General features: G+C 37.5%; 5 protein-coding genes across 6 annotated transcripts; 1 reads left to right on the top strand and 4 right to left on the bottom strand.

Moving 5' to 3' along the window:
* Nucleotides 1–15,847: 15,847 nt before the first annotated feature.
* LOC104887011 (geranylgeranyl transferase type-1 subunit beta) lies at nucleotides 15,848–33,112 on the bottom strand. 2 transcript variants are annotated; one of them, XM_010671589.4, is made up of 11 exons: nucleotides 32,771–33,108; nucleotides 22,478–22,553; nucleotides 22,298–22,356; nucleotides 22,040–22,179; nucleotides 18,661–18,716; nucleotides 18,495–18,571; nucleotides 18,344–18,389; nucleotides 18,092–18,216; nucleotides 17,104–17,171; nucleotides 16,794–16,881; nucleotides 15,848–16,510 (listed from the first exon to the last, which is right to left on the bottom strand). In XM_010671589.4, the coding sequence occupies exons 1-11, from the start codon at nucleotides 32,942–32,944 to the stop codon at nucleotides 16,361–16,363; spliced, it is 1,059 nt and encodes a 352-aa protein (XP_010669891.1). In that variant the 5' UTR covers nucleotides 32,945–33,108; the 3' UTR covers nucleotides 15,848–16,360. The 2 variants fall into 2 exon arrangements, with proteins under 2 accessions (XP_010669891.1, XP_048494874.1); XM_048638917.2 differs by lacking the exon at nucleotides 16,794–16,881 and having other exon boundaries at nucleotides 32,771–33,112.
* An 11,020-nt stretch (nucleotides 33,113–44,132) lies between these two features.
* On the bottom strand, nucleotides 44,133–46,373 carry LOC125494787 (uncharacterized). The gene is made up of 2 exons (XM_048638599.1): nucleotides 45,938–46,373; nucleotides 44,133–45,826 (listed from the first exon to the last, which is right to left on the bottom strand). The coding sequence occupies exons 1-2, from the start codon at nucleotides 46,371–46,373 to the stop codon at nucleotides 44,133–44,135; spliced, it is 2,130 nt and encodes a 709-aa protein (XP_048494556.1).
* A 1,001-nt stretch (nucleotides 46,374–47,374) lies between these two features.
* Nucleotides 47,375–47,995, bottom strand: LOC130590487 (uncharacterized). The gene has a single exon (XM_057392940.1). The coding sequence runs from the start codon at nucleotides 47,993–47,995 to the stop codon at nucleotides 47,375–47,377; it is 621 nt and encodes a 206-aa protein (XP_057248923.1).
* Nucleotides 47,996–62,901: 14,906 nt separating this feature from the next.
* LOC109134414 (uncharacterized mitochondrial protein AtMg00310-like) lies at nucleotides 62,902–63,693 on the bottom strand. Its single transcript, XM_019248154.1, has one exon. The coding sequence runs from the start codon at nucleotides 63,691–63,693 to the stop codon at nucleotides 62,902–62,904; it is 792 nt and encodes a 263-aa protein (XP_019103699.1).
* Nucleotides 63,694–68,985: 5,292 nt separating this feature from the next.
* On the top strand, nucleotides 68,986–71,639 carry LOC125494786 (uncharacterized). Its single transcript, XM_048638598.2, has 2 exons — nucleotides 68,986–69,219; nucleotides 70,537–71,639. The coding sequence occupies exon 2, from the start codon at nucleotides 70,539–70,541 to the stop codon at nucleotides 71,523–71,525; it is 987 nt and encodes a 328-aa protein (XP_048494555.1). The 5' UTR covers nucleotides 68,986–69,219; nucleotides 70,537–70,538; the 3' UTR covers nucleotides 71,526–71,639.
* The last annotated feature ends 450 nt before the right edge of the window (nucleotides 71,640–72,089 follow it).

Genomic DNA, 72,089 nt, shown 5'->3' with positions numbered 1-72,089 from the left:
AGAAAAGTGAGTTAACTCAGGCTAGTCAGCAACTTCTACTTGGAAGTATTTATAATGCTTCTCAAGAAAGTTTGATGTATGCATGCAATTTGGCAATAACTGATTGCATCTCTTTGCTTATGTGGAAGCATTGTGTAACACGAAATGCTTCATTCACGTGGTGAATTACTTCTCACGTTGGATGCAGATGGAGCGACCGAGGTCAATGATTTGGAGAAACTTGAAACCCAGGTTGGTGTCATTTATATAAATTTAAGATCAAGTAATGCGAAGAACGATGGAGATTAAATAATTAGATGCATACTTGCTCATAGAGTAGCTGATGTATTTCCCATCAGATCCGTGCAGTTGCTGGAAAGGACTTAGATTTGGCTGCTATTGCTGGTAATTCAAGTTTGGAAATACCTGAAGTTCCTTTGTTGCATTTGGTTCTCGCGCTCATCTTGAGGAGAAGGCTCTTGCCGCGGTTTGGCTTCTCGACCTTTATCATACCCTGTAAGTTGTTCTTTGACTTACAAAATGAAAACTAATATATCCCATTTTGCTACTTATAATCAGAGAAAATGGTATCGTAACTTTTTGATGAAAAGATTTCATCTTGTTGTTCTCTTGGTTGCTACACAGGTATTCCTCTGTGGCTAGGGCTGATGAATCTTTGACCCTCATAGAAATTATAATATTTCTTATTTTTGTTCTAGAAGTTTTGTTAAGTAAACCTGAAGATGCATCCTTACCATTGGTTTTGCTTGCCTCTAGTGTGGTTTTAAGATGTTTACCAGGGCTGCTGCACGGAAGCTTTTTAGTAATGTCCGCTTAAAAGGTTACTTTTAGCTTTGTTTGCTCTTGTTTTCAGATGCTTTGACTTAAATTAGAATGTATTATTTGTATTGTAGTGAGATTGCTCTATGTGATATATTGTGACTTAATTTTATAGGTATCTGTCATATGTGTAAAGTGGAATATTCATGCTTTCTTGCATTGTGATTGTGGTATCATGGTATGTGATCTTGGACGGGGACACTTTTTTGTGCCTGTGGTATGAGGATGGGCGCTAGTTTCCTTTACGCCAATGGTTCTTGCGTTTGGGCCATTCTTGAATTTAAGTGTCTAGCTCAAATATGTTCTCCAATTTCAGCCATCTCTTGTGATTTTCATACTAAAAACTATAGGTAACTCTTGTTGGTGCCTTGATGTGGTCAGTGGTGTTTCTTTTTTGTTTGCAAATGATCAAGAAAAGAATATAATGATGAAGAAGAAGATGTTGCAGTGTAACTTGTTTGTGGGAGTTAGAGATAAAGGGTTTATAATTTATTTTAATTTTTTTTGGGGGGGGGGGGGGATATGGTTGTTGTTGTAGCTTAAAATATCAACGGCTATAAGTGGGGCATGTGGCTCCATCACAACCCTGCACGTGACACTTTGCTGCTGCAGTAAAGTACATAGTCCAGAAAGGTGCATGGTCTAAAGTACACCTTTCTGAATAAAAAGAGTTGTACTAGCCCTCCTTCTGGCCCAACCTGTACTTAGGCCCAGTAAAAACAAAGGACATTTCTATGGAATGGATGATGTGTACTCTCAAATCAGTGATCGCCATGTGTCATAACATTATTGCTTAGTCAATCAGATACTCTCAAATTAGGGTGACATCAAGGTATAGCAGTCTCTTTAGACACTATAAATAGTCATTGAAATCAGGGAAAGGTACATTTTTTTAAAGCATAGTATTGTTATTCTGCCATAAATTTTCTTTCTCTACTTTCTCTCTCTAAAAGTTCCCTTTGCACTACTTATACCTGACTTAAGTTTCGGCGGGGCAAATACCACCCAAACCTCCAGGGTGGGTCCCTTTTTGCATGTCTGAAGGCGGAGCTCAAGTTCAGGCGTTGTTGCACAAGTCTCCTTACTGTTGGGGATAGTAGTACTTATTTACGAGTTTAGCACTATGTAACATTTGGCGCCGTCTGTGGGGAGACGCAACAATGACTAATTGTCACTCATCTAATGTGGTTAGAAACCGGAGTTTTGAGATCCAAGTGGAGGATACGGTAGGCGATGAAAGGTCACCGAGGGGAAGAGATAGGCCCCTTACTGTTGTCAACCTTTCTGGACGAAGTAGGGAGCCTATCATCCAGGAAAATCCAGAGCGTCCAGTAACGGCAGTCCATCTGGAAACTGTCTTGAATGACTTTAAGGCTAGGATGGCTTTTGTCATGGAGGAGCAAATCAAGAACAACATGTTATTCTTTCAAGTCAATCCCGATCCAGATGTTGTAGTTCTGCCTAGGAGGCAGTCATAGGAGGGTCGTCCAGAGACGAGCAGGCCTCCTCGGCACGAAGTGTCCAAGCGAATGTCGAAAGGAAAGCAGTCGGTGGTCAGTGAGCCACGGAGGAAGATGGATTGGAAGTTGGTGGTCTGACCTGGAGATAATATACCTCCCAGCGGTCACAAAATGGAGACGAATACTAGGGAATATTTGGAAGCAAAGAAGGTAGCCGCCTTACAACACTCAGCCTCAGGATCTACCCCTTATATGAAAGATCCTCAGTTAACGCTGCCATCCAGAACTGGAGGAAGGAGTCAAGGACCATCTGCTGTCCAACCAAGGCAAGAAAAAACGGTATTGCAACCTATGGTGTATAGGCGTCAAGGCCTAGCTAACACCTCCTCTAATCCTGTGTTAAAGGAATATCGTCGGGAGCACATACCCACTGAGGGATATACGGGGGCACTCAGGATTAACTGGTCGACCCCATTCTCGGCCAGATGCATGAAGTCTCCTATGTTCCCAAAGGTTAAGCTACCCAGGATAGAACCCTTTGACGGAACTACTGATCCAGACGACCATCTATCAGCATACAAGCATCATCGGTATGTTCAAGCAGTCGATGATGCTACTTGGTGTAAGAATTTTCCAGCTACTTTGAAAGGAGTAGCGCAAAAATGGTTCAATAACATTCCTCCTAACTCCTTGAATAATTTCACAGAGCTTAGTATTCTGTTCACTTGTCATTTCGTAGCAAATCGGCAAGAACAGAAATCTAGCATGCCTTTCGGGAAGGTCATCCAAGGACCAAAGGAAGCTTTAATAAGTTTTGTGAAGAGGTTTAACCTAGAAGCATTGCAAATTCAGGATTCGAATGTGGGAGTGGCTTTTGACGCCTTCATCAGGGGTCTAAGGCCAGGAAGTTTCAAATTTGCGCTAGTGAAGAAGAAGAAGATCACCAATCTGACCGAAGCCCTTCGTGAGGTAGAAACATTTATCCATGCTATGGAAGTATCCGCATAAGCAAAGCATCCGGAAACAAAAAAAGACCGAAGAAGCAGTTCAGCCAAAAAAGAACAATCCCAAGAAAGATGAAACTTGGGCATCGACTTCAATGACAACCTCATCCAAGAGAAGCAAAAAGTGAACCAGCAGCATCGACGGAACCTATAGAATTCAGCAAAGATCAATATTCCATTCTTATTGAGATAAAAGATCCGCATGCACGAAAGGCACCAGCTGAAATGAAAACTCCCTACAAAAATAGGGATAAAAGCAAATATTTCCACTTTCATTAAGATTGTGGTCATGAAATAAATGAATGCAAGCATCTGAAGAAGTTTTGGAGGATTTAGCTCGTAAGGGGAAGATGAATTCATATCTACCTCAAGCCGGAAGAAAGTTTCATAAGCAAGATGATCGTCAGAACCGGAGAAAAGAAAGTGAAAGCACCGACGAAGATGTAAGTGCCAGAATTACTTAAGGGAGATCGCCAGATCATGCTTACCAATCAAGCAGAGTCTGACCCCTTCCCTAAGGTAGTCGTCACTGAGCTGGATCGCGGGAAGATAAGAACCCCCCATGACGACCCTTTGGTTTTGGAAATGAAGATTGCCAACCTCAGAGTAAGAAGGATCTTGATTGATACCGGGAGTTCGATCGATATCATCAGTGCTGATTGTTTGTCAAGACTAAAATTCAATGAAAATGACTTGGTCCCAGTCCACCATCCCATCATTGGGTTTAGATGAGGAATAATCTACCCTATGGGAACTGTCACCTTATCCGTCAGGGTAGGAGACAAGGAGGCCTCCAGGACATTGTTTGTTAAGTTCTATGTAGTACGAGATTTGACGGCTTACAACGTCATTCTCGAGCGACCCACCTTGAACCACATCAAAGTTGTTATTGTTACTCACTTGATGTTGATGAAGTTTGAGTGTGATGGAGGGAAGATTGGATCTCTATATAGAGATCAACAAGCAGCAAGAGGATGCTACCTCACCACTCTAAAACCTTCATCATGGAAGGGAGAAAAATCAGAACAGCTAGAGGCAATAGACGTAGAAGCGGCCGAGATGGTGAAGGGATAGATAAGTGAGTTGAAGATTGAAATAAATAGGAAGTGCATGGCCATAAAACAAGAAAAGGCTTCGTCAGAAGAAGTAATGGCCATCATGGGAATTGGACTAGAGCGGCCGGAGCCAGTAGAAGTACCAATAGAGATTTGCTTGGATGAAAGACGTCCGGAGAGGACGTTGAAAGTTGGTTCTGTTCTAGATCCCAAGATCAAAGACGAACTGATCAAGCTGTTAAAAGAATTTGAAGATGTTTTTGCATATGCGGTAGAAGAGATGCCGGGAATTGATCCTGAAGTTGTCGTTCACAAGCTAAACATAGATTCTAATTAAAAGCCAATCCGCCAGAAGAAATTCGTGATAGTAGCAGTAGACTACTTCACTAAATGGGTCGAGGCTGAGGCAATGAGAGGGATCACCACTAATGATGTAAGAGGTTTTATCTGGAAGAGCATCATTACAAGATTTGGTATGCCTAAGTCTATTGTCTTCGACAATGGACCACAGTTTGAGACGCCTAAGCTCAAGGAATGGTTGGCCGAGCAGGACATTAAAGCCCACTTCACTACCGTTGATCATCCTCAGGCAAACGGGCAAGTAGAGGCATTTAACAAGATTCTTTCGAACGACATAAAGAAAAAGCTGGACTGGGGAGACTCCATTATGCTTGTCTATGGCTCAGAAGTCGTCCTTCCCATTAAGATAGAATAACCCACTCTGCGAGTCATGCTATATTTAGAGGAAGCCACTGGGCTGCCCTTCGCACGACTTTGGACCAGGTTCTAGAAGTCAGGGGTAATGCTCTAGTAATAATGCAGCTGTATAAACTACGAATGGCTCGCGAGTTTAATAAGAGGGTGGACAGACGACCATTAAGGTGAGGGATCTTGTCTTAAGGAAAATGGAAGCAGTCGGCCGTGCGAAAGAAATGGGCAAGCTCACACCGAATTGGGAAGGGCCTTACAAGATCATCCAAGAAGTCCAAAGTGGCACTTTCTGTCTAGAGGCTATGGATGGTCGTCCTATTCCTCGGACGTGGAACTCAGACACTTTGAAAAAATACTACATCTGAGGTAATTTGAAAGTTGTAGCTTCCTGCTAACAAAGTTTCATGGCATATTAATGAAAAAGTAAAAATGTATACATGTATCTTGGCTCTCAGCCAAGCAAAATTCATATAATACAAATATACTTTCGCTCTATGACTGTCTCTTTACTTGTTATGTTTAACTATTTGATTAGGGGCATCCTAGCACCGGCCGAAAAGGTGGTCTAGAACGAAAAATCATCAATAAAGAGCAGCAAAACAAAAAAACTTCTATTAGGAGATCGGCCAAACATGTTATATATCTTTAAGGTTTAAACTTGACGAAAGCCATTAATTGATAAACTTATAAAGTTAACATCAGTATCCTAAATGAAGGCGACCGGAATTAAGAAACCTTAGTGAAGAGGTCTTACTTTCCGTTAAAGGGCCACTCACAGTAATAACCACCTTAGTAAAAGAATAAGTTATTACCAATAGAAACCAGGACGGATTGCTCGGCCGAACGGGCTTGCCACTATACTAAAGTATTATACCTTGCAAAGTATGTCAGTATCAAGCATGGTCGTTCTCCTTCTTAGAGCGAAGAATTTGCCCAATCCTCTTCATCCAAGAAGGGGGGAGGGGAGAAAACCAGCACATAGTAAATACACTAAAGCAAGTAGCCAATCGTCCAGAGTCAAGTGTCAACAAATGACCTTAGTGTGCAGATGAACAAGCCCTTGTGCAAGTTTTGACGGGTAACTCTGGCACTTGGTGTTCAAATAATGCTTGGATTAATTCGTCCATGATTGGAACGTCCACATTTTAGGTCGAACAACTTTGGCACCTGGTACTCAAATAATGTTTGGATTGAATTCATCCATTGTTAAATAGTTTAAGCTATAATTATCTTCGTCCAGGACAATTCTCCCATGATTATTCATAGTTAGCCAAGATGGTGTAAGACTTAATGAGAAATTTAAAAAATTTGAAAACAAGAGGCAATGATTGAAGGAAGAGATTCTATTGTAAAAAGTCTAAAGAAGATTACAACCAAAGCTACAAAAGAAAGAAAAACTACCCTAAGTACGAAAAGGTCTGCGGCCAAGATCTAACAAAAACAGAGCTAAGTGTTCTGCTCAGGAGGTACGTTGGTGCCGTCGGCTTGAGTCTCTGAGTCGGCTGCTTCCTCCTTTTCTTGGTCGTCCGAAGACTCTTGAAAAACAGGAAGCTCCTCTCCGGCTAGAGTGGCTTTGTGAAGGCTTTTTTAAAAGTTTAAACGACATTCGTATCTAGGAATGTCGTCAGCCTCGGTCACCATTTCGAATGCCTTCACAGTCCAGGACTTTGAAGTTTCTATAACCTCGTGAAGAGCCCCCTTGGCAAATTCGAAGGTTTCCACGGCCTCCTGCTTCAGCTCGTGGTTCTTTGCCCAGAGATAACAATTTTCTCTCCGGAGCTCAACGGCCGTCGGAGGGCAGTGTTCTTTTCGTCCTTGAGAGCCATCTCAAGGGCAACCTTCTCGTCTAGAAGCTCAGTTAGCCGGATGAGATATTTTTTAATTGGCCGACTCAAGCTCGGCTGAACGTTGCTCCCAAGCTTCTCTCGACTGACGATGCAGTACTTCCTGCTCGGCCATGGCAAATTAAGCCTTGTCCCCAGCAGTTGTAGCATCCCGGACAAGTTGCTTGTTTTCTTTCCTGAGCAACCTTGCCCAGGCCTCTGTTATTATGCTGCGAGCGAATAACTGAAAAGGGAAGGTCAAAATATGTCAGAACGATCATAGAAGAAATCAATTTGACAAGTATGAAAGAAAGACGGCAAAGAAATGAATGGTTATACCTCAGCAACTAATTGAGACATGTAGCCTACATGTCATATGAAACGCCCCTTAAGCCTTTAATGTAAGGATCAGGGAAGCATTTGAAGAGCCCCTGTTTGAGCTTCTCACGGTCGGCCAAAGTCATCTTCGCAAAAGCCGCCGAGGAGTCGTCCTCCGACAAAATTGGAGAACCGTCAGGAGCTACTTCAGCTGCCCCCTTGCCTTTATCTGAAAGAGGAGAGTCGACAGTATTTCAGACGGGTATAACCACGGCCAGTTTGTTGGACGAACTCATTGGATGTCCGCCCACACGCAGAGTTCTAACTATGTTAGAATAATAAGATTCACTAGAAGATCGAGAAGCCAATCTATAAGCTGGGGGCATTTGCGATACCAGCCCCGTTACCGGCCCGAAGAAAGCCAAGCCGTCCACAGCCGCGTTCGGCTGAGAAGTTTGCTTTTCGGCCCCTTCGGCCTCGTGCGGAAGCACAACCACGTCCGATTGCTTAGCAGTAGTAGGGGGTGCCAAACCCATTTCCCCAATATACGGGACCATGGAAGTCTCCTCTAAAGGAGGGATTTCGATCTTCGACAGAGAGGGCCGAGCAACCTTCTTCTTTTTGGCCGTAAAGCCCTTGGATTTTTTGGAAGGAGGGCATCTGCCGTTGCGGCCGGCCTCTTTTTCGTGGCCGCCTTATCTGCCAATGCTTTAAATGTTGGGGCGTTTTTCGAAAAAAAGACAAGTCAAACATGTAAGCATCGAAAGAAGAAAGACTCGTCCTAAGAAAATTAAAACTCCAATTTGGACGAAGCTTGCCCAAAGAAGAAGAGCGGCAATATTTTTTAAAACATGGATCGTCTAGAAACCAAATAAAACAATGGTTCCTGGACGAGGTATTGCCAAGGAAGAAAACCGGCCATAGGGAGAATTGGCCGCCTTTCGAGATGGGTAAGGGTTCGTCCAGGCAAATTAAAAAACCCTTTTGGACAACGCCTAGTCAAGGAAAGAAGCCGGCCACAAGAATTGGGTCGCCTTTCTTTTCAAAGCAGGGAACGTCCAGGAGTTATGGCCCATCAAGGAAATCAACCAAAATGTTGATCCCCTGGACGAGTCTCATGGGCTGAGGGAGACTGACCTAATGTTTCTTGGACGCCCTTCGTTTTAGAAAGAGGTTCGTCCAGGAAGAAGTTAGCCAGACACCAAAAAAAAAAAATTACTTACCAGGGTGTCCGTCCTTTTTTTAGAGTCGGACTTGTTGTATTCCTACAATAAAGAGCTCGTGAACTTCGACATGATGATGTCTCTCGTCCAAGAATTCTTTAAGACGGCTCTAGTGGAGGCTGCACAAGAAAAAAGAGAATGATTAGATGATTATAGTCATTGGTTGAGGACATTTACTTAGAAAAATAGAGAAGTGTACCTCTATCCTCGGCCCGCTGCAAGCCTGCGGCGACCAGAAAGTTATGATTGTAAAACATCTCCTTAAAAGGAATCCAGTTGGACGGACCCTTAAAAGAAGAGTTGTTGGGAGTGGAATACTCCGATATCCTGAAGTATTCTATCATCTCCTCAACCGAATCGTCCTCTAGTTCTAAGAAGGATGTTGTTCGTCCATTATTAGTGGAAGCCCGGCTAAAATGTCGGTATCGTCTAGCCACGGCTTCGTTAGGGGCTTGGACGAATAAAAATTTTGCCTTCCAGGCGTGCATCTTGGACGTCTTGTCCCAAGACGTCAAGAAGCTGTGACGGTTACATATGCTGAACCAGGCCCCTTCCACGGTCTTGGGAACCTTAGATACACAGTGTATCTGGGTAAAGGCGGCCAAGGAAGGAGCAACACCTTTCAGCTCGCAGACGGCCAAGAAGGTTAGAATGTTTTGCCAAGAGTTTGGGGTAAGCTGATTATGGCCGATGCTATAGTGTTGAAGAAGTCGGCTTATAAATGGATGCAAGGGAAATCCTAGCCCTGCGTCCAAAGCCAAACAATAGACAACAGAGTGGCTGGACAGGGCACTAACTATAGTATCCTCTCGTCTCGGCAAAACAAAGGAATACCCTGGCATAGGCATGGCCGAGGACAAATGTTAAAGGTCTGAACCTACTCGTCCAAGCCAACTATTGTCAGCTAAGATGATCCTAGGGTGAGATAGAGGGCCTAGGCGGCGTCTAATTTCAGAAGAGGTAGTAGAGGGATAGTCCGAATTATCGGACGAGTTCGGTGAAATGTCTACCTCGTTGGCCTCGTCCACAGTCATACCTTGCTCGAACGGGCTGGCCTCATAAGGTCTCTCATTGATTCTCTCCTCCTGGACATTTTTAGGAGAAGGGGTTATGTTTGCTGGTCGGGCACTTTGAACTTCGTGCTCCCCCTCAGCAGGAATTCGGCTTGTTGATGCCTCCATTTCTGAGCTGGAAGCCGGGAGATTCACCCCTCGTCTAATACGAGTTATTTGCTTGATGTACGCCAGATTACCCTGCACAGGTAAAGACTGGGTCGTCTAACTTTGTCGTTCATGTCCATAAAAATAGAATGCATGTCCGGCCAAAATAGGCCCAACTCTAGAGTGTGCTGAAGAAGAAAGGCTCTCCGTTCTAGGGTTAAGACCAACCCTTAAGCGGCCTGGATTGTTCGATGAAGAGAACGAATCCAGTTTTTCTTAAAAAGAATGAAAAAGAAAAAGCACAAAATAAGAATTAACAAAAGGAAGGGAAACCTATTGAATTACTTGGACGGATTGAGGAAACTTAACGAGATCTTGGACGGATTGAAGAAACTTAGCGAGATCTTGGACGAAGGCTCTTTCTCTCTCTAAAGTTCAGTGAAAAATTGAGCAGAGTCTCTCTCTTTAGAAAATTCTCTCAAAGATGTGAAAGTGATTTCAGAAAGGACAAGGGGTGATACTTATAGGGAGGTAAAAATGACCTCCCCCTCCGATAAAGTAACTGTTACACTACAAAAAACCCTTGAGGGTTGACCTATTGAGACCGACAGAATAGCGCCCACTTCATCTTGAAAAGGATAGGACAGTTCCCGTCGGTTAAAAGATAAGTAGGGCACGTGGCTCCATCACAACCCTGCACGTGGCACTTTGCTGCTGCAGTAAAGTACATGGTCCATAAAGGTGCATGGTCTAAAGTACACCTTTCTAAATAAAAAGAGTTGTACTAGCCCTCCTTCTGGCCCAACCTGTACTTAGGCCCAATAAAGGCAAATGACATTTCTATGGAATGGATGATTTGCACTCTCCAATCAATGATCACCACATGTCATAACATTATTGCTTAGCCAATCAGATGCTCTCAAATTACGGTGACATTAAGGTACAACAGTCATTTCAGACACTATAAATAGTCCTTGAAATCAGGGGAAAGGTACGTTTTTCACAACATAGTACTGTTATTCTGTCATAAACTCTCTCTCTACTTTCTCTCTCTAAAAGTTTCCTTTGCACTCCTGATACCTGACTTAAGCTTCGGAGGGGGAAATACCACCCAAACCTGGGGTGGGTCCCTTTTTGCAAGTCTGAAGGCGGAGCTCAGGTTCGGATTTTTGAGTTCAGGCGTTGTTGCACAAGTCTCCTATTATAGAACCTACTGTTGGGGATAGTAGTACTTATTTACGAGTTTAGCACTACGTTGGCAATTACCATTCTCTTTTTGTTTTTTCCCCCTTTTTTTATTTTTTGGTGTCTCCCATGTGTTGCCTTATATAATAGAGATACATATTTATACTAATTCTAATTATAATCATCTAAAATTATTTTGTAGTACTTTCTAGGGATTCCTAGCACTAATTCCCAAGAGATGATTGACGAGCTAAAAGATATGTAGATGAATTATTTAAACAATCAAACACAAGACAATGGAGATTGAAGACGACGATCAAGTTTGAATTGTACATATTATTTGATTATTTTAGAATTTTAGTTTTAGTAGCTAGCATTAGATTACATAAACTTTATTTTAAGACATTATTAGAAGAAATAGATGCTTTGAATAAAATTGGTTTTGTATATAAATTAAATGTGGCAAATATTTTTTGACATGATGAATAAAGCAAGCAAGAATTTATATTTAATAATATTATTGTGGCTATTTATAAATTGTTATACAAACCTGTCAAAAAAATTAAAAAAAATAAATTATTTTATTAAAAAAAAGTGTATATACAAGGAGCCGGAAATACAGGATAATGTATGTAAATTTTAATATTTTACTTAAAAAACGTATAATAAACCTAAAAAACCAGTTGTGGTCGATAAATGGTTTCAAAGGGTAAGATAAGGAGACTGGTTTTTAATGTTAAATGGTCTCCTAACCTCTTTACATATTATATATACACTTATCTAAGAGACTGGTTTTACCTGTCAATTGGTCTCCTAAATAAACAAAGAAACCATGCATTATAATTGGTCTCTTAACGTAAGACACCTGTGAGATAGAGATGTGTTATAATCCAGTTTCCTAGGCCATTTTCAATCAATTTCCTAAGCCTTTTTTGTATTAGTGGGGACATCAACAAGAGCCTGCTCAAAGGGGGGTAGCACCACCAGGGACTTCACTTCCCTCCCCCAATCTCACCAGCAGCAACCATACCCAATGACTGAACTAAAGGAGGTGCAACATCTCGAGACATAAGATCATTAAACGCCTCATCATCAAAGCTTGAGACAGATACTACATTAGGAGATGAAGCAAGCAACACACATTTACCTTTTCCTAAGACAATAGGAGTAACACTTCCTTTTTTCAGAGGAAGAGAAGAATCAACCAACTTAATACCTTTAGCAATAGTTTTAACAGCTTTAAAACCTAACTTATTTTCACCACTTTTTAAACCAACTCCACTAGCTTTCTCACTAAAACTTTTGGCTTGACATGCACCACATTGGCTTTCACGACCATGGTGATATCATGTTCTTGCCTTTTAGCTATTATAAGGCTTCCCGACATCAATTCTTGCTTAGGGTTCTTCAACAGCTTAACTTCTTTTTTAGAATAGCGCAACAAAGGAAAAAAAAAACAATAACATTAGCTTCCTGCCAAAAAAAATAACAATATGAGGAAAAATCCTCATACCATCACATAACCACACACTTTACCACCAGTTCTAACAAATTGCAGCATAATTAGAGAGGGGATCAATAATATCAGCATGAACGCAAGCACGAGCAAACCGTATCTTATTTCTAAGCAAGGAGTTTTGATGAAGTTTCACCAAAGAACCAATATTACTTGCTGCAAACAGATTAGCAACAGACTCATAATTCAATAATTTAATGGGAGAACGAGGAACTCTAACCCACAAATCTACCCATTTGGTCTCTTCACAAAAAGGATCAAACTCAGGCCTCGGGCTGGATGACAAACAACTCACTGTGGACATTCCAAGGTCGTTCAATTATTAGGGTTAGCAAAATGAACCACAATCTAGTTATTATCCATCTCGAAATACTTTGACCTTTGATAAATTTCCAATCAGCTTTAGTTGTAGAAGTGATAGTACACAACTCAACCAGAACAACCAACATCTTACCAATAAAGAGACTTAGATAACTCCTCAATAACTTTTTGGACTTGAAGAATATCATCCAAGACTTGAAACTGAGGGAACCCGATTGGAAAAGGAGGGTCATGAGAAGAACCCTCCTTTACCCATTCAGCACCAGCAAAAGAAACATTAATAGAAGGAACTTTAACATCATGTGAGGAAAAAATTACACAATGCTCGCCATTTTTCTCATCTAAAAGAACACTCTTAAAAGTAGGATCAAAAGCCATGAATGCACAGCAAACAAACAGCAACACATAACTATATGAAGGAAAACGGAGAAAGTTGTATACCAAAGAAAATGCCAAAAGGTGCAAAAGAAACGAAACTTGAGTCTCCTTTATACAGTAATTAGGGTTAGGAATCCAACAAACCCGTTTGCCATCCATAACTGTAAGAGAACTAATACATTCAATCAGATTATACATAAAATTTCTCATAATGTCCAAAAGGACAACAAACCCTTCATAATATCGGTTCTACAATATCAACCACCCGCACACTCAAAGTGAAATGAATAATCAGACAACATAAGGAAAGAAATTAAGTCAGCCCAAGGGCTAATCCCAGTAACCTTGTAGGAACTACCAGCACATTGGCTGGTAATGCATGCAAAGCATGCTAAGTAAATATCCCAGCATAATGCTGAGGTAAGAATCGAATCCCTGACCTTAGAGATCAAAGGGGAGTGCTCTACCCCATGAGCTAGCTCCTCATCCTTTGTAATATGGAGTAAATAAATTCGAGTCTTGTAAGATATTAATGGGAAAATAAGACAAAAAAATTACGCAAATTCTTATATACGGCCGGCCACACCATCGGCCCATATAAAGCATTTGAATCCAGCACAATGCGTTAGCCCAACGCTTTTCATTCAAAAGAACCTGGCCCAGCGTGGGATTTCACAAAACAACACCAAATTTCTTCGAAATTCATGATCAAATTCGAGGATCAAAAGTACAAAAAATCAAAATCAAATTCAAAAAAAACAAAAATCTAACCAAGTTTAAAGCAAATTCAAAGATCAAAAATCACAAATTCAATGCAAATTTACGAACAAAAACAAAGTAGAGAAAAATGTAGATCAATACATGTAGATGAACATAAACTGAAGAGTTAAGTGAGAGGGAGGAGAGAAAGTGAAGAGTGAGTGAAATGGGTGAGAAAAATTATCAACTCACATCTGACGGTTTATAAATAAGGGGGATAAGAGGAGTAATAATGGAGTTTATATAGGAGCGGCAAAAGCTGAAACGGCATGCTAACACGATCTGAACCTAACACGAAATTAACGGGTTTGGGTTGAGATTTTCAACCCAAAAAATTAAATGAGTCGACACGAACACGGCCTGAAATTAATTAGGTTAGGTTCGGATTGATTTTCAACCTGAAGATAACTTGAAATGACCCGAATTTTTGGGTTTCTAATTTGATTTCCTTTTTTAAGCTTTCAAGGATGCTTAGGGGCCACAAAAGTCGACACAACCTGCTAACACGACCTGAATCTAACGCGAAATTAGCGGGTGATGGTTGAGATTTTCAACCCGAAATATTAAATGGGTCGACAAGAACACAAACTCAAATCAAAACGGGTTAGGTTCGGGTCGGGGTTTGCTTACCCAAAAACCTGCCGACTCGAACCTGAAACTGACCCAACCTGATCTGTTTGCCGCCCCTAAGTTTATAGTTCTAATTTAATTTTGTTTCAAACTCTATTATTATATTTTGTTATACCAGTAACCTCATTTGTTTATGTGAGTAACCTCGTATATTCCTACCCGTAACCTTAAAATATTATATGTGTAACCTTATTTATTCTTGCAGTAACCTTGTTTATTTTTGCAATAACCTTGTTTAATCTTATGAGTAACCTATTTTAATCATATGAGTAACCTATTTTGATCATACCAGTAACCTCATCTATTCATATCAGTTACCTCATTTATTCATACAAGTAATTTCAATAAATCATACGAGTAACCTCATTTAATCATATGAGTAAACCCCAAAGGCTCACAAAAGTAACCGCATTTATTCAAACGAGTAACCTCATTGATCTATAACAGTGAGTAAACTTTTTAGTAACCTCATTTTATTCAGATGAGTAACCTCATTCGTTCATAAGAGGAAGTACCCCCATTTATTGATACGAGTAACCTCATTAGTTCGTAAGGAGTAACCCATTATTCATACTAGTAAACCCATTAAATCATAAGAGTAACCTTATTTTGTTCACATAAGTAACTCCATTTTATTCGTATCAGTAACCCCCACTTATTGATTCAAGAAACCTCATTCGTTCATGAGGAGTCACGCCATTTATTCAATAAACTTATTTAATCATATGAGTAATCCTATTTGTTCACATAGGTAATCCCATTTTAATTTGCTTATAAGAGTAACCACATTTCTTTATAAGAGTGATACCCTTTTATTGTTAAAAGTAACCACATACTCATACAAGTAACTCCATTTGGTCATAAGGGTAAGTCCATCTGTTTATAAGAGAAAATCCATCTGTTCATAAGGATTTGTGCATAAGGGTCAACTTCAAAAGGTCATATCTCACAGCATATTTAATATTTTGGAAAGGTTCAAGTTGGAGATGAAAATTTGACTCGATAGTTTTTCAATGCCTGGTCAAAAACTCAATTCCGATGAAAAACGAATTAGATATGACTATTTAAAAATGACATGACGAACTGACAGGGTATAGCGCGCGGCCAAACCTGTAATTTTGCGTGTCGCCTGAAAAAATTAAAGTTATACTCGTCAAACCTTGTCCTTGATTTAATTCTCTTCTATTTTTCTTTATTTAGTTTGTACATTATGGAGATAAATATGATTTGTCATGAAAAAGTGCCCGCATATTCCTCCCTGTTTCTTACCCTATTCTTTGATTCTCCCCCCACTCATAATCTCCCCTCCATTTTCATATTTCATTTTTTTAATTTTTCTTGCAATGAACCAAATTAACGAATACCAATCTATTATCATCTTTTAACCCTAGAAAACAATGATGGCATATCAGCCAATGATGCCGTAGTGTATACGATAGGGGAATGGAGAGGGAAAAGTATAGTTGGAGAGTGAAGAGTGAAGAGTGAAGAGTGAAGAGTGAAGATCATAATAGAATTATCAAATTTTTAGGAAATACACAAATATGAAATTTGATATATAATTTTCATTGACGACATTTTCCAGCTGACCAAGAAGAGCCTTGAAATCGTTAAATTCCCACCCAAATTGCAAATAAAATATCAAACTAGACATGTGCATGCAAAAGCACTTTCTCACATTTTCTCGCGTACTTCGGCAACCTTACATGCCTAATAGTTTAGTTGCTTGGAACACTCCAAACCAGCATTGCACAAACGTAACCGTAAAAATAGATTTCAAGGGAAAGAAAGAAATATTGGCAGCACCCTTCAGAAAAGGTCTGATACTTACATCGCTCGCATCCCCTTGATTATATAACCAGCTTCAAAGTTGCATGCTTCCTTTTCTCTGTTGTAATATACAAAAAATGATATGCTACGATAACCCCCTCGGTAAATCAGGTGGAGATCAAATTTCAACGAGAGGAACCTTCTTCTAGGACACAATGTGCTCATAACTTAAGATCCATATGCAGCTCTGTTAGTAATACCAAGCTCAACGCAGAGAGAATTCAGTTTAGCTTCTTCTAGAAGACTATACGCAGACAACCCATAATATGAGTGATAAAGCTCGGGTAAATCTCCAGGGAATTTACTGAACCCGCCATACTGTAGAGAGCAAATAATACTATTGTCAGCAGAAGATTTAGATGAGCTCAATTTACCACGTTAGTGATAAAAAGAGGAGAGACATTAGATTCTTTAGGAATGTATACATCTTAATTGTCCGAACATATACATAATTACACGGAAATTCAGGAAGTATGTACATAATCATCAGCTTAAGAAAGTCACGGATCGGCAAATCCTTATGTCCAATGAATAGCCAAAAAGAATGTCATACAGCAATAGTAGCAGGAAGCTAAAGCTTGAAGAGGAAAGGCAGCATTACCACAGACTGACAAGTCAGCAGCGAATCCCGCATAGCTTCCCTGTCAGCAAATCTGCTACCTCCCAAGATCTTCAGTACTCCACCCACCCTACATATGCAAAACTTTCAGATTTTCTAAAATAGTAATAGTTCATGATTAGATTGTACAATATGCCCTTAAATAGATAAGGTGATGACAAAAGCACGAAAAACCAACAAAGCCATATTGAGGGTGTATTTGCAAAATCTTGTCAAGTTCTTAATTATGAGGTTGGACAATGTGACAGCAAATTCTAAACATGCGTAAAGCTACAAGTTGATTCCGAATTACCAGAAACCATAACATGTATCACTGGGTTTGTTTGGTCTACCGTGAAATCCACCATCGGCAGTTTGTCTCTGTAACAAGAAAAAGATGTAATATTAAAACCCTTAATGTCACTCAATACCACAAAAATATTGACCCATCAATGCATAAAAACTAATATCCAGGGGGGGGGGGGGATTTTCAAGTCTAAACCTAAAGGCAAGATTCACCATATCTCATCGTGATATCGGCCAAGACAATGAAATAGAAGAGAAAATGAGACAGCGTGAATAAGAAGGCCAAAATCATTCTTGATCTGAATAAAAAATGAGACCGCAAGATTAACCACATTTAGGATATGTTTCATTCACCTTATTTCCAGACATACCATTCAAAATGAAATCACTCATTTCACAGTAACCTTCATATCTCAAAAAGGTTTTGCAACACCTCAGTAAAGACAGATTATATATATCAGGTGAGCTAAACATAGCCGTGCAAGGCACACTGGGGTGTAGTATTGGCTTGCACCATCTTTTTAAGTGTTAAACATCCACTACTTGATCTTAATCATGATTGTAGTTTCATGGACTCTCATCATGTGTTTCCTCTTCTCCTGTTCCTCCCTCCTCTTCCTTTTATTGCAAAGCAAAGCATGTGCATCCTTGGCTTGATTCCCGAAGTAAATAATTAAGCTTACATATTAACAAAATCAAGGTATCACATATGTGTTGTTCAGGTATTCAAGAATTTCTTGATGTGAATTACGACTATACTGTTTCATTTTCTCAGCAAAGCCACACAACTTCTAGTATAAAAGCTTGAAACATACGCTTACAACATTAAATTAGTCATTGGATATAGTATATTATAGGAAAATAACAGAAGAATGTCACAAAGGACAAAGAGCAAGAAAGAGAAAAAAAGGATTTCCAAAACCCAAGTCACCATTCACCATAGGTGGTATCCCATACTTGCAAAAAAGTTGGAGTAGAAAAGATAGAAAGCAGACCTGCATCATCCAATCGAGAAGCATTGCAATGTTTATGATTGAGGACGATACACCCTCAGAGAGAAGATCATCTTCTATATAGCCCATCAGTCGAAGAGACGCAACGGCACAGTAAGTTGCACCACCTGTATCTCTAGTGTCAGATGTCTACATTATATATTGAACCTTGAACCAACATACGTATGCCTCAAAAATTAACAATTTGGTAAGCACATCTAAAGCTGGTAAAAAAACCAAGCTGAATCTACCCACCATGAGATTCCAGACCCGGACATAAACCAAAGCCACCATCATATGACTGCGAAACAGGATCATACAATCTAATTAACATGACATCAGGATTAATAATCAAAAAACAAGGCATATTAAGAACCAACAAAAAGCAAGAAGCTTTAATATAGACCTGACAACTCAAAATATATTCCTTAGCCTTCTCTTTGTCCACTCCATTCCAGTCATCCAACAAATAGGAGATAGCGGCTAATTGTCACAAAGAATAAAAGAGGAAAGTAAGGTAAAGTACTTTACAGAAATGGGCCAAAATATAATGATTAAAGCTTTCGTTTTACCAGCACAATATACAAACCGCAGATCTGCCTCAGCCCCAATATGTATGGGCATAAAACTGTCGTAATGAAAATGTACAGAATCATGTATCTTGTAAGATTAATAGCTTTTGAATATGGAATCATGAAGGGGCAACATGTGGAAGTAACCATAAGAATTGATGAACAATTGCATTAGATGATACTCCTAATAAGTCAACTAAACTGTGATCTTCAAGATACCTATGAAAAAGATCACATTTCTGAGTCATCTTCACTTTCAAAAGCAAAATTGACTAAATACAATACAAACTTTCACTCATGTGCCAAATAATATGAACTAAGCTATTAGCTATGAATAATATGAACTTTACTAAAAGTTGTGCAAAATAATACAAGGTTGACAAATGACATATTCTTATGATAATATGCTGTTGTAAAACTTATAATAAAAGGCTATTTTTATATTTTATAAATTTTTAAAATATATTGATGTACATGATTAAATTTTCATTTTTACTTTATCAAGTTCTTCAACATAATAAACCTGGAATATTATCACATGTCATATGTGAGCCTGTTATTATATTGTGCAACACAAAGTTAAGTGTATATTATTCACAGAGAAAAGCTCAGTTCGTATTATTTCGCACATATCATATGAGTTCATATTATTCTTAGCCAATTTTCCTTTTCAAATTAATCATAATACATATTGGTTGATACATATAATTTCCAGGAAAAAATCTCTCACTGGCAACATTTTCAGAAGCTTCCAACATTCAATGAGATAGTGTTCAAGATACTTGAGAAGTACCTAGCGGACAGTTGTAATTCAGGACTTCTTTTAAAGCCAAAACTGAAACTATCAACAGAAGCTGCCAATCAACTTTATTATATGAGTTAGAGATAAAGAGAGTTTTAATATTCTCAAACAACTTAAATCGATATTTTCTTTATTTTTCTTTATCCTAGAAATTAAAGAATTTTATTCTGTCATTTTAATTTCAAGATAACACAACTGAGACACAGTCTAATTGATTTTAACCGTCACCGTTTATTACATGGAAGAATACGAAATCATGTACCAAAGACCTTCATAGAAGAATATGCTGTTGTAAACCTTATAATAAAAGGATATTTTTATACTTCCTCCGTATCAAATTAAACGCAACAATTCCCTTGACACGGACTCCTAGGCAAAATTTCTTAAGGTAAGATTAGGAAAAGGTAAGGGTATGTAATTAGATTTAATTGGAAAGAGGAGGTGGGATCAAGCACCACCTAATGCCGCCACTACCAGTACCTACTGCCACAAGTACCGCCGGGCCACCATTAGTACCACTACTTACTGCCACCACCACTGCCGGAGCACCACTAGTATCAACAGCTCCACCGAAACACCACCACCAGCTCCAGCACCACTGAAACACCACTAACATCACCAGCACAATTCACCTAGCAGGTACAGATCCTTCGACAATCCCAAGAACTAACCCCCGACAGCACCTCATCTCCCGACAAAGCGGTTGCACAAACCTCAACCAACCAAATGAGGAGAGAGAATGTCGTGAAAATAGATGTTCCCGACGAAGGAGACCAAGAACAGTGCCAACGATCTCCTTAGATCTAGAAACATCCACGCGGAAAAGTCGTAAACCTAGATCTGCCATGGTCAGAGCCGACGCTGAGCGGCTCGTGAAAGGAAGGCGACTGACGGAAGGAGTTCGACGGTTGGTGAGGTGGTGAGAGGATGGGACGATTTCCGGAGGGTGGGAGTGAGGAGAGAGAAAGTGGTGGTGGGTGATGATGAAGAAGAAAAGTGGTGGTGGTGAGAGTTGAGGAGATAGAAAGACGAAGATGATTGGGTTTGTATTGATTTAATTAGTATGATAAGTTTTTGATTAAGTGTTTAATTAGTTTTATTAGGTATAATTAAGTGTGATTTAATTTTTTAGTAAGGGTATTCTCGTAAATTCATACCTAAAAAACTTACCAAAAATAGAAATTTTGAAATTGTTGCATTTAATTTGAAACTGCCTAAAATGGAAACTGTTGCATTTAATTTGATACGGAGGAAGTATGTTATATATTTTTAAAATATATTGATGTACATGATTTAATTTTCATATTTTACTTTATCAAGTTCTTCAACATAATAAACCTGGAATATTATGTCATATGTGAGCCTGTTATTATATTGTGCAACACAGAGTTAAGTTTATATTATTCACAGAAAAATGCTCAGTTCGTATTATTTCGCACATATCATATGAGTTCATATTATTCTTAGCCAATTTTCCTTTTCAAATTAATCATAATACGTATTGGTTGATACATATAATTTCCAGGAAAAAATCTCTCACTGGCAACATTTCAGAAAGCTTCCAACATTCAATGAGATAGTGTTCAAGAAACTTGAGAAGTACCTAGCAGGACAGTTGTAATTCAGGACTTCTTTTAAGGCCAAAACTGAAACTATCAAGAGAAACTGCCAATCAACTTTATTATAAGAATTAGAGATATAGAGAGTTTTAATATTCTCAAACAACTTAAACACGATATTCTCTTTATTTTTCTTTATCCTAGAAATTAAAGAATTTTATTCTGTCGTTTTAAAGTTAGAGATAACACAACTGAGACACAGTCTAATTGATTTTAACCGTCACCGTTTAATACATGGAAGAATACGGAATCATGTACCAAAGACCAAGCATAGAAGACATTCTACATCCACCACTACCTCGTGGTACTAGGTAGACCATTCAGTTCTGCAAATAAAAGTTCCTTCAATCTAATGGCAGACTCATATCACCAACTCCCATCTCCAACGGGCGACGACTTAGGTCAATCAGCTTCAAACTTAACACTTTTTGCTTTCTTATCAATGAATTATGATTGGTGTTAAATTAATGCAACATTTTCTCAGAAACATTTACAGGAAACAACTGCAATATTGAAGTGAATGTGAGACAACCGTTGGGAAACAAACTACACCACTATCCTCCAATGAGTATAATATCTAATTTTATATGTTTAGAACAATGTAGGCTAACACTCCTTAACTTATACTCATACACATCTCCAATACTTATGACATCGACAGCATATCAAATTACCATCACACCGTTAAAGTACTTGATCTGATGCATTTAGCAGGGACAAGCAAGTCAGCTAGCGCATTGCATATTGCATGATATCCCACAGAGGGAGGAAAAGCTGAATCAAAATGTGCCAGAATAGAATGTGTGCTTCTCCTTAATATCCTTTACAGGAAAGATGAGATGGGCGGATTTGAGAGCCCAGTAACTGAAAGCTGACCTTTAGCTTACTATCCATGATGAGATGACATAGTAAGAGACTAAATGTATGAAGGGGAAATCAGAGACATGAGAAAACATACCTCCCATCAGGCTGTTGAAGGTTTTTCATAGATCTCACTATGGACTCAGAATCAAACAATGAAAAATCATAGCCAATAATCTTCAATATGGCTAGTGCACTATATGTACTTGCCAAGTGACTGCCATTATGTTTCAAATTCTGCAGCAGCAGATGTAGAATGAGAAATGAACTGGCATAACAAGCTTTCCTTTTTCAGTCATAATATATAATCATACTCAAACAAAGTAATTCTAAATTATCTGAATGCAAAACCAACCCTATGAACATCTGCGGGAAACTGCAATGACCTCGAACCATAGAATCCATAAAGTTTTCCTATGGCAGCACAATAGCTTATCAGACATTTCGCCATTACATTATATTCATCCATAACCATTTAACAACTTTATCCCCTTCTCCCCACTCCCCAATAAAAAGAACAAGGATACTCACATACCGCTAATTGGTTCATCTTGATTTCTTCGATGAGCCTGAAATGACAATACCCATGCAACAATTGCCTCTTTGTCAACCTATAAATCAAATTTATAATCTAAATCAAACCAAGATAGTACAGTAAAGAATAGGGTTGGTGAATAAAGGCATACACCAAATACATGATTTGATGCTAAAAATAGTCAAGCATTTGCATGTTCAAAACTTTAATTGTCATTACATTTTTCCTGGACAACTTTTAGCATTTAATTAATTTTCCCATACCATACCATATCAACTTCAAGGCCTATATAAGATCTGCACTAAGTAGAACTGATTGAAGTTCATTTTCTCATGTTTTGTTTTCTCTTCCTCGTATCTCTCCCCAATTCATAACATTAATAAGTGACACATCAACAGATACAATTTAAAAGAAAAGAAAAACTGAGGCATCAAAGCAATGGTTGCTTCTGTTATTTCTAACAAAAAAAAAAAGAAAAAAAGGAAAAGAAACAACATTTTGGCAACTGTAACAGATTCAACTTTGAAATCTCGACCATATATATAAGTAGTCATATATATTCCCTTGTGAAAAATCCAAATACTATACACAACTCATATTTCTAAACTATACAGGCAGAAACATGGATATAAGTTCAATTAATTAGCCATATCTAACACCGCAAAATAAAATGGGGCAAATTTTTGGGAACTGATGTGAAGTTATATATCTATATACTGTTTCCAGGCATGCAATGTGTGGGAGCACCCAAAAAGATAAAATCCGGATGAAGATACGTAAAGAAGATTGAAGTTGCTGATATAATAGAATAATAGATAAGAGATAACCAATTGCTGTGATCTGGGCATGTGAGACGTTGACCAGATGATGCACCGACAATGGTAGCAGAAAGTTAGGATCACGGAGATTTTAGACGAAGTAATGGGATGCCAAAGATGACTAGAATAGAGAGAGCTAAAAATCATATGAAAAATTTAGGTGTTGAGCAAGGTTAAGAGAAAATTCCTATAGGACATTTAGAAAGGATCATGTTAAGAAGATGGAGGTAAGAGAGATGCAGACGTTGAGATAAATATTTGGGAACATCTTAAGAGATATGATTTGGAACAAGGATATGCAAAAGTAGATTGACGTTGTTGCAACTATGGACAAAACAAGAAAGAACCAGTTACTGATTTGGGCATGTTAGACATCGACTAGATGATGCACTGGTAATGCAGCAGAGAGTTAGCGTTATCGAGATTTTGGAAGAAGTAATGGAATGCCAATATAACCTAGATTAGGTGCGTTAAAAATGATATGAAAAAATATGACTGGCGACTTGCGAGGTGCGAGAGCACATAGGACTTTAACATAATAAAAGAGAGGCAGAGAATCTATGTCAATGACCACTAGAGATAGAATTGTGACCATGCATCCGGCCCCATCGAATTGGGGTTAAGGCTTTGGCATGGTTGTTTTGCTATTAGTTGCGTTGTATACCATATGTCAAAACCACATGTGTCTCATATTGCTTTGACAACAGATAAGAGACTTATACTCACTACATGAAAGCCATAACCAAGTCAAAGCTCAAGCATAGCCAAGTTGATAACCTAAGAATATCAACCAGACAACAAGCAACACATAGCCCTAAGTAGCAACTAACCACCTAGGGGAACAAGGGGAGAAAAAAAAAAAAAAAACACACACACACACATGTTAAATGTCGACATTGAGTTGTAAACCACTAAAACGAAGTTTGACGAATCCATCTTGGCCCCTAACTAATTTGAGCATGCATGATGGGGATACCGATTGCTGAGTTGCCTTTTAGCTTTGTAACTCAAATGAGCTTACAATTCTACTCATCAAATGTCATTTCCTCGCCCCTACTACCCCGAGCCCATACCTTGAGCCCACAAATAGACCAAATTCAAAATCTCATCAGTTGTTCGTATATGGTAATGAAAAAATGTACATCCTGAATTCCCCCAAAACATCAATCTCTCGCCACACCATCATCAAAGTCCATAGAAACAGGTTTTCCAAAACAAAAGGGAAAGTAGGAAACAACAATACCTATTATAGGCAATCAATTCCCTTATAGCTTATCAAATATCAATTCAAACTTCGTGGAGTACTCTTTATCTTTTGTCAAAGAAATTTGAAAATCGGTGGTGGTGGTAGTGAAACATCTACCCGATCTTGGCGCTTCAGGATCCGACAAAGGCAGGATCAATAATTTGAGGATCTAGGAAACACCAAATACTGAGCAATCTCGTTCCCGTCAGACCTAATCTCGTTCCCTTTGCCGCCAACCTACCGCTTCTTCCCTGCCAACTGAGCAACTAATTTACACTATTCGTTTTTGGCATTATTGAAATTTGCATTATTAGTGGTTTAGTTTTTAAGGTATGATGGTTGGAGATCTCTAGAAGATCTCAAAGTACCTTAAATTTTAGGGTTTGTGGGCATGTTTTTTTTATTCCATTGGTAATTCATTTCTCCATTTTCAAGATAATTCAGGGTACTTTTGTTGATTTTGACAGCATTAAAGTATCAAGGTGAATCATGTCGTACAGCAAGTTGATGAATTTGATTACATGGCTGATGTATAGGATGTGGCCGATTTCATCAATAAAGTGGACAGGAAGATTGTGGTGACTAGCAAGGGAGAGGGTGGTGGGCTTAGCTGGGGAGAGCAGGAGGGTTTTCAAAATTGATGGGAGGTTTGGTACTAGGTGGGCAGAGGTGGTGACAGTGGGTCTGTTTCGGTGGTTGCAGGTGTGGTAGTAGTTAGAGGTCGTTGGGAGGATTTTGAGGTGGTGGCTTGGAGTACTTATATTTTTCTAGAGAAAAAAACAAAAAAAAGATGACCAGTTTATCAAGATGTAGGTGACTTAGGGAATTATTTCGAGAAGAGAAATAGTATAGTAGATATTATTTTAAGATAACTCGTAGTTGGAATTATTAATGGCGGAACGACAATAGTCGGGATTATTGCAGCCAATTTTTCCTTAATTTATCAAAAACCAAATAATTAACCTTTTGGAACATATTGGATAATACTAATAGCACTTGATCATGGGAATAATGCTAATGTGGATTAGCTTCCTATTTACTTTTGAACTGCGACTATGCCACCAACGCGAGTCCATCTAAGAACGTATGGTAACCATTGTTCATGATCCCAGAACGTAGGTGTCCATGTAACCGCTAGGCTATAGACCCTTCTACGCTACATTGCTAGACAAGCCCAATGTTGGAGCTCGTAGCGGAAATGTGGCTTATACTAGATAATATGAAATGGATACCTCACAAGAATATATAATATTTTGGGATTAAACAAACAACCACTATGAAGGAAATAAAAATAACATAAGAAAAACAAAACTTTCTTAAATTATATTCTAAATTTTGATGTTAACTTAATTAACTACAACATTAAGCTTCTACATATTTATAATCCCTTAAAAGATAACGAAATAATGGTTTACATTGTTTTTATAACAACTATAATTTTGTTTCTTATAATTAATGTTAACTAAACATTTACAATAGAAATCCTTTTTATTCTCTCCTCATATTTCTCTCATCCTTTTACATTTCTCACAATTCCCCACCTCATTCATATTGTTGACGAACAAATTGCGTTATCCATCCATCACTTGCACCATTCTGATAATTAGTACTTACGTACCCTTCGACCGCGGTCAAACCAATCATACTTCCAGTTATTTTCCACGTAATACCTAGCATGGGACAATGTTTAGCAATTCAAATAATTTTGGGAATTGCTTCCTGACACAAGTTTGGTGAACATATCTAGAGGTTTCTCATTTGTATGCACCTTCATAAGAGAAATACTACCTTCTTCTATGACATCACGAACAAAATGATATCTCACATCTATATGCTTAGTTCAAGCATGATGAACCTGGTTTTTAGGCTTTTAGCCACGTGAACTGCACTTTGGCTGTTACAACTAAGATTCACACATTCCTCCTGCAACCCAAAATCATCTAGAAGTCCCCACAACCACGATGCTTCCTTAACTCTTTCTGTCATAGCCATGTACTTGGCCTCTATCATAAATAGAGCCACCATAGCCTGTAATATTGATTGCCAACTAACTCAAGGACCATGTATTTTGAACACATAACCATTAGTAGATTGTCGTTTATCTAGATCACCACCATAATCCGAATCAACAAAGCCACTTATCTGACATGTATCTCCACCAAAGCACAATCTCGTGTCAATGGTACATTTTAAGCATCTTAAAAACGCATTTCATAGCTTCCCGGCGTGCCTTTTCCCAGATTCGACATAAACCTACTTACAACGCTAACCACTTATGAAATGTCTCCACGTGTACAAATCATGGTGTACACTAAAATACAAACTACACGAGCATAAGGTACATTTTCCATGTATGTCTTACCTTATGATGTAGTGGGAGATTGTTTACCGGATAGTCTAAACTGTGGAGCCAATGGAGTCACCATCGAAACCTTTCAATAACCCATTGAATGTAGCCTTTCTTGACTCAAGAACAATTTTTGGTTTGAACTCTCTCTTCTAATCTCCATACCGAGTATTTTCTTTGCAACGCCCAAGTCCTTTGTCTCAAACTCTTTACCAAGTTGAATTTTTTAATATATCTATCTCCACCTTGCTTTTCGAAGCAATAAGCATGTCATTCTCATTCAATAGAAGATAAATATAATCACCTCCACGAAGTTTACGAATGTACACACAACAATCATAAGCGATACTGGAATATCCTTGCTTCAACATAAATGAGTTAAATTGCTTGTACCATTGTCGAGGAGATTGCTTCAGCGCGTAAAATGATTTCCTAGGAGAGACATACCTAGCTCTCTTTACCCTCAACCTTGTACCCCTCATATTGATACATGTAAATTTCCTCATCCAAGTCACCGTGCAAGAAGGTCGTCTTTACATCAAGTTGTTCCACCTCAAGTTCACCATGAGCAACAAGACTTAATGATACCCGAATAGAAGTGTATTTACAGCTCGAGAAAAAAAATCTCATTGTAATCAACACCTTCTCTCTCTGCAAACCCCTTGGACACTAGTCTAGTCCAAGCCTTATATCTTGTACCACCTAACTTGCTAGGACCGTCTTTCCTTTTGTACACCAACTTACAACCAATATCAGACTTTCCTACAAGAAACAAGACCACCACCAATGTCTTCTTCTTATGGACAATTGCATCTCTTCCTGCATCGCGACCAACCATCTCTCACTATCCTTGGCTTTGATAGCTTATTTGAAGGTGACCGGCTCATCATCCTCCACGAGAGTGCATATTCCTCCAAATTTACCTCCCTGTAACACCTCAGAGGTTTGTCTTCTGAACATATTTATAGTTCCTCTTTGGCCTAGTGGATTCCAAATATTCATGCTGTTGTTGTAACCAGTGAAACAAGGGACGCGGGACGGAGCCACGTTTCCCGATCTGGGTCGTTCGTTCCCGATCGCGGAACAAACGCGACCCAGATCGCCTCCGTTCGCGAATCAGATCGCCTAAGGCGACGTCCCTGATTTCAAGCTTTGGAGTTTGGGAGTTGAAGGTTTGATAATGGAGGTTATGTTGATGAAGGAAAAGAAGTTCTGAAGAAGGAAGAGGAGAGAGAAAGAGACGTAGAAGAAAGTGGTATAAGTGGGAGACCACTGCCTATTGTACTTGTATTTTTCATCTCGTGGAGTGTAATTTTAATGCTACAGTTCTATACCACATTACCCCTCTTTCTTTTTTTACACGGGGAGTACTTTTTTACTGCCTCTTCTATTTTTTGACTTTTCAACTTCTTTTTACTGCCTCCTTCTATTACTTTTTTGACTTTGCTTTTTTTACCAATGATACAGTTGTACACATTACCAATAATGAGCAATTTTTTTACTTTTCAACTTCCAATATTTTTTTTTCTTTTTCAAATCAAAGACCAAGTAACACATTTAATCATTTATATTATTATTTTTTAATTATATTTTGATAGGATTACTAAGAGTTCTAATTTTTAAATTTATTAAATAAATCAGTAAAAAAATGACCCAACGTTCCCGATTCACTCAAGGTAGCGTTTCCTGTTTCCGTTTCCGTCCCGCGTTTCGTATCGAATTTCGTTCCTTGTATCATTGGTTGTAACACATGTACAATTTCCGACTGAATCTCCTCACGATCAAGCTCGTCCTCTTCCTCATCTCAAGAAACACCAAGATGCTCCACCTGAACATGATAGCATCTGGTTGGTCTATAGATTCTATCTCCACTACTTTAGTATTTGAATCGTCCCAACATCTCATGGATCTCTCATCAAAGGTCATATCCCTTCTGAATACAAATTTATAATCCTCTACACTCCAAAGACAATAACCTTGAACCCCTTTTGGATACCCGAAAAAGATTGTTTTCTTAGCTCTTTCATCAAGCTTATTATCCTTGACATGATAATATGTCGTGCATCTGAAGACTCTAAGTCTCTTGTAATCTACATGTTCCTTAACCACACCCTTTAAGGTGTGGCTCCATCTAAATAAGAATGTGGAGTGCGATGCACTATGTAGCAAGTTGTAGTAACCGAATCTGCCAACCAATTTGTGCCTAACCCAAAATTAGAGGGCATACACCTTGATTTCTTAAATAGTGTACGATTCAGTCTTTCAGCGACTCCATTCTGTTGTGGTGTCTTTAACGGTCCAGTGTCTCACAATGCCTTCCTGATTACAGATGTCCTTGAAAGCTTTCTCAATGTATTTTGTGCCATTATCAGACAGCACAATTTTTAGCATTCTACCTATTCTGTTTTCAATCATTGCTCTCCACAGCTTGAAAATGTCGAATACCTCATTCTTATGCTTGAAAAAATAAATCCAAGCATATATAGAATTATCATCAACGAAAGTAACAATGTACCTGGAACCGCCCTTGGAAGCAACTTTATTCAAACCCTAAACATCTGTAAGACATAGTCTAACAACACTCTGCTTTTGTGCTTGCTTGTAGAGAACTTCACCCTATGTAATTTTTCATACACACAATGTTCACAAAATTTCATGCATGGTTTCTTCATGTTCTTTAAGATCCTTGTCCACTAAGCAATGATGACCTTTTCCCAACATATGCACAAGGAGCATGTGCCATAACTCATGCATTCTATTTTGTCTTTACTTCCACTACACCTCCATCAGTTGTCCCCAAAAGAGGAGGATAAAGATTAATCTGACGAATCCCCTTCATCACTACCAAAGAACCACGAGCAACTTTTAATACTCCATTCTCCATAATTATTTTGCAATCATTTTTCTCTAATAAACCAAGAGAAATAAGGTTTTTCCGCCAATTATCCTTCAAGGTTATCATTGTACCATCATGCATCTTGACTAGGATAGTACCTAACCCAACAGTCTTGCAAGCATGATCATTTTCCATCAAAACGGTGCCAGCATTCAAACTTCAATAAGTTGTAAACCACTTCCTATTTGGACACATATGATGTGACGCTCCTGAATCAAGCATCCACTTACCATACTTTTCATTGCATTGTTTTGAAACTAAGTAGCAATAATCATTCTCGTCATCTTGATTTACTTATATATTACCCTCTTATTTAGGCAATTCGGTTTGAAATGTTCAAGCTCACAACATTTGAAACATGGTTTTTCTGCAAGAAGTCTAGACTTAGATCTAAACTTTCCTCCCTTGCCTTTTCCTCTTTCATAATTTCATTTGTCCTTTCTCTTGTTGCAAACAATCCCTCGGTATGTTCATTATATTCTCTTCGATTTGTGGACGACATTACACTTGTAGCAACCTTAAGAAGATCATATGCTAAAAGTGATGATCTAGTCTCGTCCATGGTTAGAGTGTCACCAACAAGCATCAGTATTTCGACAAGATTTTCATAGGACTTTGGTAGTGAAAGTAGTAAAATGAGTGTTTGGTCCTCCTCATCTACCTTAACATCTATGTCCTTTAAGTTTGATATAATCCTATCAAACTTGTTGACATAACCTCGAATTGAGGTTTCTTCCTCCATCTTCCATGTATACAATTTGGATTCCACATAGATCCGATTTGTTAGTATCTTCGTCATGAAGTTGGCCTCTAATTTTAACTACAAGATAGCAGTCGTTGCTTCTTCATTAACAAAGAATGCAATATCCCTCTCAAGGCATAAGATTATGGTTTCCCGTGCTTCAAGATCTAGCTATTCCCAATCCTCGTCCTTCATATCTCCTGGTTTCTGTTGTTTTCCCACCAATGCTTTTTGCAAGTTTTGTGAAATTAGCACATTTTTCATTTGCATCCTCGAATAAAACATTTTTTCCATTAAAATTTTACACTTTCATATTTCCCAACCTTAACATTTCTACTACTAGAAACCATTATCTTCAAAAAATAAAATTTTACCACTTTAAATTTTAACGTCGACTCTTATACCAATTGTTGGATCTCGCAGCGGAAATGTGGCTTATACTAGATAATATAAACTGGATGCCTCACAAGAATATATAATGTTTTGTGATTAAACAAACAACCACTTTGAAGGAAATAAATAGAGCATAAGAAAAACAAAACTTTCTTAAATTATATTCTAAATTTCAATGTTAACTTAATTAACTACAGCATTAAGCTTCTACATATTTATAATCCCTTAAAAGCTAATGAACCATTGTTTCTATAACAACCAATAAATTTTTTTCCTATAATTAACGTTCACTAAACATTAATAACAAAAATCCTTTTTATTCCCTCCTCATATTTCTCTCATCCTTTCACATTTCTCACACCCAACACAATCACGAGTCGTGCCACCATATGAGACTCGTTGGGACCAAGCATGGGCCCGATCGCATGTTCCACTATGTGCACCCATCTAGGGTTGTAGTCCATCTCCTAGGGCACCCCCTTTGGACATCCAAGATCAAGTATGGCTCCTTAGTCGCGTGCGACTCTCAAGAGTTGCATATGTTAACCATCGTGGCCTCGTCCAACGCCAAGCATTGTGCCTAGGCGTAGTCGGCTCTCAACTAGTGCCAACAAAAGTGAAGGTTACAGCTAGCCTATTACAAGATAAGACTTACGAGGCATCCCAAGATGAACACAACAAAAAAGTGATATTGGTGAGTGTGTCATAAGAGCGTTCATCTCGCAAAATGTAATTGATATATGTGAAAGGTTCCCTAAATTATAGAAAGGCTCCTTCATGGCCAACCCTATCCCAGACAAGGGCGTAATTCCTTATTCATCACATGCAGCATATGTCTATCTAGCACAAAATATGCACAATCGTCATACATAGAAAGAGAGACGCACAAATGTCACATGGAAACCTACACATTGAAATTACACATCACTAAGGATGCCAAACATCAAACACTAAAGTCTAAATTCTGAACCAACTTCAGAATACAAAATTGCGGATTATTTCTCGAAGAACAATAGTTTTTAAAAGGGAAAAATTTAGTAGTTCCGTTTACAAAATCCATAAGACAAAGAAAATCAAAAGATGATTCAACAAGAAAGAGGTCGCAAATATAAATTCCTAAAACAGGCAAGAAGCTCTAGAGAAGGGAAAGTGAAGCAATAGTGAGATGGTAGATTTCCTTCAACATTCTGGTTGAAATTTACAGCTTTGTGCATCATGTGAAGCAGTCAAGCAGAAACACAAGTACACACGCAAGAACATGGCAGTAGATGTCAATGATTGCCAAAACCACATATCCTATTCCAATTTACCTATTAGACCAAATTCATTACCGTCCTAGTTCTCTTCAGCTGTTCAACAACATGACAGGCACAGAGAAACAAGCTAATCCTCCCACCCTATAAATATTCAGAACTCAAATTGAAATATTTCCTATGTCACGGTGCTTGAATTATTGATGCACAGCAAATCTGCTAAAGTTTACCACTTTAGTAGCAGAAACAAACTATAACTGATTCATGAATTCAAGCAACATCAAATTTTAAACAAGTTTAAAACTTTATGACAACCCAAGTTCATATTTATTAGGGAAATCAAAAGATTGACACTTTCCATAGTAATTGAAATTCCAAGTGTGACCCATAAATAAATATTTTAAAAAAAATTAAATGAAATAAACAATCTACATATTACCAACAAATTAAAAAAATAATTAAAAACTCAAATACAAGTCTCAAACAATATCCGGAATGCATAATTTGATATTCCCTTCATCATTTTATTATAAAAATTCAGATAAGTAAATTGAAAGATTAGAAACAAGAAATAAAAGGGGTTGGAAGAAGAGTATACCTGATCTAAGGAGCCAAGAATGTCAAGAGAAGAGAGAGTGAAGTAAGCAAGAGTGAGGTGGTTGATCTCTTGGGATTGATAATCACTTGGCAGTAAATCGTACATCATATCCAAGAATCGTACATGGCGGTTTCTGTCAAATTCAGAATCTATTGAAAACAAGTCTGACGCCATGTTTGACTCCCCGAGAATTATGTTTAGTTTTTCTTCAGTTAAAATTGGCAATTTAGCCGAGTTTGATGAGACCTGAAGGTCAGGCTGACATGGAATTCTAGGACACTTTTCACTTTTGTTTGGACTTTGGAGAAAGAGAGTGTTGACGAATGACGAGTACAACTACTTCTAGAGGATATGAATAGTTACAGAGGTGTCACTTGGGATACTCTTGCTCGGATTTAGGACTTAGGCTATGTTTAGTTAATCTGAAATTTTCTGATATGAACTTATTTGATATGATCTGATCTGAATTTATTTTTTTTGATCTGATCTTATCTTTTAGATTTTTCTCAATATATAAGAAAAGATATAGTCATGTGGGGTCTTGTTTGATTCGTCTCAATGAGTACTTTATTAATATTCAGTTATTATAATTTTTTACTAATATGTAATGAAAGATATAATGATTTTTAAATATAAGCATGATCTGAATTGATCTGATCTGATCTGAACTTATTTTTTCTGATCTGATCTGATCTGATTAGATCTGAAATAAGCAAAAATAAGGTGAACTGAACATAGCCTTAGATAGAATCATGTTAAGTTCTGGATCATGTGGGATTAAGGTTGGGTTAAATATTTATGGGACCCTATAAAAATCAAGTTGGGTCATAACTAGATTTAAGTTTTGGTTGGATGATTTATCGAGTCTGATTAAGTTCGAGTCAAATTATTATTGATTTTAGGTTAAGTTTAGATCAATTCATCCTTAGATTGAGTTAAATTCATAACAAGGTCACTATCGAGTTATTTTATGTTCATATCAGATCATGAAATATTTGGTTCAATTAATTTGAAATTTATTCAAAATTTCATATCAACACATATTGGTTATGTCATGTTTGTAAGATAGTTATATATACAATAATATAGTTCGAAACATCTTATCTATATTTGTTTGTTAAAACATTTGTTAATTTGAAACTCACTTATAAAACTAGGTGAAAACATTTTTATTATAGTTATATACAAAAATATACTTGTTATTTTCCCTTAAAAAGATATTATATTTGTTTTCCTAAAGCAATGTATTTAGAAGAAGAAGAATTAATGTTTATAACTTATTGGAACAAGTTGTTTTATAAGATAAGTAATTATATAACCTCATAATCATAGTGGCATTGTATCCGACTAAACTTGTTTTGAGTTTGTTTTCGGTTGGCATATAACATTTGGGTCAAACTTGGGTTTTTGATTGTCTCAAGTTCGGATAATTAAAGGGTTCGGTGAACGGTCGATCAGAAATAAGCGGGTTTGGCGTGCATCGAGTCAAATGACCTGCATTCGAGTCAACATCAGATCGTATCAGATTGTAATTGGGTTTTTGGTTATTCCAAAGTCATTTCACTATTCGAATTGTAGAACTTCGGACATGTCAAGGATCGATTTGTCATCACTTGTGGTCACATGGCTTTGAATAATTTGGGTTCAAATCGGTTATTAGTTAATCACAGGTCCGGTTCCGGTTGGTTACGACTTTATGATTCACCATTTTCAACATGTCTCTAGATAGTAGTAGGTTATCAAGTAATTGTTGGTTCTGGTCAGGTAAGTTTTTGACGGCGAAATACAAGTTAATATTCATGGTACGTAACTTTAGAATCCCTCATTTATAAAGAGTACAACTAAACAAGGGCTTACTAAGGACTCTTTGGTCCAATGGTATGGCTTCCTATCTCTCACATGGAAAACCAAGGTTCAAATTTTGGTGGAAGAAAAAAATTTAATATTGTTGGGGGTTGGGGGTAGGGGGATTTGGGCCTTGTTGGACCTCTGGGTGAGTGGCCATGTGTGAGGACAGCTCAGAGGATATTCATCTTACTATGAGTTTCCAAAAAGGGCCCAGAAAAACTAAACAAGGACTTGCAACAGATATCTACTTTTTGGTCTCTTGTCCTGATTGTATAATTGAGTGACGAAATTATAACCCGCTTCATCTGGTTGGAATATTGGAATTACTTTATATGGACTTGGTATGACATTAGTGAAAGAGTGTCCTTCAACGAATTGTCAATTGTTAATGTGCATGGGAGCATACTAGGAAGGGGATCTTCACCTAGATTATAGTGTTTCATTTATTTTGAGTATTAAGACAATATTTACTTTTATTAATAAAGATGTATTTTTATTATTGGTTAAAGTCTTCCGCTGCAAGTTATTTTGATTAGTAGTTGGTTGCCGAAAGCGTGTTAGTCACGTGGCGGTAATACTCCTAAATTACTCAAATATTATTTACTAAATTATTTATTTAAAAGTGAGTAATTTGGGGGTGTTACAATTAATCTATTATGAAAGTGTTTCTTTAAAGAGTGACAAATCTAAGTAATGTCCATGTAAGTTAATGTTAAATGTTGTCTTGTATTTTCCCTTAGTGGAAAGTACGGCAGTAACGCGTCGACTAAGTTATGTTTTCTGCTGCTAATCTTGATTAGTTAACTTAATAAAGATGTATGAAAGTCGGGGCGTTACAAGAGTACCGGCTGCTGCCCTTCTTCTTCTATCGTGCTTCCCTAGTTGAAGTAGGAGGTATGTTTACAATTTTACATACTTCCTTGTAATTAGTTGGGCTTAGATATTAATTTTGGTTGTGGGCTAAATTCTTAATGTGGTAAACTAATTCGATTGATTGAGAGGATTAAGCATGACCTTACTCTAACAATTCTGATATTTTTATTCTTATCCAAGTAGTGACTAAAATATAGTAAAAACTTACCTTATTGCTCGGAATCAAATTATGAGACTTAACGTTGATTTATAATGTTATATAAATCATGTTGGATTAATAAATAGTATATCATGTATTGACTTAAATAAAATGAATAAGCAACCATACTAACTATGCATGTAAATCATTTTGGACCTTTGATTCATTTTAACTAATAAATCAATAACGAGTATTAATTGTTAACTAGTTTTTAGTCCCGGGCTAAGTCCCGAGTAAGGAAAATTTTCATTTATCAATATTGTACTTTAAAATGATAACACTAAATACAACTTGCTCTAATGGTTAAAACTTTAGTATGTGAACTTGAGGTCATAGATCGAAACCTATATTATGCAATTTCTAATTTTTTTATTGTACATAGATTACATGAACTAATACTCCCTTTGGGAGAGCCTACATGGCACCGTTCCTTGTTTAGGAACGTCTTTTAATATACTTATATAGATTTATGGATTTGATACTAACCTATGGTTACATAGTTTCTAACTTTTGATCTCTAACTTTAATTCATTATCTTAGTTAATGAAATATTCTTCACTTTTCCTTTAACTTATTATATCATGAGTTGTAATTATAAAATTAGAGTGATCAAGTCATTGGTATTTCACTTTTATATAAATCAAATTCATAATTTGTAAGATTAATGCCTTGAATGTGTTCGACGAAATGCGTCAAAATGCTGTTTTTGAGTACCGCCCGATCGGGTTCGAGACAAAGGTTTCAGCAGGATGCATTTAGAGGTTGCCCAATTGGGCGCCTCACCGGACTTACGACCAGGCGAGGCCGCCGATCGGGTCCGCGTTAATTCTGGTTCTGGGAAATTACTTCCCGATCGGGCGGATGTCGCCCGACCCGAATGAGTGGAGGCCTGTTTTCTGCGGAAAACGCGTTTTTGACGCGGGAGTATAATTAGGTTATTTACCTTGTTGTTTTAGACTATGAATTTAGTCTAATTCTCTCTGTAATATGATTTTCCTCACATAATAAAATATTCTCTCTCTCTCCCCGTGGACGGAGCCAAATCGGTGAACCACGTAAATCTATTGCCTGTTTTTCATTGTTTTACATTCATTATTTGTTTCTTTCTCACGTTCGTTATAACAAATTGGTATCAGAGCATTGGCAGGCAGTTAAGAGAATATTTCGGTATCTTAGAAGTACGTCAGATGTTGGTCTTATTTACAGAGGTGATATAGCATGTTTAGTTGCAGGATCTTCTGATTCTGATTATGTTGGAGATATGGACGGTAGGAGATTTCTGAATGGTTATGTGTTCACTCTTTGTGGTTCTGTTGTGAGTTGGAAAGCGAGTTTGCAGCTTACAGTATGAGGCAGAGTATATAGCCTTGACAGAAGCAGCTAAGGAGGGAATCTGGTTAAAGGGGCTAGTCAGCGATTTGGGTCTACATCATGGTCAAGCAACTGTGTATTGGGATAGCTTGAGTGCGATATGCTTGGCCAAGGATCAAGTCCATCATGAGAGGACTAAACATATTGATGTATGTCAGGTATCATTTTCTGAGGAGTGAGACAAGAATTAAGATGAAGAAGGTAGAAACTGCTGATAATCCTGCGGATATGTTCACCAAGTCGGTTCCGTAGAGTCAGTTTCAACATTGTTTCAACTTACTCAATGTTTGTGATTGTTAGTTGCCCTTCTGGGGCAATTTTAGGGTCCTTAGGGACTAATCTGGTCTAGTTGTCTTTTGAAACAAATCTGTTTGTAGGGAGATTCTGGACGTTGTGATTAATACATCTGTTTTCTGGTTTATTGTGAGTGGATTCAAGTCAAGGTGGAGATTTGTAAGATTAATGCCTTGAATGTGTTCAACGAAATGCGTCAAAATGCTGTTTTGGAGTACCGCCCGATCGGGTCTGGCGAGGCCGCCCCATCGCGCCCGAGACGAAGGTTTCAACAGGATGCAATAAGAGGTTGCCCGATTCACCCGATCGGGCGCCTCACCGAACTTACGACCAGGCGAGGCCGCCCGATCGGGCCCGCGTCAATTCTGGTCTTGGGAAATTACCGTCCAATCGGGCAGATATTGCCCGACCTGATCGGGCGGATATTGCCCGACCTGATCGGGAGAAGGCCGTTTTCTGCTAAAAACGCGTTTTCGACGCGGGGGTATAAATAGGTTATTTACTTAGTTGTTTTAGACCACGAATTTAGTCTAATTCTCTCTGTAATCTTGTTTTCCTCACATAATAAAATATTTTATCTCTCTGCCCGTGGACGTAGCCAAATTGGTGAACCACATAAATATGTTATTTATTTTTCATTGTTTTACATTCATTATTTGTTTCTTTCTCACGTCCGTTATAACAATCACCTAGTTCTAAAACATAACCTTAAATGGCATTACAATTTCTAATACACTACAAGAATAACCCTCATCAACGACAGGATTTCCTGTTGTTAATGAACCGTTTCTCGTCGCAAAAGCCTTTTACGACGAGATTTCTGTACCGTCGTCCCCGGTCGCAAAAGGCTCCGTCGCAAAAAACATTACGACCAGTTTGATTGAGTCGTCGTCATTGATATTTTACGACGAGGTGAAAAACTCATCGCAAAACGTTTGTATCTGAGACGAGATTACCCGTCGTAATTCTTTTTTTTAAATGCAAATGATTCTTTTTATGACCAGAATTTCTTGTCGTAAATGTCATTTTTGAAAGTCATTGTTGACCCAACTACAACTAATTTTCGGTCGCAATTATACTTTTCGAACTATTTCATTACTCCACTAACGACCATATTTCTTGTCGCAATTCTTTTTCAAGCATTTCTTGCAACACATTGTACGACCATTATTATTGTTGGTGTTCTTTTATTAAATGATTTTTATAGCACCTTTTTACTAACACATTAGTTTCGTTTTTTGCCAGACTAAATTGTTACATTTTGCGACCATTCTTGCTTTGCATTCACTATATTTTCCTGTAAACCATATAACTCCGAATATCGTGATAAAATATAATTCATAAGTACATAGATGTCCAAACACAAGTACCAATAACAAAAGTATCTACAATCTTAGCCAACGGTTCAATACGATAAAAAAGTCTAGAGAATTTGTCAAAAGTTTCACAAGCTAAAAAACCATAACTATTGTAGTTCTTTCACATTGTAGTAAATGTCATAACCCGCAATGTTAGTCCATATCATTCCAACTCAAGCTTCACGTAAGGATCTCCTCCACATGTCATTGCTACTATTAGTTTTGCCCAATCACGAGTCGCCTCGCTGCTAAGCCCCTAAAACAAAAGGTAACAAATTATAAATTACAATGTATAAATTTTTAACACATAACAGACAACCATAATCGCTCTCTGCAGCTTGTTTTACTACCTCAAATAATTACTAAACATCCTACTAATGTATAATAAGTAATAAAATATGGTAGAGGCATTAAGATAACCATCATTATTTCCAAGAAGAAGATTAAGGGGAAATAAAAGCATGGAAATAGCTCATACTAAAGTCAGATTAGTTATAGACAGATGGCTTCTTGGAACCAAGTTTAGAATCGACAACTCATACTAAAGTCGATTTCAAGACAGTGTTAGCTACATAGAGCTTTCATTGGTAATTCAACTAATATCAAGGCATTACTAGTTCAAAAGCTATCATCAATGAAACTCATACAAGTCAAATAACTAACCAAACAAGCAAATAACAAAGTCTAAGCAAACCAAAGCTCCATGAACACACGATTTACGAAATTACACCACATGAATATCCATAAAACACAGCCTAAAACTTCCAAAATCCAATACTGATAATCTGATATAACATAAAATCAAACTTCTCAAACAAACATCACAATAATTCAACCCAATACAATTCAAGCTTAAAAAAAGTTCAACAAACGTAGCAAAACAAAATCAATGCTGAAAGTTAATTGCTCCAATTACAGAACAAGTCAAAATCTACTTTGTTATGTAACAGTTGATTCCTCAATTGACCCATCTTTATTAATTGCTCCAACAATGCCATTACTCAATAACCCATCAATTAAACTTAAATTGACTTAATTATTGGAAAATCCACATATTCTCTATGTCATGGCTATTGAGTGGAGTATCTCATCATGTTGGTTATATGTTTCCTTCTAGGTAGCATAGACATTTATACAAGGAGATGTTTCCCCTTTATGACATGCATAACATATTGGATAATGACTTATTAGAAATTTGGAACCACTGTAATGTTGTTCCATTTGCTAACTCATATAACTTATTTCCGATAGTGATTTGTTATTAGAATGTCATGGTTTGCTTTATATATTATTTTTCTTTTTCTAGATATCCAAGGGAAAGATATTACTTTTTATGCTCAACCACCTATAGTAATTCTGTTTTAATAATTTTATCTTTTAGAATTTTTTGATGTACTAAATATAAACTGGATGAACACCTTTGACTTACACCTATGTGTTGCAGTCTTACCTTGAATTAGACACTCCATTTTATGTGTTAATTTATCCACATAGAATATTCCATTAGTCATTGTGGCAAAAAAACCCATTAAACCAGCTACATTATACACAGAGCTTAGATAATTGAAGAAGAAAAACAAACCTGGAAATGTCTTTTATCCTTCTTCTTCAAGCGAACTTGTTCATCCTTCTCTCTGATTTGCTGCTGATATTAAAATGAATGAGTAAATTAGTCACCAACAAGCTGATATTATGCATTCGTTGAGTATTTTCTGCTAAAATTTAATTCTTTAAAGGTTAAAAGCGTAGTCACTTGAAACGTGATGCATAGCTTGGTCCCGACCACTAGTTCGTTGAATATGAGCTTCCATTAACATGCTTAATTGTTCTGCCATATCTTTCATCTTTTTGCCGTAGTCCTCCTTTATTTCATCTATTTTTTTTGTTAAGATTAACATTTTTTCGTTCCTTCTCTTGGATACGTGCCATAAGTTCAGCTCTACTAGGTACTAGGTAAAGACCCTCTTATATCTTTAGGTGTTACACCAAAACCAAAGCAAACAACGCTACCACGATCTTGTTCCCCGAAGCATTTCTCGACAACTTCAAAGTCTGATAGGGATGGATTCTCTTTCTCAACGTCAACTATCTCATTCTAAAATAATAAAACACAAAAAAGAAAAGTTTATTGTGATCTCACATAAACATTATTTTGTACATTATAGAACATTTGTGAAAATATTACATACATATTTGCCATCCTCGTCTTCATCTAAATTTCCAGATTTCCTTTTCCTTGTCCTCTTAAAAACAGCTGATATTGGAGGCGGTTCCTTCCCTTCTTTACCTCCCTTCATATAAAATAATCAAACCATCAAAGGAGCATTATATAAAGAAAAGACTATAAATTGAAAATCTTACCATATCATCCCAAATTACTTGTCTGAATGGCATGCTACCAGTGCGATGAGGCATTGTTAAATGTCCTTTGTTTCCGGAATTTCTAGAACTAACTTTCTACAACTACAAAGTATATGTTAGTAATTAAACCTCTATTAAGGGTAAGAGATGTTAATCATTACAAATATGACATACTAAAATGCTAAACATTAAGAAAATTACATACTTTGAAATTGGAACTTGTAAAATGCTCTTTCACCAACCACTCTCACTCCTCCTTTGTTAGATCATTTGACGTTTCTTTTAATACATTTTTCGGACCACCTTTTTTAATTATTGAATTCTGCATCAAGATCCCTCTCCAATTTTGCCACAATCTTTTCAAATGGCAGAGGGTTGTTGTACGGTCCAATTCAAAGCCATTTCCTGCAAATTTGTTCTCAAAAGAAAAAAATTTGGAACACAAAATAACGAAAACAAAGTTATGTATGCAATTACGGTATATGCAATATAAAGGTCAAGTTAGCATTACCACAACTAATTTCCACATATGCTCCTTTGCACTATCATCTATCTCGTCCCATGAATGCACTCTAACTGGACAAATTAAGCGATCTCGAACAATTTTGCCCATGTGCCTTGTCATTTCCTTATGGTTGTCTCCAACTGGACCACTGTTATAAAAATTCACCTTTAATTTCTCACCTTCTTTAAGATTTCCAACTTTCTTGCACTTGTTAACACCCCTTGGCTTTGCATCCGGTCTCCTATTTCTCTTCCTAACCGTAGGAGTGGATACTTCCATAAAGCAACAAAAAATCATTAAAGGGATATACAGAATTAAAGCTTGAATTATAACAATTTGATGTTCAAAGTTAATTTCATACCTTCCTCCTGGATCCTCAAGGCATCTTGTGCAGAACTTTGATCAAGAAACTTACTAACTGCATCATTATTGATGGATCTTTGTAAGAAATCATCATGGTCTATCTCCTCATCAAGAGATAATAAAGTTGAAGGAACGGAAGTAAGCTCCTTTTCCATTTCCTCATTAGTAGTTCGTTGGTTCATTTAGCTTGCATTAGTTACATTTAAATTTGAATATAAGGAAGTAACATGTACATGGTTTGTGACCCTAGGGGAAGTAACTGTTTCATCTAAAGTGGACGAAGAAGGGGGTTTTGCATTCACACTCGAAAATAATGTAGCTTTTAGTCCTTTGCCACGATTTTCACCAAGTATTCCAGGTGCTAGAAATATGTTTTTCTTCTCACCTAGTATCATTATGACGTACACGAAAACTTAACATGTCCATGCATTACTTTTGGTTAGTGGCATGTTAAGAAATAAAATTCGGGATCACAACCGGATCCAAGATTTAAAACCATAGTCCAAACAACAAAACGAATCCGAAAAATTAGATCATCTACACATATTTTACATCATCTACATATATATAGTCCTTATCAGCTTAACGCACCAAACATTACATCATCTACATAAATATAGTTCTTTAGTTTTCAGCTGTTCCTTGTGGGCAGGGGAGTGCTAGGGGTGTGCAGTAGGTGAGCGGCAGGGTGGGGAGTGGAGGGTGGGGAGTGTGTAAGGGGGTAGAAAGTGTGAAGGGGAGGTGGGTAGTGTGTTGTGTGCAGGGGGTCTGTAGGGGAGGTGGGTAATGTGCAGAGTGGTGGGGAGTGTGCGGGGGGGGGGGGTCAGAATTTGAAGCCATATAATGTTCTGAAACCACATATTACTCAAGCAAGCAAGCAACTTCACAAGGAAACCATGAATAAATGGGTCAATATAGAGACAACTATAGCTGCAAATTAATGCTGAATCAAAGAGGATCATGCCATAAAAGCAGGTTACTAAAAAGATAGGTCTCCAAACTTCTATATCGAATATTGAAAAATATGAGCTATAGGCCTATATCAATTGACGTATCCCAAATATATTAAGCCAATGAATTAGTTAACTTTAAGCAACAAACGTAACCTTCCAAAAAATATTTAAATATTATTTTGTTCAAAAAAGAAAAATAAAGAAATATTGCAATCTAATAATAATCCATCTTAAAACAATAATATTTTAAGGATCTCTAAGTTTTTCTCTTTCGTTTCTTCACTACCATATCATCAACGATCTCAACAATCTCAGGTTCCATGTCAACCCTGTGTTCATCATTCATCTCGTTATGCGTGTACGCTGATGCAGATGTAACAAAGCCAAAAGATTCACGTTCTTGATACGCATCCTCGGCATCATCTAAGATTTCCATGCTTTGAGAATCATTGTCTTTCTCCACTACCAACTCATATGTAACTCGAGGGTTTGTCTTAACTGCAACAAACCAGTTTCCTTTTTTTACAATATTTGTTGCATAGAACACTTGTGACACTTGGCTAGCTAGCACAAAGGGTTCATCTGTTTTGAGGTTCCATTGTGTATCAACACTAACATACCCAAATTTGTCCACATTAATTCCTTTCTTAGAATCAAGCACATCATACCAATCACACCGGAAAAATACAACGTAATTACCCCCCAAATACTCTACTCTGATTACTTCTGTCAATGCCCCATAAAAGTCTAAGGCCTCTTTTTCCTCTCCAGTATCACCCAACATCACTACTCCACTATTTTGTGTTCTCAAGTTTCTATCACGATGTAATGTATGAAACCTAAATCCCTTAGTGACATAACCACTAAAATATCTAGAACTGTATATAGGACCGCGGGATAAAGACAGAAATTCTTCCCCATAAGGACATGCTTAATTTTTGTTCGTCTAACTTTTCAACCTGGAAAATACACATAATAATGATCAAAATGCAATCTCAAATTATCAAAGTCAAAGATCAAACTTGTCCGGAAATGAAAACTTACTTTTTTTCTAAACCAATTCACAAAGTTCACATCTCGTTGATGTTGGGAAAGTTCAACTTCTTCATGTGCTATTATTTCAACATATTCTCTATGTAAGATAGTAAATTAGTTAAAAATAAATTAAAACATCTGAAACATCAAACAAATATTCTAACTACTCATAGATAGAATGGTTCAACTTCAGTGCAATTCTTTAAAGCATAGATGTGAGCCTGCTCTCTTTCATACACGTCCAGATTGTTGGTTTACCGCCCCCTAAGGGCCTTCCAGGGTGAGAAAATATAGATAGTTTCCTGGCGGTATCATCATCACCATCACAGTTACGCTCAAGACGATTAAATTTTGTTTCAACGTCATCTAAGTACCTTGAGCATAAAGTCATACACTCATCAACAATATAACCCTCCGCTATTGAGCCCTCCGGACGTGCTTTATTATGCACATATAACTTGAGTTTATAGAGATATCGTTCCCCAGGATACATCCAATGAAAATGGACAAGACCGCCAAGAAATACCTCATCAGCTAGGTGGACACTTAAATGAAGCATGACATCAAAACAAGAAGGAGGCATCCACATGCATGCTTCTAACTTAGAAAGAGTTAAAGGAATTTGGGCTTTGATTATTTTCTCTAGATGTTCAACTTGCACAGATCTAGCATAGAGCACACCGAAAAACTGACATATCTCAAGTAAAGGCTCAGATACATCTTTCACCAAAAGGTCGCGAATCACAAGAGGAAGTATGCTTTGTAGCATGACATGGCAATCATGACTCTTCGATCTTGAAATCTTACAATCTTTTACATTTACACGTCGAGAAATATTAGAAGAATAGCCATCGGGAACTTTCAACTCTTTTAAAAAACGACACAATATCTCTTTTTGACTCTTAAATAGTGTGTATGGTGTGAGGGGTAATTCAATTTTGTCACCCTTTGGAATAGGATGTAGCTTTGGCATTATACCTAATCCCTCCATATCAAAATGAGAATTAGCAGTGTCTTTAGTTTGTCCTTTAATGTTCATGATGGTTCCCAGAATAATATCACATATGTTCTTTCCAATGTGCATTACATCTAAATTATGCCGTAATAAAAGTGTTTTCCAATAAGGCAACTCAAAGAAAATACTTTTCTTATTCCAATTATCACCTCTGATCTTATGTGACACTTTCGTCTTCTTAGTGGGATCTTTGGACAAACATATACCTTCAAGATCTCTAACTTGTTCAAGAACTTCCTTCCCTGATAATGGCTTAGGTGCCTCTCCTTTTTCTTTCTTTCCAAAAACATCTTTCTTCCTTCGCCATGGGTGATTAATAGGAAGAAAACGTCGATGACGCATATAGACATGCTTAAAACAATTAGGTAACCACATATAAGAAGTTTCTTTATGACAAGGACATGCTCTCTTCCCCTTGGTACTCCATCCAGATAACATTCCATAAGCAGGAAAATCATTGATAGTTAACAGCAAAGCCGCATGCATTTTAAAATTTTCTTTTTTTGATGCATCATAAGTTTCAACACCAACTTCCCACAACTCTTTAAGCTCTTCTATCAAAGGTTGTAAATATACATCAATAGCATCGCCAGGACCCTTTGGACCAGGTATAAGCATTGACAATAGCATACTAGAAGGTTTCATACACATCGAAGGAGGCAAATTGTATGGAACTAGCATCACAAGCCAAATACTATACGGTTTTGCAACATTAGAAAAGGGATTAAATCCATAACTTATAAGCCCTAACCTAACATTACGAGATTCAGAAGAAAAAGATTCATTTTTCTCATCAAAACATTGCCATGCTTTCCCATCTGCGGGGTGCTCAATAACCCCATCTTCGGCAGACCTTTCATGATGCCATCTCATATGATGAGCTGTCTTAGAGCACATGAACAAACGTTGAAGTCTTGGCTTAAGCGGAAAATATCGGAGGACCTTTTAAGGTATTCTTTTACCATTTTCCTTCGTTTCCCAACTATTCTTACCTTGCTTCCACCTACAAGCATTGCAAATTTTGCAATATTCTAATTGTTCATCATCTTTCCAAAACAACATATAATCATTAACACAAGTATCAATCTTTTTATATGAAAGCCCCAAATCTTTAGTGGTCTTTTTTGCATCATAATAGGAAGCAGGAAGAGTTGAGTCTTTTGGTAACAAATGATCTTTCAAATATTGCAATAACATAGTAAATGAGTCATTACTCCACCACCCAAGAGTTTTAATATGAAGCAAGTTAACAATAGTAGACAATCTTGAGGACTTAGAACCTTCAAATAATGGCTTTTGCATATCATCAAACAATCTAAAGAATTTCATATCATCATCATTCGGATCTTCAACTCGTAATTCACTAGAGGAGTCATTTTCAGCAAAACCACTACAATTCGTAAAAAAATCCCTAAGTATTGTATCCATCTCATTTTTGTTATCATCATCTAGTTATAACACCCCTGAATTTCGAGTGATTAATTCAATTTCATTCTAAAAACCCTAGCTTCATAATTTTTAAAAGAAAACTTAGATTAGTTGAGGAATTCATCTTACCCACTAATATAGATGATTGGGGATGAGAAATAACTTGCAAACGCCCCTAATTCGAGCACCAAATGCTCCAAATTACAGCAACAACGACCCCCCTTTTCTTCCTTGCGCCGCCTACTTCTATGGTGTCACCTCTAGTGGCGGTGTGGTTGTGTCGTCGGCAACGATGGTGGTTGTGTGATGAAGGAAGAATTTTGAGAGAAGAAAATGGTGAAGATGTTGAAGATGGTGAAGAGGGTGAATATGGTGAACGGTGGTGAATGTCGTTGTTTTGTTTTGTTTTGTTTTGTTATTCTTTTTTTTTCTTTCCTTTTTCTTTTCTTGTTTTATTTTTCCCTTTTCCCCCTTCTTACATATATGTGAATAAATTTCCTCTTATTACTATTATTAGTTAAATTACTTACTAAACTTGTCCCGCTATAAGCATATATATTATTTACAAAATAATTCCTAAAGATAAATGAATTTAATTATTAAATAAACGAAAATATATAATATAGTTAATAAAATAAATAATAAACTGTTTCAAAAATCGGGATGTTACAATCTACCCCCCTTAAAAATAAGTTTCGTCCTCGAAACTTGAAACAATTCTTAAACTCGTAGCGAAAATCCTATCACTTACTTTAGCTCATTAACTTTACATGTTTAGCCAACTATCTATTATTAAAGTACGAAAGATAATAACTATATAGTATCAAACTTGTACATAAACTATCTCACTAGCATGCTCTCAACATGCCATTAACTTTCAGGTAGAATCAAACACTTAATACAAGTCAAAATTATCTTTAAATATTAAGAATTAAAATGAAATCATACTAATTCCACCCTGCCTAAAAAATTTAGTTACGTCCTCGTAACTATAAGCGTACCTATTGAAATAGGTGGGGATATTGAGCTCGCATCGCATCCTCGGATTTCCAACTAAGTTCATCGTCCTTGTGGTTCGACCACAATACTTTCACCAGTTTAACTTCTCCATTCCGAGTTGCTCGAACTTTACTATCAAGAATTTTCATAGGGACCTCAACATATGAAAGGTTATCTTCTAGTTGCAATTCATCAGGTGTGAGTACATGTGAGGGGTCACTAATGTAACGACGAAGTTGAGAAATATGGAAAACGTTGTGAACTCGAGCTATCTCTAGAGGTAATGTCAATCTATAGGCAACTTCACCTATCCTTTCTAGGATCTTATACGGTCCGATGAATTTAGGGCTTAACTTTCCCTTCATCCCGAATCGCATTACTCCCTTTATAGGAGAAACTTTCAAGAGTACTTTCTCACCGACTTCAAACTCTGCATGTCGTCTGTATTTATAAGCATAACTTTTCTGTCTATCTTGTGCCGCTTTCATTTTCTGTTGTATCAGTTTTACTTGTTCTATAGTATCTTGGATCATTTCAGGGCCAAGAACACAAGATTCACCAATATCACTCCAACAAAGAGGACTACGACACTTGCGGCCATACAAGGCTTCATATGGGGCCATTCCTATTGAAGAATGATAGCTATTATTATACGAGAATTCTATCAAGTCAGTCTATCTTCCCACGAGCCTTGAAATTCTAAGGCACATGCCCTCAACATGTCCTCGAGTGTTTGGATGTGCGCTCTGTCTGACCATCAGTAGCAGGATGAAATGATGTACTCATTTTCAACTGTGTCCCTAAGGCTTCTTGAAGCTTCTGCCAAAAATTAGATAAGAATCTACTATCTCTATCGGACACAATGTCCTTTGGCACACCATGTAAGCGCAAAACATTCTTCCTATATGCATCGGCTAGCTTTTGATGTTTCCATGTATCTTTCATTGGTACGAAATGGGCAGACTTGGTGAGTCGGTCCACAATGACCCAAATCATGTTATTACCATTAGGTGTTCTTGGAAGTCCAGAGATAAAATCCATAGAAATTGAGTCCCACTTCCACATTGGAATCTCCAAAGGCTGAATCTCACCTTGAGGTCTCTTGTGCTCAAACTTGACTTTTTGGCAAGTCAAGCACTTGGAAACATACTCGGCGACCTGTTGCTTCATGTGAGGCCACCAAAAGGTGATTTTGAGGTCTTTATACAACTTGTCACCTCCGGGATGTACCGAATATGGAGTCAAATGAGCTTCATCTAAGATTTTCTTCTTCAGATCAGGTATGTCAGGGACACACCACCTACTCTTATAGCGAAGACTCCCATATGCATGGATCTTAAAATAAGCATCTTCAGTATCTTGAACCTCTTCCATCTTTTTCTTCAGAAGTGCATCAGTAGCTTGGTTCTTTTTAATCTCATCGTACACATCTAGTTGCAATGTAAGGGAGTTAAGCTGTGCTCCAACTCGGACAAGTTCGACACCAAAATTCTGAAATTCATCTCTAAGTAACCTTCTCGAAAGTGTTGTGTACAATGAGTGAGAAGATTTCCTGCTAAGCGCATCAGTGACAACATTGGCCTTGCCTTCATGGTATTGAATCTCCATATCGTAATCCTTAATCAGCTCTAACCATCTTCTTTGTCTCATGTTCAACTCTTTTTGCGTGAAGATATACTTGAGGCTTTTATGATCAGAGTATATTTTGAATGAAGTACCAAGTAAATAGTGACGCCAAATTTTAAGAGCAAAGACTACAGCAGCTAATTCAAGATCATGTGTGGGGTAGTTCGCCTCATGAACTTTTAATTGTCTAGACGCATAAGCTACAACTTTCTGTTTCTGCATAAGCACACATCCAAGGCCATTTCTCGAAGCATCTGTATACACCTCGTAGTCTTGATCCCCATTAGGTAAAGTTAAGACTGGAGCTGTAGTAAGATGCTCCTTCAACGTCTGAAAAGCCTTCTCACAATCATCATTCCATTCATACTTGGTGCACTTCTTCATCAAACTTGTCAATGGGCGAGCTATTTTGGAAAAATCTTTCACGAATCTCCTATAATAGCCGGCTAGACTAAGGAAGCTGCGAATTTCAGTCACATTCTTCGGAGTAGACCATTCAGAAACCGCTTGAATTTTAGATGGATCAACTGAAACACCCTCCTTAGAAATGATATGACCCAGAAAAGCCACTTTCTCGAGCCAGAATTCACATTTGGAGAACTTTGCATACAAATGATTTTCTCTCAGTATTTGCAAAACAGCACGGAGGTGCTCTTCATGTTCACTCGCATTCTTTGAATAAATCAATATATCATCAATAAACACAACAACAAATTTATCCAAATAAGCTCTGAATACCCTGTTCATTAAATCCATGAACACCGCTGGAGCATTAGTCAAGCCAAAGGGCATAACTGTAAACTCATAGTGTCCATAACGGGTACGAAAACTGTCTTTGCGATATCTTTATCTGCAACACGAAGCTGATGGTAACCTGATCTCAAGTCAATCTTAGAGAATACTCCTGCACCGGACAACTGATCAAACAAGTCATCTATCCTTGGCAATGGATACTTGTTTTTCACAGTGACGTTATTGAGTTATCTGTAGTCAATACATAATCGTAGGGTACCATCCTTCTTCTTCACAAAAAGAACTGGTGCACCCCAAGGTGATGCACTAGGTCGAATGTAGCCTTTATCTAGTAACTCTTCTAATTGAGTTTTCAGTTCTCTCATCTCAGCAGGCGCCATTCGATAAGGTGGCTTAGATATAGGTCCCATTCCAGGTACCAAATCGATGTTAAATTCCACATCACACTTTGGAGGCATATTAAGAATGTCATCTGGAAACACATCTTGATACTCATTCACAACTGGGACATCTCGTAGGGTACCATCCTTCTTCTTCACAAAAAGAACTGGTGCACCCCAAGGTGATGCACTAGGTCGAATGTAGCCTTTATCTAGTAACTCTTCTAATTGAGTTTTCAGTTCTCTCATCTCAGCAGGCGCCATTCGATAAGGTGGCTTAGATATAGGTCCCATTCCAGGTACCAAATCGATGTTAAATTCCACATCACACTTTGGAGGCATATTAAGAATGTCATCTGGAAACACATCTTGATACTCATTCACAACTGGGACATCTCCGAGCTGTGGTCTTTCCTTACTAGTATCATGAATATGGCAAAGGTACATAGGGCATCCCTTCCTTAAATAAGACTTCAATGTAAGAGCAGAAATAATCTTCACTGGACGGCGACTATAAAGCACATGAACACCCTTATGACTCTCTATTGTTACTTTTTGTTTCGGACAGTCTATCTTGGCTTTATACTTTTCTAGCCAGTCCATCCCTAGTATTATATCAAAATCTTTCAAAGGAAAAACTATTAGGTCAGCGAATAAGGTAGTTTCACCATAAGCTATAGGGACATCTAAATACATCTTATTACACGTGACACTTAGACGAGAAGGAATGAAAATATCGGCCTCACAAGGTGTGACACTATCTAAGTTTAACCTTTTTGCAAAAGTTTCAGATATAAATGAATGTGATGAACCTGAATCAAATAGTACATAGGCAGGTGTAAAATAGATAGAGAAAGTACCGGTCACTGCATTCCCCTGGTTATCTGCATCTACTTGCTTAAGATGATTAAGGTTGCCCGTGTTCTTTTTCTCAAGACTTCTCTTAGCCTGAGCAGCATTAGCCGTTCCTGCGCTACGATTTGTAGCAGCAGAAGTAGTTGGGCGATTACTAGCTGTACTAGTAGTGGGTGTCCTCAACACCTCATAATTGCGGCCAATCTTAGCATCAGGGTTAGTGAAACACTCATAAGCTATATGCCCCTCCTTCTTGCAATAATTACACGTCACCTTATTGCCTTCACAATCCCTCCCTGGATGATTGTTTTCACATCTTTTGCAGAAATAACGACGAACAGGTCCTGGGTTGTTTTGAGATTGGGATTGGCTCTGGCTTGGCTACGGGGCTGAAACGAACTCTAAGCACTCCTTGAGGCTTGTTAACTCCGACCTCCTCTTGAAGTTACCCCTAGAACCCCGATTATCAAAGTTTCTGCTCTTGTTTTGACTAAAGTTATTACCCTTATCCCATTGTTGGGTACTTTCTTTTGTAGGAGCTTTCATCTTTTCTGCGGCTTTCCTTCTCTCCTTGATTCTCTCGGCATTGTTAGCACGAGTATAAACTTCGTTCAAGGTCGTGAAGTCGACCGCTCCCATATTGCTAAGAAGTTCAAGATCAAGTTTTTCCTCGAACCTCTGAGCTCTTTCTTGTTCATTTGGGACCAATTCAGGCACGAAACGAGACAACTCAAGGTATTTGGTATAAAAATCTTGGACAGACATATCTCCTTGCTCCAGTTGTTCAAACTCAGATCTCTTCCTTTTCCTCATATGAGGTGGGAAAAGAAGCGCGTAGCGCCTTCTTGAACTCTTTCCAACCAAATTCCTTTGTCTCCACCTCCTCAAAACCATCCTCATCGTACGTGACTTTGGTGGTAAAATTATCTTTGTTGTTGGTCACCAGATATCAGCATCTTCAGTGAGATGGTAGGCTGCGGAGTCTACTCTCATCTCTTCAGGGACCTGGAGAGTGACGAAGATCTTGTCAAACTCTCTAATCCAATTCTCCATCTTCACGGGGTCGCCTTTTCCATCATACTTAGGCGGCTTCTTCCCGTCAATTGCTTATGCACAGCAACAACTTCAGTGATAGCTACTTTGCTAGTGCTAGTAGTAGCAGCTCGTGCTTCCGCTAGCAATTGCACAGCCTCAGTCATGGCCTTATTAGACTCGGCCATCTGGCGCATCAAAGCGCGCATCTCTGATGATTTACTTCTTTCGCGCTTGTGCATCTTGTAACACTACATAAGGTAAAAGAACTTGAATCTCGATAAAATACGAGTTTAACACATTGATTGTCATAAAAGAATATTAACTCTCAAATCACGATCTACAAAAACAATCACATAATTAATGTAAGCATATAAACAACACAGAATATACACTTCCCGTGTATAACCCATCTCACTTTTCACCTCGGCTTGTCAAAAATTTTAGTTTCCTATCATCTCTAACTTAAGCCAGTCCTTTATTAACCTAGGCTCTGATACCAACTATAACACCCCTGAATTTCGAGTGATTAATTCAATTTCAATCTAAAAACCCTAACTTCATAATTTTTAAAAGAAAACTTAGATTAGTCGAGGAATTCATCTTACCCACTAATATAGATGATTGGGATGAGAAATAACTTGCAAACGCCCCTAATTGAGCACCAAATGCTCCAAATTACAGCAACACGACCCCCCTTTTCTTCCTTGCGCCGCCTACTTCTATGGTGTCACTCTAGTGGCGGTGTGGTTGTGTCGTCGGCAACGATGGTGGTTGTGTGATGAAGGAAGAATTTTGAGAGAAGAAAATGGTGAAGATGTTGAAGATGGTGAAGATGGTGAATAGGTGAACGGTGGTGAATGTCGTTGTTTGTTTTGTTGTTTTTGTTATTCTTTTTCTTCTTTCCTTTTTCTTTTCTTGTTTATTTTTCCCTTTTCCCCCTTCTTACATATTGTGAATAAATTTCCTCTTATTACTATTATTAGTTAAATTACTTACTAAACTGTCCCACTATAAGCATATATATTATTTACAAAATAATTCCTAAAGATAAATGAATTTAATTATTAAATAAACTAAAATATATAATATAGTTAATAAAATAAATAATAAACTGTTTCAAAAATCGGGATGTTACACTAGTAATTCATCATCTCCTGCTTTTTCGCTAGATTGTGATTGAAAGGTATCCTCCCCAACTCTTTCCCCATGGTGATACCAAAATGTATAACCCTCGATGATTCCATAAGTAATAAGTGATCTTTGACCATATTTAGAGATCGAAATGATGCATTTAAGCATTTTACGCAAGGACATTTAATCTTTTCTATTCCTCCCGACTTTTCAGATGCATATATATTTTAAAAAGTTTTCAACGCCTATTTCATATGCAACATTCTAACAATCATCTCGGGAAAGTTTCATCCACTCCTTACAAGGGACCATTGTATTCTGAACAAACAAATGTAATGTTTTCTTATAATAAGATAATAACGTATCTAATTTCATAAATGGAGAATATCAATGGTTTAAAATTATAAATAAAGCATGAATATTAAAAAGAATATAATAATTTACCTTTCCAATATGTTAGGACTATGTGCAGTGTGCAAGATTGTTGTAAACACGCAGAAGAGGAGACAACACAAAGGATCACGACACAAACCCCAATTGTTGGTATACTACCTACGACAAAATCCAAATCCAAACCCAAGTGTTAGCAAATAATAACCTCGAATAACATGTTAGTTAGAACCTAGAAACCCCAAGAATATACTTATATAATATTCTTATATCGGGTGGGTTAATAATCATGTAACCACGTTTTCATGTAAGCACTCAGAACCTAATCCACAACTACCAAGTTTGGAGTAACTATCTTGACCCCAGCAACACTTCTTTACACATCAACATGTAATTAAACAAGATAATCGAGTTCTGGGAAATGATACCCACTTGATAAAGATGCCTAAATTAGCATACAATACATAGAGATAGAATATTAGCAAAGGCTCTCAAAATTTATCTACCTCCTTAAATAAATGGGAAATTTTACATGGTGGCCTCCTACTTTCAGATTTTCTATTTGGTGGCAGGCCAAAAAAAGATTTATACAAAGTGACACCATACTTTAAACAATTATACATAGTGATCCTAATCCACTTAAAACCTAGTTAACCATCCAATTAAAGGTAAATTACTAACCGATCCCTAAGTTAATTATTCTAACATCATAAAACCCTTCCCCAACCATTCACGCTCTATGTTCTTCTTCTCCTTAACCATGAATCTTGACAACTCTCTTTACAAGAGCAGTACTTTAAATTTTTTTTTTTTTTATAAAAAGAAGGCATCTTTATATATAAGCATGACATTGTACAGATATGTGTATTCCATGACATTGTACAAATATGTGTATTCCATGATTAAAAAAATAAATCAACTACGAAATATTATAGGCAATATAAGGAAGGTTAGTTTTTATTCAATTTAACCAAGTTACACTCGACCAAAGCAAAAGCACAATACCGCAGTTGTTTCACTTTCTGAAGAGGCCCATTTTTCATACAATACTAGTATAAAAAAAACAATCTACTTAAGAAGTTTGAACAATGTAGCTTAAGGAACCAGCCAATCCTAGTTCCTATTTCCTACATGGTCAACAACAAGGAAGTTAAAGCATAGATCATTTCAGTTCGCTAAACTCTAACCATTTGCAGCACACCTAAAAAGATCAAGACTATTGACGACAGTATCAACATATACATGCACTTATGCAGGTTAGGAACTAAAGCTAGAAGATCATGCATGAAAACAAAAACAAACAAAATAGCAGAATGATCAATGTCCATGATATCAGGTGATTAGCAAGAAGCTACAAGACTCATTATGAAATATGGCCAATTGAAAGCATGATACAACGTATGCAACTTCCAATAATCAAATAGACTATTAATACCAAAGAAAAACACTACATATGATAAGTAATATGCATGAAAGCTGTTACAACTTATATTGTTCAATGATTTTAATGGCTATTTGAGACACACATATGGAATACGGTTTAGAGAAAAGATCTTAAATTCACGTCAACAACTTGTTGTATAAAGAAAACCAAAATTGCAAAATTAACACAATCTAAGTAATTATCAATTCATCAATACAGAGGTTGGAAATGGTATAGCTTGGGTATAATGATTATTCAAATATATAAAATTTTACAAAAAATGACAAACATTTGATCTTAACTGCTAATACCTGCAAAAGTGATAAATTCATTCCCTTCATGAAAAAATTGACAAATTGTATTAAAAAAGATGTGGAATTTCTGACTTTATTCCAGTACTTAGATTCTTGGTGGAAGCGGTATCCTAAAAAATAGACAAATTGTACTCCATCTCTAAAAGCGGAATTCTCCAAAGCACTTATGTATCCATTTTTGTTGAAGGTGAGTAGCAGAATTTCATGAAAGTTGCCCTTTTTCTCATCTAGGTCGGTCCATTTTTGTTTTTGGGAACGAAAAGATGATTTTGGTTATGAAATTCATCCTAAATATTCAATTAAAGCATAAATATTGAAGAACAAAATCGAAATTGAAGATTTTAGGAACGAAATTCAACCTAATAATCGATCAAAGCAGATTATTGAAGAACAAAGTTGAAGATTTTGGGAACGAAATTCAACCTAATAATCGATTAAAGCAGATTATTGAAACACAAAATTGAAGATTTTGGGAACGAAATTCAACCTAATAAGCAATTAAAGCAGATTCTTGAAGAACAAAATTGAAATTGATAATTTTAGGAAAATAACACAAAAAACTTACTAGTCAAGATTTCCTTTCCTCAATTCGCAAATGAAGTACTTGAATAGAGTGGTATTTGGCGTTCAATTTCTGGCGTTCAGTTTTCTGGCGTTCAATTTTGTTCGAGCCTTCAAGCTGTTGAGAGGGAGTGAGGAAGAGATGAATTGCACGATCAGGGGAGTGGGAATAGGGTTTATTTTTTTTAAGGTTATTTTTTATATTTTAATAATTTATTTGCCTTTTAGCGCCTAAGAATGTTCCCGCTCAGTTTTTGGGTACTATTTCAGGCGATTTTGCGACCGGATTTCTACGTCTACCACAAGAATTAAGACTCGTCGCAGAAAACTGACACTATCTACGACCACTTTTTGAAACAGGCGTAAATTCTAACCATTTACAACCATATTCGCGCACGGTCGTAATGTTTCGTCGTAGATGAACACTATTCTTGTAGTGATAACATATAATTAAAACATAATGACTTACGACATTCCTCTCATGACAGAAAATGAATTATGGACTTTATGACTATTTCTGAGGACTATAACACGGACAAGGGCTTGGGCGTTTTATGATATTTGATTCGTGTCTATCGTTTCTTAACTAACATTAGCAATACCATCTATATTTGATTTAAAATTTATAACTAAAGATCATAACTAAAAGTTTAAGTAGTAATTAAATAAATATTCATCTTTTTCGTCAGTAAATTCTTGGTTAGATTAAAGGAAGGGATATCACAGCCTCCCCCGGTTATCAAAGTTACTATGCGGGATTTGAGGTAACATTTATTACTAACACCCGATTCCCCTTCTAAATATATGTTTAAATAATATTTATGTGAAGGTGTATTTTAGGGATTGCGGAATATGAAATGATTTTATGAATATGATGTTTAGTGACGTTATTCATGAAATATTGACGTCATGGAAAATTATGATGATTTGTTGAAAATTAAGGAATATGATTTTCTTGATGATTATGAAGTATAATATAAATAAAAGATATGAAACATGATAAACAAAAGTGAAAGACGGTTCTTGGTAGAACTATATTATGTTGGTCGTGAATGTACAATTCTGATATATGGCGGAAACCCCACCTTCTTGTTAGGGACAATTGTCCTTGGTGGCACCACACTATGCATGGCTATATGCCACCTTATGGTTAGGGACGATATCCTTGGTGGCTATTGCCCTATGATTATGATGATGTTTTATGGGAGACGTCCCTTTTGTTGCACTCGCCATGTTACCAATACGATAATGATGATGATGAACTTGATAAAAGGGATAATAATTAATTCATGTTTAATTCAAATGTTTATGAAATGTTATACCTTATTCTCTCCTCCTTGTATCCAACTAAAATGAATTGAAATGAATTTACGGTGTTAGAGTAGTATTATTGAGTTTCGACTAATGACATTTTGTTTTTCAGTTTTAGGTATAAGTAGAACAGTTGCAAAAGTGTTGTTATAAAGGTTTTGTTGAAGTGACTTTATATAAGATGAGATATTGGAATATTCAGTATTATTTGAGCATTTGTATATCTAAGAGACCATTTTAGGCTAGTATATTAGTTGGACCATAACCCACATGCTTGCGTGATGTTTCCACTGTCAAGTATGAGTATGTTATGAATTTTTGGGGCATTACAATAAGACATCCATAACTAACATAAATAAATATAGAGAAAGTGGATATGTAATCCCCCGTAAGTTTATGGATTTTATAAATATATTTTAGTATATAATCCCTCCGTTTCCTAAAGATCTTCCCTCTTTCCGTTTAAGTGCGTTTTCAAAAGATCTTCCCTCTTTTACTTTATTCCTTATTTGGAATTTGTTTTCCCCTTTTTACCCTCTCATGTCCCTATCATATGGTCCACTATTACATTATTAATTCAATTTTACTCCCTTTCTCTCTCCTACTTTAACCTCTTTTTATTTGTTTATTTATCTTAACCTCTTTCTCTCACCTACTTTATCCTCCCCACACCCCACACAAATGGATCCTCCTTGGTATCTGTAGGAACAGTAACAAGGAAGATCTTTAGGAAACTGAGGGAGTATATATATATATATATATAATTTTAGTTTAAAATAATTTATTTATCTAAAAGGTTGACTATTTTGAAAGTCAAAGGAATTATTTTAAATATTTAAGGAAGTTAAAATAATTTGGTAAGGCATGCTTTGAAAAATATTTGGAATACTAATTGGATTTGAAAAAGGATTTAAAATTGGCTTGACGATTCCAAATACTAATTGGACTAGGAAAAGAAACTTCTAGTAATGTTAGGAGTTTATTCATCAATCCTATTCATTGTTCTATCCTACTTAGGATCCAATTGCCTTTTCCTAAGCCCAAAAGGAAAGCTTGCTTATAAATATCATTATGCCCAAATATTTTACCCACAAAAATATTCTCTCTCCTCCTCCCACATAATAATCGGCCCTCACTTTCTCCTCTCCTTTCTTGTGTTGGTTTGATTTCTTTTCTTCTTCCTCAAGTTTTGATTATAGATCATGTTTTTATGTTTTGTTTTAGTACTAATTGTGATTAGAAGCTTTAATTTACTGTTTTAATGATGAATCTATGATTATATAAATTATGTATTGAAATAATAAAAATTCAGATTTGATTATTATGTTTAAATTGGATTTTTAATTATCAAAGCATGGATTTGTAGGGTGTTAAATATTGAAAAATTATAATAGCATGTTATAAACTATGAAATTGGTTTAACTTATGAATTTAAGCATGTTTAAGTATGTTTAAATAGAGTTTTAATAATCTATAAGTTGCTGGAATTTTAGAAAGATTGTTATTAATGGAGTTTTATGGATTTTCATGACTAGTATAGTAGTACTATGCTAGGGAATATGAGTAATTGAGGTTTTAATGATAAAAATAACTTTTAAATGTTTTTAAAAGGAATTTAAAGTATTTTAAAGTTGCTGGAATTTATTTGGAGTATTGATCGTAAATTCTATTGGTTGTTTTAGGCAGAGATTAGTCTGTAGGCAATTTCTAAAGTGTTAAAAGTGGCTTATCAATTTATCTACACAAGGTACATACATACCTATGCATGTGTTGTTTGATGTAGTATCATGATTTTAGAAATGAAAGTTATGTAGTATCATGTATAGGAACTTTATGAGTTCATATATAATTGCTATTATGTTGGATTTTACATGTTTTTGCCTGTGTGCAAACATGTTTAGTATGAGATTTTAATTATGAGATTAATATCATGTTTGTATGGAATATTGATGCAAGCATGTTGGTTGTGAACTTTATTTATTAATTCACATGAGGAATTAATATATTTTAGTTGGATCATGATTGAATCACGTGTTCCCTTATATTATTAATTTCACTACTCTATGAGGACTGTGGCTAGGTTCAACAAATAAGAAGGATTGGTTAAAGAAGGAATTAATCTTGGGTTGTAAGTTGTATGGTCACTTATTTAATCCTAAGATAAAAAAGAATAAAGTCGTGAATGTTTGATTATATATTATTTGTATTGCTTGTGTGTCATAACAAGTAATAATTGGTAAATCATGTAAAGTGAAACTTAGATAGTATTAAGTTTTAGACTGGTGCACGTATGAAGTTGGACAATCAAGAGTTGGGGTTCATAGTGGTCGTGTCATGGCTTTTTTTGACTGAGAATTGGATTGATCACCGTTCCTAGTTTTATTAAAAGGTTCCTCGATATCGTAGGTCATTATGGAATATGGAGTCGCACCCGTATTTCGTCTTCCAAAGTGAAGGCTGGTTTTAGATGAGACAACTCGGTCCAATAATTATTCCATTAAAGTAGTAAAAAGATTGTTAAAGTTTAGTTCAGATTAAGTTATTTGCATATTGTTATGTTGTTATTTATCCCTGCTAGGGGTGTTAATGAGCCAGGGTGGCTCGCAAACTGTTCGAGCTCAGCTCGGTCAAAGCTCGGCTTGGGAGGGCTCGACTCGAGTTCGAGATCGGCTCGTGACCTTAGCGAGCCGAGCCTGAGCCTAGTAGAGTTCGGCTCGAAAGTTCGCAAACATGTTCGTAAAATGTTTTAGATAGGCTTTATGTAAAAAAGTATTGTCCCACATCGATAGAAAAGTAAACACCAACCTTGTTTTCCCTATATAATCTTATTACCCTTTAAGTTCATTATAATTCTTGTTTGATTTGTCTTATTTTATAATGTTGGACAATCATTAAATATGCAAAGCCTAGAAACTTGGATCAGCATAAAATTAATTCTTTTACTATATATAATTCTATCACCTTTCTTCTATCCATATTGGGAATATGAGGGACAATGCACAGTGTTTGTGAATTATTTAGTTAAGGTTTATAAGTCCCACATTGGTAAGGCAAAAGCAAACTTCACATCTCCAAATATAAAATGTGCATGATATGGAAAACAATTACACCCATCTCTTCTTGGTGCCCGTTGTAGAGCCTAAGTGGGTTCCTTTGTTGGTGATTTTGAAAGTCCCACATTGGGGAGGAAGCAAGAGTAACAAGGGACCTTTTGTATTATATGGGCATGCATAGATAGGAGTACAATGTATGTTGTTGGGCTTTGTCATATTTAATGAAAATTAGCCTAACATCCATACTTATAAAGAGTTTGACAAAACATAATGTTGAGCTTATTTAGTTAAGGTTTATAAGTCCCACATCGGTGAGGAAAAAGCAAAACTTCATATCTCCAAATATAAAGCGCATGATAGAAAAATCTAAAGCACCCATCTCTTATTTTTCTCGCTGCTCGCTATAGAGCCTAAGTGAGTTCCTTTGTTGGGATTTTAAAAGTCCCACATTGGGGAGAAAGCAAGAGTAAGAAGGGACCTCTTGTATTATATATGGGGTATAGATAGGAGTAGAATGTATGGTTGTTGGGCTTGCATTATTTAATGAAAATTAGCCTGACATCCATACTTATAAAAAGTTTGGCAAAACATTAGGCTATATCTAAAGTCTTGGTTAATGTTAAGCTAAATTTTCTTTCAATTATTAAAATTTTAATTTCACGAGCCGAGCCGAGCCTGGTTTTGTTCGTTTTGAGCTCGAGCCGAGCTCGAACTCATTCATTCTCGAGCCGAGCCGAGCCGAGCCTGGGTATGTTCGGTCTCGGTTCGGCTCGTTAACACCCCTAATCCCTGCTTATATTTATTAGTATCATGTTAGGAATGTTTATTTCTTATTATGTAGTACTCAGCTTTGCTGACTACGTGCTTTTTGTATGTGTTGATCATGGCTTTACCTTATTGATCGTGTGGTGACCCATTTTTGGTGATTCTTTATTGCATTGATATCTACAGGTGTGCAGATATTGCATCATGGGAATTTGGGAATAGAGAGCTTGTGTAACATATTGATCTATTTATTGTTTTATAGTAGACACATTCACATTTAATTTTGGTTTGAAGTTAAAGTTAACAATGTTGTTTGGATTTAAAGTTGTTTCGTTATTTATTATATTCCAATTATAAAGTTCAGTTATATGTTTTCTGCTGCAAAATTCTGAATAAGCCGATACGTTATCACACGATAATGCTTTGATGATTCTAAGTTTGATATTGAAAAGGTATTTTGGAAAAGAGAGAATTATCAGGGTGTTACAGGATCAGCTTGCCTAAGACCACAAGACGGCTTGAAGTGTTGCGAGTCGTCATCATTGATGAGAATAGCCTAAGACACCACTGTGACTTGTGACACACTGCATAATTCAATGTCTACATTTTGCAGGAAAGCCCATCTATCCAGCAACCAACTTAGAAAGTCCCAACTTACCTTTTCGGCACTGACATCTCTATTATACAAGTGAAGGGAGGAGGAAGATGACATCCCATTACAAAAAGTCTGATATACCCTTAATGATTATAAATTTTTATATCTATTAAATAATTTTTTCTTCTTCCCTACTTGCCAAATATATTGAACAAGTTAATAATGAAATTGAATTTGAAATTTCAATTAAATATTAAATTAAGGAAAATGATTTCCTCTTCTTACATATGTGTGAAAACTCTGATAAAAATGAAATTGACAATATAACTTGATTGACACGATCAGAAGAAAAAAAAAACTTAAATTTCATATTAATAATTATACTGATAATATTTTTTTTTGACAGGAGATAGTAGTGGCTTACTATTCATTCAATAGAGAATCCAAAATTATAGCATTATGCGCTACACTAGGAACCTCTTCCATCCATACTCGCATTTCACTATAATTTTTACTCTCCCTAGCAAGGATATGTGCTACCTTATTTCCCCCCTACAAACGTGAGAGAAAGAACAGGAAATACATGTATTAGCAATCTCTAAAATATCAGCCACTATCCGCCCAAAGCTCGAGTTCTCGCAGAACCTTTTCTTCAAATGTGTGTAGAGCTTCACATTGTCAGTTTCTAGCTCCACCATCCGCAGCCCAGCTTGAGTCGCGACCTGCAGCGAGTGGCGAGCAGCCATCGCTTCCACCTCCTAAACCCGAAACTCTCCCTCCATAGTCGCGCACGTAGCTACCATGACGTCCCCCATATAATCACGAGCCACCCCGCCAAAACCTACCAAATAATCCCCAAAAAGAGCAGCATCCGAGTTCAGCTTGTAACACCCCTCATTAGGTGGTTTCCATACCTTCACCAATTGAGGCGACATAGGTCCCTCATGTACCATGGCTTCATTTGCTTTTTCCCACTCTCCCACAAAGCTAACTGCCTTATCTACAACTTTTCTTATAGTGATTTTCTGTTTTTCAAAACACCATGCATTCCTCTTTAGCCAGATTCCCCATAATAAGCTCCAGAACAAACTCCACCATAAGTCCTCCAAGAACCGCTTCTCTAACACCACACTCCAATCCACAAATTTCTTTTCTAGCACTTGACTGGTATCAAGGCGTAGAGGCGAAGCCCACCATATCGCCGCAGCTTCGGGGCAGGTTACTAGCTCGTGCATCACTGATTCATCTTGCTCACCACACACTTGGCACACACTCTCATCGCACAATTGTCTCCTTACCAGTTTCTCCTTCACTGGTATGCTGTCATGGAGGACCTTCTAGCCGAAATTCAGCACTTTTGGGGCCACCTTTGCCTTCCAAACCTTCCCCCAGATTGAGAGGGCTTGATTATCCGAGCTGGTTGCATGATCATCATTTTTTCCTTTCAAGTGCGCATAGTAAGCACTTTTTACAGAAAAGACCTCGTCCTTTGTTCCAACCCATGCCCACGTATCCTCACCTCCAAATACCGACACCGGAATTCTTTGAATTTCCCGCCTCTCCCACGTAGAAAACACCTCCTGCAAAGTCGAAACATCCCATTGCCCATTATTCATTAAATCAGAGACCTTTTGGGGTAATTCCTCTGTACAGCCCCTTCTCGGGAGCGGTTTGAAGTGTGGCAGGCCACGAATCCAAGGGTCACGCCACACACTAATTAAGAGACCCCCTCCCACAACTTTAATGGCATTCTTTTCCACCAGCTTTCGTGAAGATAAGATGGATCGCCACGTATAGCTAGCAACCGGACTTGCTTTCGCTTCGAGAAAAGTAGTATTCGGGAAGTACTTGTTCTTCAGGGTTTTTGTCATCAAAGAGCTAGTATTTGTCATCACTCGCCACGCCTGCTTGGCTAAGAGAGCCACATTAAAAGACTGTAGATTACGAATGCCCAAACCTCCCTCCTTCTTAAATACAAAAAGTTTTTCCCATGGAATCCAAGCAACTTTCTTCTCATTTCCTCGCTGTCCCCAATAAAAGGCACGACACACCCATTCCATCTCTTTCAAAATACCCACCGGGATAGCAAAACATTGCATTGAATAGGTTGGAATAGCTTGAGCAACCATTTTTATGAGAATCTCCCTACCAACCTGTGACAGAAATCCCTCTTTCCATCCTTTAAGCTTTTTCAGAATGCGATCCTGAATACTCTAGAAAACTCGTTTCTTTGAACTCCCAATGTACGTTGGAAGACCAAGATATTTATCATGTTCGTCTACTGCCTTAAAGTTCAACTTCATCTGAAGCAATTCTTTCTTTTCCGGCTCAATATTTCGGCTAAACGAAACTTCCGATTTCTCCATATTCAGTTTCTGGCCTGATCCAGCTTCATAGATAGAAAAGATGTCCAGGATTGTCTCCACTTCTTCACTATTTGCCTTAATGAACAGAAGGCTATCATCCGCAAAAAACAAGTGCGAGATTGGGTAAACTTTCTTACCAATTTTTACTCCATGAATTTCTTTCTTCTTCTCAGCATCTCTAAGGAGGGTGAACAAGCCCTCTGCGCACAAGATGAAAAGAAAAGGGGATAATGGGTCCCCTTGTCTTAGACCGCGAGAGGGGAGAAAATTCTTCGTTGGTTGACCATTGAGCAAAATAGAGAAGGAAGCAGATTTGACACATTTCATTATTACGTCTACAAATGATCTAGGGAACCCTAACTTCAGCATCATTTCTTCCAGGAACTCCCATTCAACTCGGTCATAAGCTTTACTCATATTTAATTTGAGTCCCAGATACCCTGTTTTCCCTTTCATCTTTTTCCTCAAATAGTGAAAACATTCATATGCCACCAGAATGTTGTCTGTTATCAGCCTTCCCGGGACAAAACCACTCTGCGACTCATGGATCACATCAGGGAGCACTTTTTTAAGCCTATTAGCAAGAACTTTTGACACGATTTTGTAAATCACATTACATAAACTGATGGGTCTGTAATCTACCGGTGACTCACACTGTTTCTTTTTGGGGATCAACGCAAGGTATGTCTGATTTATTCGCGAAATCTCACCATCATTATTCAAAATGTCTAGCGCCATATCGATTACATCACTACCAATAATATGCCAGGCTTTCTGATAGAACAATGCATACATACCATCTGGACCGGGAGCCTTTGTTGGGTGCATTTGGCTAAGCGCCTCATAGACCTCCTCCCCAGTGAACGGGGACCTTAGCATTTCACCCATCTCATCCATCACCTTCCTTTGCACCTTATCAATTATTGGCTGTACTTCCACTTGACCGCTAGACCGAAACAAATTCTCAAAGTGATCGACAAAAACCTCCGCCACCTGCTCTTCTTCAACATATTTATTACCAGCCCCATCCACGACATAAGCAATGTTGTTACGGTCCTCCCTCTGCTTCGCTTTCGTATGGAAAAATTTTGTATTCTTATCACCATTTTTCAACCAGTCTTGCCTACTTCTTTGACGCCAATACATCTCCTCCCTAGTTTCAAGCTCATCCATACGGGCATCAATAGCCCTCATTTGGTCAATCACCTCTTGCGTTTGGGGGTCTTGCATAAGGGTATTCATTGATCCCTTCAACTCACGCATAACCTTTGAGAAGTTACCAAAGGTCTCCTTGCTCCAGGCGCTAAGTTTCGCTGCTGTGCTTGATACATTTTGGCACATGTTCCCTCCATTTCGCCACGCATCTTGAATAATTTCCAAACACTTCTCATCCCGGAGCCACATCTCCTCAAATCTGTACAACTTCTTCTTTCTTTTTTTTCCACTCGGCCCACCCTATCTTTCACGCATACAACTATCGGAAAATGATCCGACTTACGTTTCTCAAGGTGGTACACATAAGAGCCTCCAAACAGATCTTTCCACGCCATATTTGAAACAAAACGGTCTAGCCTTTCCTGAATATTTTCCGTGCCCCCTCTATTGTTCGTCTATGTATACGGGTGTCCAATGAAACCCATATCTTCGAGCTTACAGTAGTCGAGGGCCCTTCTCAAAATCTCAGCCTCCTCGAATTTGAAACCGTCCCCACCTTTCTTCTCAGTCGACCATAGCATTATGTTCATATCCCCGCCACACAGCCAAGGCTCATTCTCATCATTAAACAATGATTTCATAAGCTCACCAGTAAGATGCTTTCGACTTTCTTCCGGATAACCATAAAAACCAGTGTACCTCCATGGTTGAAGATTTGCACCCTGCACCTCTGCATCTATATGATTTTGTGACCATGACTTAACATGAACCTTAACCTCATTCTTCCAAAGCAATGCAAGACCACCCCTACGCTTTCTGCCTTGCCCCTCACACCCCACAGCAATCAACCCAGCAAATTTAATTTCATCCTAACCTTCTCGATTTCATGTTGGTGTAGTTTTGTCTCCTGTAAGAAGACTATTTGGGGAGTTTCATTAATTATTATGCGACGGAGCGCATTAACTGCCTCAGAACTCCCCAATCCCCGACAGTTCCAAGAGAGGATTTGTATCATTGTTCACCGAGGGCCCTTTGTGTGGGGTCCGCCACTTCATTCATGACACTCCTAGTTTCCTCAACATCTATAAGGGAGTAGTCCACCCCCCTTTTTTTACTCACACCTCCATTCTGCATATCTGCATCCTCCTCCGCCAGCCCGTCATCATCACTACGTTTTCTGCTAGCCCCTGTAACACCATTCTTCATCACCCTCAATTCGCTTTGTTTAGCTTTCAACCGTCGCCAAACTTTCTTCTTTCCATTCCCAACTATCTCCCCGGAAGAATCATTGCTATGCAGTATTGGTTGGGTGTTTAACATACCTGCACATAAATTATAAACTACACCAGGTGGCTCCCCATTGGATTGGACCAAATCATGTTGCATAGGTTCCTCCTCTCCCATGATAGTTTCGCCACTCCCCGTATTTATATCCTCTATTCGCCACCCATTCAATTGGCCCATGACTGCATTCACTCTTTGAGAGTCCTCTCTAACTTCCTTTCTTTTGGGTTTCACCGTGAACAGGTTCCTTGCACAGGTCCTCCTTGTACTATCATCCATACTACCTTCTTGCGTACTCAGCTTACGCCATGGAGACGCCTTAATCCATCCTCCATAGGCTAGTCTGGGGTTCTCTTCATCCAAACAGTCCTCACAATCTTTGACTCCATGCCCCAATTTGCCACAGTAATAACACACCAGAGGAGGTCGCTCGTATTTTATGTCAAACCATTCTTCAACCCCCCCTCGCATCTTTACCTTAATCTTCGTAGTCAAAGGTTTTCTCACGTCAATTTTCACTCTCATTCGAATAGACTTGTCGATTCCCATGGACCCCGAGCCATCTAATCGCACAAAAGCACCAATCTTTTTCCCTATTGCCTCCATGTTTGTAATGATTAAACGACCCTTCAAAGGGAGATTATAAATCCTTGCCCACACAGGAAGTTCGAACAACTCCACATTAGAGAGGTTACTCTTTCCTTCAATGTCATCTAACAAAACCGCATGGTTGTCAAAGTGCCATGGCTGGCCCTCCATGACCTTATGTTTATCCCTCCAATGATAGAATTGAAACACAAACATATTTTTACCGATACTGCTAATATCCAGACCCTGCATGGGTTGCCACACCGCTTTCATGGTAGCCATGAAAGCTTTCACATTTATATTTCTTTGAGTCCAAATTTTCCCTTCCACGCCCAATTCGACTCTTGCTTCATCATCCTCTTCTCCCTCATCTTCCCATTCAACCGCTTCTTCCTCCTGAGGAAACTCCTCCCCTTTCGAGTCCACTTTCGAGTCAATACTTTCCAGACCTCCCTTACTGCTAGACTGTAACGAAACCTTCCTCCCAACTCGTAAATCACAAGAAGAGGAATCCATAGCGCTAAAAATCTCGATCGAAATCGAGATCAAACCCCCTCACAGGGAAACCCTAGCAAACCCTAGAACAACCCTCCCAAGGAAAGAAACCTAGAGGGAACTTTTTTCGGCCTTGACTTAGTGGTAAGTTGGGACTTTCTAAGTTGGTTGCTGGATAGATGGGCTTTCCTGCAAAATGTAGACATTGAATTATGCAGTGTGTCACAAGTCACAGTGGTGTCTTAGGCTATTCTCATCAATGGTGACGACTCGCAACACTTCAAGCCGTCTTGTGGTCTTAGGCAAGCTGATCCTGTAACACCCTGATAATTCTCTCTTTTCCAAAATACCTTTTCAATATAAAACTTAGAATCATCAAAGCATTATCGTGTGATAACGTATCGGCTTATTCAGAATTTTGCAGCAGAAAACATATAACTGAACTTTATAATTGGAATATAATAAATAACGAAACAACTTTAAAACCAAACAACATTGTTAACTTTAACTTCAAACCAAAATTAAATGTGAATGTGTCTACTATGAAACAATAAATAGATCAATATGTTACACAAGCTCTCTATTCCCAAATTCCCATGATGCAATATCTGCACACCTGTAGATATCAATGCACTAAAGAATCACCAAAAATGGGTCACCACATGATCAATAAGGTAAAGCCATGATCAACACATACAAAAAGCACGTAGTCAGCAAAGTTGAGTACTACATAATAAGCAATAAACATTCCTAACATGATACTAATAAATATTTATTATTTATTGTTTTATAGTAGACACATTCACATTTAATTTTGGTTTGAAGTTAAAGTTAACAATGTTGTTTGGTTTTAAAGTTGTTTCGTTATTTATTATATTCCAATTATAAAGTTCAGTTATATGTTTTCTGCTGCAAAATTCTGAATAAGCCGATACGTTATCACACGATAATGCTTTGATGATTCTAAGTTTTATATTGAATAGGTATTTTGGAAAAGAGAGAATTATCAGGGTGTTACAGGATCAGCTTGCCTAAGACCACAAGACGGCTTGAAGTGTTGCGAGTCGTCACCATTGATAGAATAGCCTAAGACACCACTGTGACTTGTGACACACTGCATAATTCAATGTCTACATTTTGCAGGAAAGCCCATCTATCCAGCAACCAACTTAGAAAGTCCCAACTTACCACTAAGTCAATAATATAAATGTCTACATTCACTTTTTTCGGTCGATAATATTTTAAACCTACATATCAATTATTGTTCGGTAATTTCTATCATATAAAGTAAACCTTTCCACTTTATTAATATTCAACGATTGAACCTGATATACAAATTCTTCCTCTTTATTTGAGTACAAGCTTTTCTTTGCTTTATATTTTCTTATCTAAATACTATATTTGAATACTTTTGAACAGGTAATTTAAAAAACCAACGATATATTAATTTAAGAAAAATATATTAAAAATTTTCAAATATCTATTTGAATCAAAATTTTATAACACTAATTGAAAAACTATGTTAATGTTGTAATATTCTATGTAAACAGTGAACGGATAAAACGGCGCCGCCCATGATTAGACATTACACTGCAGTTATGCAGTGATTTGATGTATCACCGGGTGAATTATTCACCCGGCACTATATATACCGCACTCGCGGGAGAAAATAAACAACACAACAACAAGAGCTTACTCTCCAACCTTGCTTAAAATCTCTCTATAATACAATACGTTATCAGCACGATTTCGCTCTACTATCAAAAGGTAGTTCTTCTCAATTGCTACTAATTTTCTTTTTTCAAAAAAAAAAATATGGATCACCAATGTAATGGGATCAATACTATTCTAAACAATGTATCTCTTTGTAGTATATATTTTATCATAGAACGTAATAGTGTACCTTGCACCACAAACTCGGCACGAGGAGTTGGTAGTACACCCCAACGCCATAATACTAACGTTAATAGCCACGTCGGTGAACGCCGACAAACCACCGTCCCTAACCTCAATGATAACCCTCCTCCGGAACCACCAACTGAAATCCGGCAAACTCCTAATAATAATAATAAAAGGAGTAGGGACGATGAGGGTCCTTCCGTCAGCAACAAGCGACGGCAAAGTAATTAACTGGCGGTATCGGCTCGGCTGCCGCCAAGCAAGTCGCGCCACCTTCATGGAGGGCAAAGACCTTGCATTTAAAGCCGCCTATATGGACGGGCTATATGGACGGGCTATTATGTCAAACTTGCCGCCTAAATGGACGGACTCCGCCGCCTGGATGGACGGCTTACACTACAAAGAGGATGAACTTTTGGTCGGAAAATAGCTATAATGGTGGAGCTACCTGCTATATTTTTTTTCTTGTTTGATTTTTATGTCTTGTATTTTTTTTGGAGAGTGAAAAAAAAAAAGAGAAAAGAACATAACTTTGGGTTCCTAAATGTACAGCTAACATAACTTTGGGTTCCTAAATGTACAGCTAACATAACTTTGGGTTCCTAAATGTACAACTAAGAAATCCTACTTTGGATTCATAACGTGCCACTATAAAATCCGATGACTTGTCTTCACCTATTTCCAACACTAACTTAAAGTTTTGTATTCTACTGCTTTACTATACGCATCTCTCAAAATTTTTCTTCCCCTTGACTTGACTTGTGCTTTTGCTTTCTCCTGCCTATTGTTAAATGCATGTCCCCATTTGTTTTCTTCTGATTTTCATTGAATGCATGTCCACCCTTTTCAAGGTTAGACTAAGTTTTTTTTATAAAAAAAAAAAAAAAAAAAAAAAAAAAGGAAAAGGGGGAGGGATTTTATAGTGGCACGTTAGGAATCCAAAGTAGGATTTCTTAGTTGTACATTTAGGAACCCAAAGTTATGTTAGCTGTACATTTAGGAACCCAAAGTTATGTTAGCTGTACATTTAGGAACCCAAAGTTATGTTCTTTTCTCTTCTTTTTTTAATGCCCTTTTTGTTATTTTTTCTTTTGGACTTAAAAAGCATATATAAAAAGCCTCTTTAGACAATATATTTATGCATTAATTTTCTACTAATACATTTAAAATATCACATGAACTCAGAAATGGCTAGACTTGCAAACCGAGATTTTGAGATCCTTGAAACCTCAGGCCAAAGGTATCTAGAATGGAGGGTGGATGCAAAAGCTTACTTAAAGTCACTTAGCCTCGACCACATCATTGTCGAAGGTGGTGCCCCTACCCCTTTGGAGCAAGCGAAAGCATTGGTGTATCTCAAACACCATATACATGAAGAACTCAAATCTGAATACATCCTTGTGGAAGATCCCAAAGAGTTATGGGATAACCTAAAGGATAGATTTGAGCATTTGCAAAGAATTATCGCTCCAAGGGCCCAACATGAATGGTCAGTACTCAGGTTTCAGGACTTTGCATCAGTACGCGAATACAATTCTGCAGTACTTCGCATCACCTCACAGCTTAAGCTGTGCGGAGAACCTGTGTCTGAACGAGCCATGATTGAGAAAACTCTCTCTACTATGCATGCCAATAATGTTGTTCAGCAAGAACAATATCGTGAAAGGCGTTGCGAAAAGTTCTGTGACCTAATTGCCATCCTTTTGGTCGCAGAACAGAACAATCAAATCCTCCTCTCAATTCATAATCAAAGGCCAGTAGGTACCAGCGCAGCAGCAGTTGAAACAAATGCCACTAGAGGTGGTAAGCGCTGGAATAAGCGGGGAGGCAACTCAAACTGGAATGGCCAGTTCAAAAATAAGGGTAATGGGGAAAGAAATGACAATGGAAGTGGAAGAGGAAGAGGAAGAGGACGAGGACGCCAAAACTGGCGCCCAAATAGAGGACGCAGAGGAAGAAACTCCCAACAAAGAACACAAGAAAAATGTTTTAAATGTGGCATTCAAGGGCATTGGGCAAATGAATGCCGCACAGCCAAACATCTTGTGGATCTATATGTGGCCTCTACTAAGGGTCAAGGTAGACGTGGCGAAACAAATTTAGTCACTGAAACTCCTCCGCTCCCGAACCTCGATGTAGCTGATTACCTCATGGAAGATATTTCTAATGCCTAGCCCTCTTATCCCCCTTAGATCAACCTGTGATGTTGTTTTATCACTTTACTTCATGTACTCTTGCCTTACTTGATGTCTCTTGTATCTTGCGTTCCCTTTTTATCATTCCATGTAATGTACCTCTTCTATGAATAAATTTTTAGATTTTGACAAATTTATGTTTTTATGAAGATAATGACAAACAAAGGCGCCCAACAATGCCTGATTGATAGTGCCACTACACATACCATCCTGAGCAACAAGTCATACTTCACTCACCTCAAGCCAAGAAAAGGCGACCTCAACACCATTGCAGGCACTGCAAAGATGGTTGAGGGCTCAGGAAAGGCATGCATAGTGTTACCAAAAGGAACACACGTCACTATAAATAACGCATTGTATTCAGGTAAAACTCAAAGAAATCTATTGAGTTTCAAAGATCTGCGCACAAATGGTTACCATGTGGAAACCATTAACGAGAACGGAAAGGAGTACATGTATCTCACTAAATGTGTCGATGGCAAGAAAATAATCCTTGAAAGGATGCCATCATACTCCTCCGGACTGCATTTTACTTATATCAGT

The sequence above is a fragment of the Beta vulgaris genome, chromosome 2, assembly GCF_026745355.1.
Source record: "Beta vulgaris subsp. vulgaris cultivar EL10 chromosome 2, EL10.2, whole genome shotgun sequence".
Classification (NCBI taxonomy): domain Eukaryota; kingdom Viridiplantae; phylum Streptophyta; class Magnoliopsida; order Caryophyllales; family Amaranthaceae; genus Beta; species Beta vulgaris.
This window is presented reverse-complemented; position numbering and strand designations above follow the sequence as displayed.

Bases quoted from the DNA above. Each gene is read 5' to 3' on its own strand.
- LOC125494786 (XM_048638598.2), top strand. From the start codon at position 70,539: ATGGCTAGACTTGCAAACCGAGATTTTGAGATCCTTGAAACCTCAGGC.
- LOC104887011 (XM_010671589.4), bottom strand. From the start codon at position 32,944: ATGGCGTCAGACTTGTTTTCAATAGATTCTGAATTTGACAGAAACCGC. The intron at 22,357-22,477 runs GTATGTGAGTAT...GTGCTGCCATAG, and splicing joins TCAAGATGAACCAATTAGCG to GAAAACTTTATGGATTCTAT. The intron at 18,572-18,660 runs GTAAAACGAAAG...TGTGACAATTAG, and splicing joins GCGGTTTGTATATTGTGCTG to CCGCTATCTCCTATTTGTTG.
- LOC109134414 (XM_019248154.1), bottom strand. From the start codon at position 63,693: ATGGTTGCTCAAGCTATTCCAACCTATTCAATGCAATGTTTTGCTATC.
- LOC130590487 (XM_057392940.1), bottom strand. From the start codon at position 47,995: ATGGCCCCATATGAAGCCTTGTATGGCCGCAAGTGTCGTAGTCCTCTT.
- LOC125494787 (XM_048638599.1), bottom strand. From the start codon at position 46,373: ATGGATACAATACTTAGGGATTTTTTTACGAATTGTAGTGGTTTTGCT. The intron at 45,827-45,937 runs GTAAGAATAGTT...GCTCTAAGACAG, and splicing joins TGCTTGTAGGTGGAAGCAAG to CTCATCATATGAGATGGCAT.